General features: G+C 39.4%; 2 protein-coding genes across 5 annotated transcripts; one reads left to right on the top strand and one right to left on the bottom strand.

The window, feature by feature from the left end:
- Positions 1-38,375: 38,375 nt before the first annotated feature.
- On the top strand, positions 38,376-43,421 carry LOC127126157 (uncharacterized). 4 transcript variants are annotated; one of them, XM_051055034.1, is made up of 5 exons: positions 38,376-38,756; positions 41,875-42,480; positions 42,580-42,675; positions 42,795-42,866; positions 43,087-43,421. In XM_051055034.1, exons 2-5 carry the CDS (start codon positions 41,959-41,961, stop codon positions 43,258-43,260), a joined length of 864 nt encoding a protein of 287 aa, XP_050910991.1. In that variant the 5' UTR covers positions 38,376-38,756; positions 41,875-41,958; the 3' UTR covers positions 43,261-43,421. The 4 variants fall into 4 exon arrangements, with proteins under 4 accessions (XP_050910991.1, XP_050910990.1, XP_050910992.1 ...); XM_051055033.1 differs by lacking the exon at positions 38,376-38,756 and adding an exon at positions 38,765-38,967; XM_051055035.1 differs by lacking the exon at positions 38,376-38,756 and adding an exon at positions 38,976-40,073.
- Positions 43,422-45,238: 1,817 nt separating this feature from the next.
- LOC127126156 (uncharacterized) lies at positions 45,239-46,952 on the bottom strand. The gene is made up of 6 exons (XM_051055030.1): positions 46,784-46,952; positions 46,527-46,694; positions 46,321-46,431; positions 45,998-46,207; positions 45,735-45,899; positions 45,239-45,650 (listed from the first exon to the last, which is right to left on the bottom strand). Exons 1-6 carry the CDS (start codon positions 46,838-46,840, stop codon positions 45,411-45,413), a joined length of 951 nt encoding a protein of 316 aa, XP_050910987.1. The 5' UTR covers positions 46,841-46,952; the 3' UTR covers positions 45,239-45,410.
- Positions 46,953-72,089: the final 25,137 nt, after the last annotated feature.

The raw sequence follows: 72,089 nt of genomic DNA, 5'->3' as shown, positions 1-72,089 counted from the left end.
AGAAAGTGTATTTTTCTGTGATGTAGGCTGTAAAACTAGGGTTCATTTGGCAGAAGAATCCCTTTATATAACCTGTTTAACATTACTTAATCATGTGGTAAGCTAACTTAGTGTAAATGCACTCATTTGCATCTTTACTAATTATGTACAAATGAAATGGAGGTGTGAAAGTTTGTGGTCGAATTGGGCCTGAGCATGCTGCAAATGGCTTACACAATTGCTGTTTGTTGGTCTGCACAGAAAATGCTGGCTTGTGTTGTTCAAAATCAAGTAATTGCATTCTTGCTAAATTGGTACATAAGTGGAAAAGGAGGGTGCATGGCTGCATGAACTGGGCCCTAAACAGGCTGCACATGACCATGCCAATTGCTGCTTTTGGTCTGCTGCAGAATTGTTTGTACCTTGCTTTTACTTAATGACCAATTGTACAATTTGCCAACTTTGCCTTTTTGTCCAAAATTGTGGCATAATGATGATATGAACATGGTTTAAAGCTTGAGACAAGTCACAAATGATATATGAAGCATTTCCCAATTGGCCAAATCAAGAAAAAGTCAAAGAATCAAAAAGTCAAAGTTTGGTCAAACTTTGAATTTAAATGAAAAAGGTCCAAAAATGCCATTTTGATTGGCAAGGTTTTAGGTCATGAAATTTATATTTTTGGAAAGAGGGTGAAAAATGTGGTTTGTAGGAAAAAACCCCACCAAATTTGGCCTTATGGTTTGAGAGATATGCCCCTTTGAAGTTCAAGATTTTGTGAAAATGATTGGATCATATCTTGACAACCATGCATGGGATTTGAGAGTTCTTGGACTTTTTGGAAATGGGAGAACAAGATCTTCAACTTTCATGTTGGGCAAAAATTCATTTGAAGCTTGTATCATGATGCAAGTTGAGGATCAAGAAGTTTCTATTTTTGGCAGTTAAAATTACAGGTCCAGTTTCTATTTTGGGAAATCTTCTGATTTGCTTCAAATTCTTCCATGATGTTGATTGCCATGACACATGAGGCCTATTAGGACATGAATAAACTCCTTCAAACCATTTCTATCCATCAAATCCAAAGAATCAACCACAGTTGACCAACTTTGACTTTCTAGGGTTTTGGACTTGACTGTGCACTTCTGATGAATTCCAAACCCTAGTTCCTTGATATTTTGACTTCAAATGATGTCCCAAGACATATGAACTCTTGATGATTGATCATGGTGCCCAAATTCCACAAGAATGGCCACCATCCACTGCTTTGACTGACTGTCGACTGTTTAGGGTTTTCTGCCTGCCTGTGCATTGACTGTTGACCTCTGAGCCTTCAACCCTTGACTTGAACACTTCAAAAAGACCTCCAAGTCATGTGAACTTGTTGGACAAACCCTAGGGCTTTGATTCCTTGAGAAACACCTTTGCTTGATTGGTTGACTGATCTCCTGATCAGTTTGACCTAATTTCTTGCTTGCTTGCTCTTGAGGCAACTGGGGACAATGCAAATGCTATGCAATGGATCATGATATGCTATGACTTAAGATGAAAATGTATGTACAATGATAGGTGCAAATTTGAGGTGCTACAGCTGCCCCTATTCAATCAGCTGGGAACCCGAATGGATGATAGCAGTGGCTGTCAGACCTTCAGGGTAAACAGGGATTGAATACAAAAGAACCGTAGAATTTGCACAATACAAGGATCCAACAATGGAAACGTCCACTGGGGTTTATTACTGGGTATATATTTTTTGGGTTTTTGTTTTCAAAGAGTACGGCCGCATCCAGACATCGCAACGACGATGAATGGGAAAAGGAAAATCACAACTAGCTGCCGACGGACAACTAGGAAAAACTCAACGTTTATCGGAACCAACGGAGAGGTAACCAGACATTATGAATGACTGGGAGGAATACAACCATACGTCAATGGACGAAATGGGAAAAAACTCAACGTTTACCAAGACCAACGGAGAGGTAAACAACTGGGGACGACCAGGAAAAACTCGACGTTTATCGAAACCAACGGAGAGGTAACCAGACATTAATGAATGACTGGAAGGGATACAACCATACGTCAATGGACGAAATGGGAAAAACTCAACGTTTACCAAGACCAACGGAGAGGTAAACAACTGGGGACGACCAGGAAAAACTCGACGTTTACAGACATCGAAAGATGATGTTTACAGACACCAAAAGGATCAACCAGACATTTACAGATGAATGGGAAGGCTCGACCAGACATCAACGGATGAATGGGAGAAAACTCGACGTTTACAGACATCGAAAGATGATGTTTACAGACACCAAAAGGATCAACCAGACATTTACAGATGAATGGGAAGGCTCGACCAGACATCAACGGATGAATGGGAGAAAACTCGACGTTTACAGACATCGAAAGATGATGTTTACAGACACCAAAAGGATCAACCAGACATTTACAGATGAATGGGAATAAGAGAAAAACAACCAGACGTCAACGGACGACTGGGAAAAACTCAACGTTTATCGAAACCAACGGAGAGGTAAATCCACATGGGGAGGGTACAACTAGACGTCATAGGACGAATAGGAAAAACTCGACGTTTATCGACACCAACGGAGAGGAGAAATCTTCACTAGGGAAGGAATAACGATGTTACGAACATCGAAAGATGATGTTTACAGACATCAAAAGAAAACCAGACACTTACGCATGACTGGAAATCACCGAAAGATGGTGTTTACCGACACCAAAGAAGACCAGACACTTACGCATGACTGGAAATCACCAAAAAATGGTGTTTACCGACACCAAAGAAGACCAGACACTTACGCATGACTGGAAATCATCAAAAGATGGTGTTTACCGACACCAAAGAAGACCAGACACTTACGCATGACTGGAAATCACCGAAAGATGGTGTTTACCGACACCAAAGAAGACCAGACACTTACGCATGACTGGAAATCACCGAAAGATGGTGTTTACCGACACCCAAGAAGAAACAAATACACGCGGGTGCTAACAGGGTATTGATATTCTCAAGATGACAGGGCTAGGCTGAACACTTGCAGGGGGTCTCACTGGGGAGAAACAAACTTTCTGTCACCAACAGGTGAGGAAATAAACCTCTGTGGGGACACCAAATGCTGACTGGAGCAACTGTAGCAAATGCGTTGTACAGGTTGAACAAAAATCCGTCTCTGCAGGGGATACGGTCTGATGGGGTTTCGAACACATGAATGCATATGTTTGAATTTTTCTATAGCGTAATGCTCCATTTAGGAATGGAAATGCTACGCGATTTTTGAAGATGCAATGATCACTACATGCAAAATGCAAATGAACCCTGGCTAGGGAGCCAAAAAGATCAGACATTCCAACTCTGCGGGGAGACTCTGACTGAGGAAATGCTCTGCGGGGAACTCTGCTTGGGGAATAGCAAAGCGACCTCACTGGGAAGAAGACCCAACCAATCCTCGGATAGGATAAACTCTGCTTGGAGAATATCTGTTATTCCGCTGGGGGTGACCCATGCCGACTACAGGTAGAATCAACTCAGCCGGGGATGCAAATATCAGTCTGCTATAGGAACTCGTCCAATCCACTGGTAGGATGAACTCTGCTGGAGCGAATAATTCTACTCTACTAGGGACGACCCAACCAATCCATATGTAGGAGAATTACTGCTGGAGATGTATTTCACTGAAACCCGCTCCACTCGGGGATCTATCTGAGGGAATGCCGGATTACGGGGATGTCGATCCTCCAAATACTGAATCTTCCAAGAAAAGCACCCATGCTGGGGGGGAGGATGAAGACTGGCCTGCTGGAGAGGCGAAAGTTGAAGTCTTCAGTAAACACTCTGCTAGGGGAGCTGCCCCACAATAATGTCCGAAACAGCAAACTTGCTGGGGATGCCCCACGATAGGGCTCAAACAACACTCTACTGGGAATGCCCCACAATAGAGCTAACAGGGATTTGGAGGAAGAATCTGTACCGCCGGGAACATGAAGATGAACAACTTCAAACAACACTGCATCGGGCAACTTCACTGAGGAGAGACCATACGAGGTTCTGCAGGACAAAAGATACAGTCATGCTCGAGATACGAACAATTGTCTTACCTGTTGGTAATCATACCACCCTCGGGAGAGCACTGCGGATCTCCTAAGTATTCTTCCATCATTGTGAATGTTCACTTTGCTTAAGAACAGTTTTTTTGAAAAATTTGTTTATTTTGAAAACAATGATACTTTATCAATTAAAACATGCAAAACATTTGTTGAGTTGAAACAAACAAGAGTGCAAATAACTGGGTAAAAGCTCAAATAGATGTAATGGAATGGTAGTCTGCAAAGGGCGAGACTCCATAGATTTGTACAAGTTTGAAATCGGTGATATATATTGGAGAGGGCTACATTGAACATAATGACCTTTCCTCTACCATTCTGAGTTTTCGATGTATTCAAAGCTTCAGTCGACGATGGATCGAGAATCCCTGACGGATGACAGATGTACAGCACAGTCTTGTCAAGATGCAGTTACTTGCCAAATCCCTAATTTTTGCCTAGATTGCCCCAGTGTGAGGTGTTCAATCTAGCGGGATGCAAATTCTTTTTTTTTTCAATGTCTCTAACTTTTGCGTGGATCGCCCTTTCGGGTTTTCAATCCACCGAGACGCTCCTTTTTGCCTAAGTCGCCCTTTGGGGTGTTCGACTTAGCGAGCTGTTTTGCTTTTTCTTTCTTTAGGCGAAGTATTTCTTGACTGCATTGGAATTCACAGGACGAGTGAACTTCTTCATCCATTGCTGTAAGTGTCAAAGCACTGCCTGAAGAGGCTCTTTTGAAAACATATGGACTTTCATAGCTTGGAGTTCACTTGCCCCTGGAATCGGGCACGAAAGACAAGACTTTCTTGAGTACAAGGTCCCTCGGAACACACGAGGCTTGACCTTCTCGTTGAATGTTTTTTTTTTTACTCTCTGCTGATATAACTTGACCATAAAACATGGCAGTTGATCTTTTGTTTTTGCTTGAATTCAGCATCAGTCAACTTGGGACTTTGAGGGTGCTATCTTCTTTTGTTTTCTTTTGATTTTTCTTTCTTTTGATTTTGCTTTTGATTTCTTTTGATTTTTGCACCCTCCTCTTTCTTTGTTGTTTTTTTTTTTGATCGATTTTTTTCTTCTTTTTTTTGTTTTTGATGATGCCCCAGTTGGCTGTTCTGCTGATTCTCGAGATGCAGCTGAGTGTGATCTTCTTTTCTTGCTCAAGAAGTCGGGAAATCTCGTCAGGAATCCCTTCAACATCATCTTCGTCCGCTTCGAATACAGGGAATTCAAAATTGGGAGATGACGTCCGATCATTATGTTCAATGGGTTTGAGAAATAACCTGCATAATGATTTGGAGATGAAAAGCTTTTTGAAAAATCAAACAAGACAATCGTTATGCAGATGAAAAGATTGCTTTTATTCTTGTTTTTAAAGGTTTTTTGTGATCACCAATTTCATGCAAAAAGCGAAAAGGGAAAACAAATGGAAAACAAATGTTTAACATGAATTTATTTGAATGAAAATATCATTGCACCAAATGTTGCCAATAATGCCATCACTTCTCCTTTTGGCATGGGAGAAGGGTTTTTAAACAAAGTGATTATTACAAAGACTTATGAACAACTGTAGGAAAGCCCACAGTGACCCAATTGTGATAGATCCCATCGGGGACGACAACTGTCAGTATTTCTTGCATCAGCAGCTTCTGCTTTCTGAACAACTCTTCTGAAGAAAAAGTCGGCGCCAGCCTGGGACTTGTTATCTTCAAGCTCGATTAACACGGGGACCTAAGTCTTCCAAGATCAGAATACCTGACCTCACAAGGTCTTGAACCTTCACCTTCAGCTGAAAGCAGCTATCTACATCATGACCAGGAGCACCCGAGTGATACACACAATGCTGTTCAGGCCTATACCACCACCGAGGGTTGACGGGAATGGGCGGCGGGTCTCTGGGAGTAATCAAGTTCCGCTCTAACAGAGAGGGATACAGTTCGGCGTAGGACGTGGGGATTGGATCAAAAATGATCTTCTTCCTCTCATTACTTGTACCAGCTTGATTACCATCGTGAGGCTGGGAAGCCTGCTGCTGAGGACGATGTTGCTGACGCTGATGCTGCTGAGCTGGTCTTCTCTGTTGCTGTTGAGTTTGAGTTGCTGGGATAGTCACAGCAGTGGCCTGACGATACTGTCCTCCGTTTGCACTCCTCCGATGGTGCACAGCATTTGTTTCACTTTCTCCCCTTTTGGGTGCCCCAGAGGATGGCTTCTTAGAACCGGAAGAACTTGAAGAGCCAGGATGGCGAACCGGAGCGCGGGTTGCTCTGACATTAACAGTCTCTGCAGCAAGAGGCTGTTCACTGATTCTGATCCCCTTCAATTCATCACCCACGGCATAATCATCGACGAGAATAGCGACATCAGCATTCTCATGAACGGGTACATCCACTGGTGGAGTACGGCGGACTGGTGGAATCACGGCTTCCAGTCTCTGGGCTAAGGCACGCAGCTCCTCTTGCCCCTGAACGACCCCTTGCATCGTTGTTATGAACTGGGCCATGTTTGCCCTCATCTCGGCCAATTCTGCTTGAACCTGGTCCATAATCCTCTGATGATTGAGTCTGGTTGAGTACCGATGCGGTCGGCGGTCAGCAATCCTGTCTCAGTCAAGAACCGAAGTGAGAAGTCTTGTCCCCAAACATGTCTGTAATGCAAGAATGATATATGCATGATATGCATGATGCGAATGCTATTTTAATATGAATGATCCTGATAAAGGATATGCGTATGCGAGTTAACTTTTTTTTTTCTTTTTTCATGCATTATTATTTTTTTTGAAAATAAACATGCTATGATGCAAATGATGTGAACATGACTGGTCAAGCTGTGCGTCTCAAGGCACAGGGTCGAAGCTTCGGCTTGAACTCTGATCACAATCATCTGAAACCCAAAGTCAATCTGATCAACTGGCATCTGAACCCATGTCTGGAGAACCGAGTCACCATAAATCCGACTTGTGGAGTTCCGAAATAAACGGAACTGGAGATTGCATTACTATCATCACAGGATCATCCACTGAACGGATGACAGCCAGCTCCTCTGAACAGGTACTCTCAAATTCAACCCGGGGATCCGAAATAAACGGAACCCGCTGATAAACCACGGACAGAACTCCGGCGTCCCAGAAATAAATGTCCATAATTCACAGTCACTGTCAGTACCGAGAGTCACCAACTGTACCTGTTAAAATGATCAATCCCCCCCACTCACAGGTGTTATCTAGGCCAGGGTAAGGTCGAGAGAAACGCAGCATAAATAACCTTTCGCAGAATATCATCCTGTGCACACCCGATGTATGCACCAATGATATCCCACCAGGGTCTGAACTGCTCGTGATATCAATGTTCCGCTAAGTGGCGCCATACCACCCGCTTCCCATGAATCACTCTATTCCTAGGTATCCTAGATTTCACTCATGGTCTGGGTATTGGACCTTTTACCTCAACTGACTCCCCCCCCACACAGAGAAAACAGACAGCCAGCCAACAATGAATAATGAATATGAAATGCAAACATCAATGCACACAATCAATGCAAACAATAAATGTACATATATACAATGAATGCAATAAAATACAACAAGCAGAAAGCAACCAAAACCCTAATCCTAGAGAGCGCTAGGAGAGACTCGCTCAGGGAAGATGGACCAGCATAGGTCAACTTCTCTATTCCCCAGCAGAGTCGCCAGCTGTCGCATCGCGCGAAAAACCGGCGGGAGAAGAAAGAAACAACAGAGCCGCCACCGTGCGTTATTTATCCCAAAAAGAGGGAAAGGAAACGCTCGAAGTAAACCTAGGAAAGAACATGGTCTCGCGACCAAAGAGAATGGGTTCGGGAGTCGGTTATGCGAAGGGAAGGTGTTAGGCACCCTACGCATCCGTAGTACTCTACGGGATCCACGCACAAAAGGAAGGAAAATTGGTTGCTAAACACTGCTCAAACTCACACACACTGGCTGAAAGAAACGAAAGAGACTGACTGAAACTGACTCGGCAGGATGTCGCATCCTGGGCCTACTTAGTCTATCAGACATAGACATCAGAGTCGAAGTAGTTCGGACTGGGGAAACGACACATGCTCGCTAGGATATCGCATCCTATGCATACGTATCTCCTCGGACGAGAGAAGAATCAGAGCATTCGTAGCTCGGCTGACACGCACGCAAACAAAAGAAGACAAAGGCAAACGTGGAGCCCGACTGCCAATCGTTGGACTTATGTCAGCATCCGAACCTAAACACACACACTGGAACCCAAATGCCACTCGATGGACTTACATCGGCTTCCAAGCACACAACAACACAATAGGTTAATAGGGAGTCGGGGACTCAGCCTATAACTGTCAAACACACACGAACAGACAGACAGCAAATGCTAAGGAGTACGGGGACTCGAGCCTAGCAAAGGTCAAACGACACACACAAAAAGAAAAAAAGGGCGCCCGGAGAGATCAGCTCAATCTCCTGCCTACATACTTCATCTGGTATGAAGATCAGGGCAATGAAGTTCCCCTACGCAGGGACAAGGATCTAGCCTAACCAGATAACAGAGGGAGACACAACTCTAGGGAGACTACGACTCGAGCCTAGATGTTGTCATGCAAAGTCAACCCTAAGTTAAGGTTTCTAGCTAGATGGCACGCGGGCCAACCTATCCTAGACACGGCTTGCACAGGAAGCAAGGGTCTCGATTGCCACTAGGGCAAGAGAAAGGGAATATCTCGGTCACACAGGGGTGAGAGAAAAGAGTTAGCATTAGTGGTTAGTCAAAACTCGGCAAGACATCGCGTCTCGTGCCTACGTATCTCATCTGGACATGAGAATCAGAGTTGCCGTAGTTCGGCCGAACAGTTCTAAGCATGGCTCACACAAGGGTTAAGCCACACAGACTTGACTTGCACAGGAAGCAAGTCAAGCACAACCTACCTTGCACAAGGGCAAGTCTAAGCTAAACCTAAAGAGGCAAAGCAAACAGGCAATCACAAACACATACAGCATAAAATAAACACACCAACAAGGGGGCTCAAACATCAAAGGTTAGGCACTAGGGCCAACTGGAATGGGGTAAGTGTGCTCTTAACCTTGCCATTGAGAGGCTAAGGTGAAGCGGATGAAAGGAGATGAGGGGTGTGCCTCATTGCTTCTATCCCTGATCAGGGAGAGCATGTAAGAAAGTGTGGGAGTTCAGAAAGTAGGAACTCTCTCCACATTATTGACTCGATTAGATCTTGGGTTTTTATCTCAATGCTTCAACCATGTAATGGGAGCAAAGAGAGGACACGCTGAATAGTGGGGGATAGGCTACTTATCCCTACCTTCCACCAATTGCCTTACTTGAAGGACTTTTCCTGCTTGGGACAATTTTAAACAAACACAGGCATTGCCTCTTAAGGAGGACTTCAGACAGTTTGCCCGGTCAAATAACAGACCGGGTCTCCAGACTACATGAAGAAGAAATGTTTATACCTCAAAGCAATTGCTAAAAAGCAAAGCAAGCAACTAAAGCAACTAAAGTGTACCTGAAAAAGTCAAACTTATTAGTAAACAAGTCAACAGTTCAAAGCAAAAGGAAATGAATAAACAGTCAACCACAGAAGGTCAACTGTGCAAAGCAAGACTCAAACACATGAGTCAAACCTACAAAACAAAGGTTAGTACATGATATGTAATCAAAACCAATCACATTTGTACGATCTCAATGGCAATGGTGCTCAACCTGAAACAGGAACTCAATAGTAAGCACAGAAGACCACTAGGACTAGCCTAGGGTCAAGGATGGAAGAAAAAGTCAAAGCAGCAAGGAAAAGTCAACCAAAGTCAAAGTCAAACATTTGAGAAGCTATCACAATTGGGCCCACATTCAAATCATGTATTATAATCATTTCATGAACATTTGAAGTCAAAGTAAGGCAAAGGAAAGCATACAAAAGTCAACAGAATGACTTGCATCAAAAGTCAACTCAAACAATCTCAAAAATCATGAAATAAATCACACTCAATCCTAACATCTAACATGGCAAGCATGTAAAATTTCATAGCATTTGGATGAGAGGAAGGCAGTCAAGTAAAATCATGAAGTCAAATCAAATTTAAGTAAGCATGGTGAAAGTCAACAAGCATGGGTCAACTTCAAAAAATCATATCAATTTGAAAACAGAAGAGAAATGAATGAGATTAACACCAATGCAAAGCTTGAGATGTCTAGTTATCACATATGAAATTTCATGGTCATACAATAAGATTTGAGAATTTCACAAAAGATTTGGCAAGGTATAGCACAAAAAGTCAACAAATGACCAAGTATGGAAGAAAATTCACAATTAAATGGAAAACAGCATGATTAATTCCAAGAAAATTCATACACAAACTAGACATGTGATAGATGGTTCATGCAAAATTTGGGATCAATTGGATGTAGGGAAGCATGTGAACAAAAATTGGGAAGATACATGATCATGGTATAGCACCAAATGTAACACATAACTTCAGAAAATCATAACTCTCAATCCACAAATGATAAATGCACAAACTTTATACCAAAATGAAGGTCAATGTGTCTAGTTTCACCACAAAAAATTTCAGGCTCATTGGATACAACATGACAATTTCACAATTGAAATGGCAAAGGGTATCATTTATGCACACATGTTGGGAAAATAATTACCATTTAAAATCCAGCCGCTGAAAAATTAATTAAAATTCACAATAAAATAGAGGACACATTCATGAACATGAGGAAAAAATTTCATAATTTTTGGATGAAATTTGAATTAAAAATGAATTGTTTAAGTTGAGTGAATAATGGATGAAGTATGAACATGAAAGCATGGCAAATGGGGTCAACATGTGGTCAACCGATGGCATAGCTGTAATTTTGGACTCATTAATCAAAGCTGCGCGTTTTGGGTGGAGGAAAGGAAATGTTTTGATTGGCTCTCAGCCAATAAAACAGTAACACACCAATGAAACCTCATACTTTCTGTTTTAGAAACCCTAGGGTTTAAGCATGGCAAAGGCATTCATCATTCAAGCAATCGATCGAAACATCATCAAATAAGCAGCAGCATGCAAAACATTGATCATACAACAAACCAGCATCCATGACCGAACACAACAAACACCAACATGTGGATTTTATGAGCAATGTTCAGGAGGTTTCAAACAGCAGCATGCATATTCTTCATGTTCATTTAACAAATCAAAATCAAACATGGAGACCACATGGTAACATACTCATGATGCTCATACAACATATAACAAGCAGCAATCAAAACATACGAGCTGGATTTCTGGAAACAGTATAAGGGTTGTAACACAGCAGCAGGGCATTCATGTGTTCATCAATCATCATCAATTGAAATTCCAACAAACAAACAACCAATCAAACAGCATTCAAACATGATTCACATGGATTTTCTGGGCAATGTTCATGGTTTAATAGCAGGGCATGTTCATTGCGTAGTTACCAACATCAAAACAAACTTCTAACACCAACAGACAAACATCAGCCAACATACATGATCTAGTTTTCTGGAAAAATCACAGGGTTTATCATGGCAGGGTTTAGCAGCATGGTATAGCAGCATGGTATAGCAGCATGGTTTTGAAACTTGGTTCATCAACATCATGTCATCATCATTATAACACAAAATTTGAGCAAGCAATCACAACAGCAGGGTATATGAAATACTTCATGCAACATGAGTAACAACAATAGCCAATCCTCATAAGAACATGATTTCTGGAAAAAGCCAGGGTTTCAATAACAGCAGCATTCATCAATTCAACTCCATGGTTCAACAATCATCCAACAAGTTTCGAGCAAAAACACACAAGGGCATGGCATAATGACCATCAAGCAACATCAATCATCAACCAAACAAGCATTAACCATGAGAAAATCTGGACAGAATTAGGGTTTCAAGATAACAGCATGATCATCATCTTCATGTAAGCATGAAAATCAAAATGCTCAGAAATGCAAACTAAACACACTAACAGCTTCATCAAACACCAGGCAACAAGAAAATAGCAATGGTTTTCATTGACTCCACCACAAATGAGCGAATCGAAGGAACATAACTTCAAGCATGAAAAAAAAAGAAAACCATGTTTCTCTCAGCATAACCAAACATTTCAAGCAAATGAACATTCATTAGAATCAGCATCATGTAATCTATCTAAAGCATATCATGGCATAAAGAAAGAAGAGATTGAGATTTTTACTTGGTTATGAAGAAATGGATGAAGCAGTGGTGTTTTGAGGTTGCTATGCCCGAACAGATGGCCTTTGTGCTTTATGTTGATGGATGATGAATTTCTTTAAGCTCAAGAATGCTTGGAGTTGAGTGATTCACGATCTGCCATTGGAAGGGGTTGAAAAAACAGAGCTCGAGGGTGTAGTTCCAGCAGGGATTTAAGGGCTCAAAATGCTTTTCAATGTGATCCAAATGATGAAGGATGCAAGGATTCCTTGTGGTCTTTGAGGTTTTTTCGAATTGAGCAAGAATACCAAGTTGCAAGAGAGGAGAGAAAGTGTATTTTTCTGTGATGTAGGCTGTAAAACTAGGGTTCATTTGGCAGAAGAATCCCTTTATATAACCTGTTTAACATTACTTAATCATGTGGTAAGCTAACTTAGTGTAAATGCACTCATTTGCATCTTTACTAATTATGTACAAATGAAATGGAGGTGTGAAAGTTTGTGGTCGAATTGGGCCTGAGCATGCTGCAAATGGCTTACACAATTGCTGTTTGTTGGTCTGCACAGAAAATGCTGGCTTGTGTTGTTCAAAATCAAGTAATTGCATTCTTGCTAAATTGGTACATAAGTGGAAAAGGAGGGTGCATGGCTGCATGAACTGGGCCCTAAACAGGCTGCACATGACCATGCCAATTGCTGCTTTTGGTCTGCTGCAGAATTGTTTGTACCTTGCTTTTACTTAATGACCAATTGTACAATTTGCCAACTTTGCCTTTTTGTCCAAAATTGTGGCATAATGATGATATGAACATGGTTTAAAGCTTGAGACAAGTCACAAATGATATATGAAGCATTTCCCAATTGGCCAAATCAAGAAAAAGTCAAAGAATCAAAAAGTCAAAGTTTGGTCAAACTTTGAATTTAAATGAAAAAGGTCCAAAAATGCCATTTTGATTGGAAAGGTTTTAGGTCATGAAATTTATACTTTTGGAAAGAGGGTGAAAAATGTGGTTTGTAGGAAAAAACCCCACCAAATTTGGCCTTATGGTTTGAGAGATATGCCCCTTTGAAGTTCAAGATTTTGTGAAAATGATTGGATCATATCTTGACAACCATGCATGGGATTTGAGAGTTCTTGGACTTTTTGGAAATGGGAGAACAAGATCTTCAACTTTCATGTTGGGCAAAAATTCATTTGAAGCTTGTATCATGATGCAAGTTGAGGATCAAGAAGTTTCTATTTTTGGCAGTTAAAATTACAGGTCCAGTTTCTATTTTGGGAAATCTTCTGATTTGCTTCAAATTCTTCCATGATGTTGATTGCCATGACACATGAGGCCTATTAGGACATGAATAAACTCCTTCAAACCATTTCTATCCATCAAATCCAAAGAATCAACCACAGTTGACCAACTTTGACTTTCTAGGGTTTTGGACTTGACTGTGCACTTCTGATGAATTCCAAACCCTAGTTCCTTGATATTTTGACTTCAAATGATGTCCCAAGACATATGAACTCTTGATGATTGATCATGGTGCCCAAATTCCACAAGAATGGCCACCATCCACTGCTTTGACTGACTGTCGACTGTTTAGGGTTTTCTGCCTGCCTGTGCATTGACTGTTGACCTCTGAGCCTTCAACCCTTGACTTGAACACTTCAAAAAGACCTCCAAGTCATGTGAACTTGTTGGACAAACCCTAGGGCTTTGATTCCTTGAGAAACACCTTTGCTTGATTGGTTGACTGATCTCCTGATCAGTTTGACCTAATTTCTTGCTTGCTTGCTCTTGAGGCAACTGGGGACAATGCAAATGCTATGCAATGGATCATGATATGCTATGACTTAAGATGAAAATGTATGTACAATGATAGGTGCAAATTTGAGGTGCTACACCCTGTCAGCACCCGGGTGTGTTGTTTCTTTGGTGTCGGTAAACACCATCTTTCGGTGATTTCCAGTCATGCGTAAGTGTCTGGTCTTCTTTGGTGTCGGTAAACACCATCTTTCGGTGATTTCCAGTCATGCGTAAGTGTCTGGTCTTCTTTGGCGTCGGTAAACACCATCTTTCGGTGATTCCCAGTCATGCGTAAGTGTCTGGTCTTCTTTGATGTCTGTAAACATCATCTTTCGATGTTCGTAACGTCGTCCCTCCCCTAGTGAAGATTCCTCCTCTCCGTTGGTGTCGATAAACGTCGAGTTTTTCCCGATCATCCGTTGATGATTTGGTTGTGTTCACTCTCCCCAGTAGAGTTTCCTCCTCTCCGTTGGTGTCGATAAACGTCGAGTTTTTCCTAGTCATCCAATGATGTCTAGTTGTACCCCTCTCCATGCAGAGTTACCTCTCCGTTGGTTTCGATAAACGTCGAGTTTTTCCCGATCATCCGTTGATGATTTGGTTGTGTCCTCCTTCCCAAGTGAAGTTTCCTCCTCTCCGTTGGTGTCGATAAACGTCGAGTTTTTCCCGATCATCCGTTGATGATTTGGTTGTGTTCACTCTCCCCAGTAGAGTTTCCTCCTCTCCGTTGGTGTCGATAAACGTCGAGTTTTTCCTAGTCATCCAATGATGTCTAGTTGTACCCCTCTCCATGCAGAGTTACCTCTCCGTTGGTTTCGATAAACGTCGAGTTTTTCCCGATCATCCGTTGATGATTTGGTTGTGTCCTCCTTCCCAAGTGAAGTTTCCTCCTCTCCGTTGGTGTCGATAAACGTCGAGTTTTTCCCGATCATCCGTTGATGATTTGGTTGTGTTCACTCTCCCCAGTAGAGTTTCCTCCTCTCCGTTGGTGTCGATAAACGTCGAGTTTTTCCTAGTCATCCAATGATGTCTAGTTGTACCCCTCTCCATGCAGAGTTACCTCTCCGTTGGTTTCGATAAACGTCGAGTTTTTCCCGATCATCCGTTGATGATTTGGTTGTGTCCTTCTTCCCTAGTGAAGTATTCTCCTTCTCCGTTGGTGTCGATAAACGTTGAGTCTCCCTTTCGTCCTATGACGTCTGGTTGAGTTTTCTCCTTCTTCGTTGGTGTCGATAAACGTTGAGTCTCCCTTTCGTCCTATGACGTCTGGTTGAGTTTTCTCCTTCTCCGTTGGTGTCGATAAACGTCGAGTTTTTCCTATTCGTCCTATGATGTCTAGTTGTACCTGTCCCCACGTGGATTTACCTCTCCGTTGGTCTTGGTAAACGTCGAGTTTTTCCTATTCGTCCTATGACGTCTAGTTGTACCTGTCCCCACGTGGATTTACCTCTCCGTTGGTCTTGGTAAACGTCGAGTTTTTCCTATTCGTCCTATGACGCCTAGTTGTACCTGTCCCCACGTGGATTTACCTCTCCGTTGGTCTTGGTAAACGTTGAGTTTTTCCCATTTCGTCCGTTGGCGTATGGTTGTATCCCTTCCAGTCATTCATTAATGTCTGGTTACCTCTCCGTTGGTCTTGGTAAACGTTGAGTTTTTCCTAGTTGTCCGTTGGCATCTAGTTGTGACTTCTTTTCCCATTCATCATCGTTGTGATGTCTGGATGTGGCTGTACCCTTTGAAAACAAAAACCAAAAAAAAAAACAAAAAAAAATACCCAGTAATAAATATCAAACCCCAGTGGACGTTTCCATTGGTGGATCTCAGTTGGTGCAAAATTCTACGGTTCTTTGGTATTCAATCCCTGTTTACCCTGAAAGTCTGACAGCCGTTGCTCTCATCCATTCGGGTTCCCAACTGATTGAATAGGGGCAGCTGTAGCACCTCAAATTTGCACCCATCATTGTACATACATTTTCATATTAGGTCATAGCATATCATGGTCCATTGCATAGCATTGCATTGCCTCTTTTGCCTCAAGTGCAAGCCAATCAAGGAATTAGGTCAAACTGATCAGGAGATCAGTCAACCAAGCAAGCAGGTGCATTTCTCATTGAGCCAAGGCCCTAGGGTTTGTCCAACAAGTTCACAAGACTTGGAGGTCCATTTGAAGTGTTCAAGTCAAGGGTTGAAGGCTTGGAGATCATCAGTTCATACACAGACAGTCAGAAACCCTAAAGGTCAACTGTTGGTCAACTGTCCATTTAATCAGTGGTTTTGATGGTTGGATTTGGTTTAAGAGGTCTCATTCATGTCCAAATAGTCATCATATATCATGCCAAACACCATCATGGAAGAATTTGAAGCCAGATCAGAAATTTCCAAAAATGGAAACTGGACCTGTAACTGAAACTTACCAAAAATGGAAAGTCTTGATCCTCAAACTTACATCATGATACAAGCTTCAAATGAATTTTTGCCCAACATGAAAGTTGAAGATCTTGTTCTCCCATTTCCAAAAAGTCCAAGAACACTCAATTCCCATGTGTGGTTGGCAAGTTATGATCAATTCATTTTCAAAAATTCTTGAACTTCAAAAGGCCATATCTCTCAAACCATTTGGCCAATTTTGGTGGGGGTTTTTTCCTACAAGTCACATTTGATCCCCTCTTTCCAAAAATATAAATTTCATGAGCCAAAACTTCACCAATCAAAATGGCATTTTTTGACTTATCTCATTTAAATGCAAGTTTGACCAAGAGTTGACTTTTTGATCTAATCATCTTTAAACCATTTGGCCAATGGAATATGTTCAGAAATGTCATTTAAAATGTGTTTGCAAGCTCAATTGTGCAGTACATGTAAGCCATGCTTAACTTGCTTGGAATTTGACCAAAAGTACAAATTCACCATATCCATCCATACTTGCATTTGAACCATGCTTTGTACTTCTCTAAAACAGAAATTTAAACCTCATTTTCTGTCAATTAGAACCTCAGTAGCAGCCTAAAACCAACAGGAAAAGGCCATGCTTGCTTACTTGAAATTGGGAAGAAAAGGACAAATGCAACAAACACATCCCACAACCACGCCTTGTACTGTCCAAGAGCAGACTTAAGCACCATTTTTTCTGTCATATTGCAAACACTAGAAGCAATCATAAAACACATTGCAACAGAAAAAAAATCACTCATTCTAAAAAAACTGCACTTTTCACACTTTTGCAAAACCTGTCCAAAACTCCAAAAGGCACTGAGCCTGGCCATTGCTATTTCACTACACATTTTCATCACCTTGAAAGTAGCAGCAGCAGCCCACATTTTGCAGACAGAACACTCTATCAAATTTTCACCTTGCTTTTGCATTTCAAGAATCTGTCCAAGAACTCAAAGAGAACTGAGCCTGGCCATGGTTATGTTCACTATCCATTCATCATCTTGCAACCATTCCAAGCCATCAAACACATGACAACAGAACTCATTTTCTCACTTTTGCTCAAAAAACACATTTTATGCATTTTCCATTTTTCTGTCAAAAGCTTCCAAAAGACAAAAACCTGGTCTGGCTGGAGACAATAATCAAACATCCTTTTCATCATAGGAAACCACTAGAGCAGCCATCACAAACCAAGAACTTCACATCCTAAAAACTGCATTGACCTTGCTTTGCATTTCTATTTTTCTGTCCAAAACACCCTAAGAGCCAAACCCTGCAGGACCAAAAGCAACACAAGACAGCAGAGGATATGATTATTTCCTGTCATTGTGAACCTTACTAGCTGCAAGAAAACCAACCAAATTCACTCATTCTCCAAAAAACTCACTCATTAGCATTTGCTCCAAAACCAGTCAAAAACTTCCAAGGGAACAAAACCTGGCCATTGCTTTTCACCATCTTTACATCATGTTGAACCACTAGTTGCAGCCTACAAAACACATAACAAAAAAACACTTGTGCTCTCATTCATAAAACACTTCATTCTTTGCATTTCCCAATTTTCTGTCAAAACTCCAAAGTCACCAAGCCTTGCTTTGCCCTGAACACAATCCAAGCACCCTTTTGAAACTGCTAGCAGCCATTTTGGAAAAGAAAAAGCAGCAATAAACTCATATTATCAAAAAGCCATTTTCTGCATTTTTGCATTTTTCTTGAAGAAACATCAAAGAACCCTAGCCATACATATTTGTGCCATCATTCATAACCATAATGGAGGCTATTGCAAGCAAGAAGAGGCAGCTGTAGAGCCATGTTCATGGACTGTTGTGGACAAGCCTCATCAATGACAGAAATTGTTTGAGCTCACTCCAAGCCATTGCAAGCCAAAACAACCTTCATCATTCATCATTTGGGACCCTAAGGTGCAACTGTTCCACTTCAAAACAACCAAACAACATCAAGAACACAACTGTCCTTCAATTTTTGGTATGGATTCGACCCCCCCCCCCCTTTTGTTTAATCAATACATGCTTAGTGTAGGTCTTTTGATGCTGGTTTCATGGATGATCTTAGTTTTAAAAATGGTCAAGTAATGGTTGAGTTATGTTGAAATGAACATTGATGATCCAAACTTACTTTGCATATTACTTGATGGATAGCTCGATTTCATGGTTTTTGATGTTAGGATGTTGATGTGTGTTGTTTGATGATCACCATAATGCCTTTGATTTGTATTTCTGGGAATTTTGATTTTTGAACTTGATTAAAGAGGGATGAATGAACACTGCATGTGAAACCCTAGTTCCCAATTACCTTGCCCAGATTTTCTTCACTTTTCTCACGTGCATGGCCTAGTTCAGCAACAACCAATCAAATTATTCCAATTTTATGCCCAAAACGACTGTGCTTCATTAAGTGGATTCAAATATTACAACTTTGCCATGCTTGCTTCATTAATCCAAATTAATTTCAATAATTATTTCATTTTTGATACCAATCTTGCAAAAATCATAACTTGTCCAATTTTAATCCAAAAATCATGGGGTTTTTTGCATTGTCTTCATCATGACCTCTAGTATTTTATTATTATTTTTCCAGAATTTTTGGATGGTTGGTTTTTTAAATGGCCTTAGGGTTTGTTCATGTATCCAAATATTGTACACTTTGCCAATTCATTTGTGAAATGATGAGAATGTATCCAATGGCTCCCAAATATTTTGTGCTTAAACTAGACACATTCATGGTGATTTTGGTGTAGAGTTTGTGAATTTATCATTTGTGGTTTGTGAGTTATGATTTTTTGAATTAAGGTGTGACAATTTGTGTCACACCATTGATGTCCAACTTCATGATTTTCATAGCCATGCTTCTTGACCTCAAATTGATCTGATTTTTTGCATGAACCAACTCTTGTATGTCTAGTTTACATGTGAATTTTCTTGGAATTATTTGTGGCATTTCCTAATTGTTTGAGATTTTCTCCCCTGCCTAGTCAAATGTTGACTTTCTGTGACACTTGTTCCCATTTCATTTGTGAAATTCTCATACTTTATTAGATGGACATGAAATTTTACATGAGATAACTAGACATCCTCATCTTTGCAATGGTTTTAGTCCCATTCATTTATCACACACCATCTCTGACTTATGATTTTTCTAAGTTGATGCATGTTTGGTTGACTTCTTTGAGCATGTTCAAATGTGCTTTGACTTTCTGATTTTCATTGACTGCCTTCCACTTGTCCAAATGAGATGAAATTTGACATGCTTACTATGCTATGGGTTGTGATTGATCATGATTTATTTGGTGATTTTTGGAAATGTTTAAGATTGGTTTTGATGCAAGTCTTGCTGTTGGCTTCTATGAGCTTCTAAATGCCATGTTTTGACCTAATTTGTTCATGAAATGATGATGATGATTGATATGAACATGAACCCAATTGGTTTTGCTTCTTGAATGTTTGAACATGATTTTGGATACTCATCCTTTGCTGTTTTGACTTTTTCATTCATTTTTGACCCTAGGCTTGCCCTAGTGGTCCTGTTACTCACCTTTGAGCTCATGTTTTCAGGTTGACCAACAAGTGACCAATGAGACCAACTCTTTTTGATTGAGCTTGCCTGAATATCATTGTATAACTTGTTTGTTTTGTAGGTGGCTTGGCTCACATGCCTTAAGCCTTGTGCCTTGCACATTCACTTGCTTGTGTTGACTGGTTGACATCTGTTTCATTTTGATTTAACTTTGACTTGTATACTAACTGTGCTTGACTGATTTCAGGTACTTTAGTTGCTTTTAGTTCCTTGTGAACTTTGCTTTGCTTTGCTTAAGAGCAATTTGCTTGAGGTATAATTTCTCATCTCCATGTAGTCTGGAAGACCTGGTCTGTTACTTGGCCAGGCAACTGTCTGAAGTCCTCCTTAAGAGGCAATGCTTGTGTATGTTTAATTTTGTCCTTGCATAGAGTCAAAGTCCTCCTAAGTGAAGAGGCAATTGGCAGAATCCAAGGGATATGCAATCTATCCCCTGCTATTCAGTGTGTCTTCTGTTTTGCTCACACCACTGTGTTGATGCATTACAGATAAAAACCCAAGATCTTGTGCAATTGTACAGTTGAGTCAGTATCAAATGTGTAGAAGGGTTCCCACTTTCTGAACCCACACATTCTTGTCAAATGCTCTCCCAGACCAGGGATAAGAGCTGTGAAGTCTTATCTTCACTCACCTTTCATCTGCTTCACCTTAGTCTCTCAATGGCAAGGTTAAGAGCAACATTTACCCAGTTCCAGAGGTTTGTTTGTTGAGGTTGATATGACCCCTCGACTAAAACCTAGCCTTGTTTGAGCCCCTTGCTTGTGTATAGTGCGTGCTATCTGTGCTTGTAGGATTTGTTTGACTTGCTTCCTGTGCAAGTTAGGTTTGTTTGACTTGCTTCCTGTGCAAGTTAGGATTGTTTGACTTGCTTCCTGTGCAAGTTAGGTTTAGTTTAGGCTTGCTTCCGGTGCAAGTAGGTTTTGCTTGGCTTGCTTCCTGTGCAAGTTAAGTGTGTGTGGGGCTTGCTTCCTGTGCAAGTCATGACTAGGATAGGCTGGCTCCCTGTGCCAGTTAGCTAGAAACCTTAACTTAGGGATGATTTGCATGATAACATCTAGGCTCGAGTCGTAGTCTCCCTAGTTGTGTCTCCCTTTGTTATCTGGTTAGGCTAGTCCTGTATCCCTCCGTAGGGGAACTACATCGCCCTGATCTTCATACCAGATGAAGTATGTAGGCAGGAGATTGAGCTGATCTCTCTGGGCGCCCTTTTTCTTTTTTGTGTATGTTTGACAGTTATAGGCTGAGTCCCCGACTCCCTATTAACTTGTTGTCTTGTTGTGTGCTTGGAAGCTGATGTAAGTCCATCGAGTGGCATTTGGGTTCCAGTGTGCGTGTGTTTTGGTTCGGATGCTGATGTAAGCCCAGCTATTGGCATTCAGGCTCCACGTTTGCCTCTTTGTGTGTGTTTTGGTTCGGATGCTGACATAAGTCCAGTGACTGGCGTTCAGGCTCCACGTTTGCCTTTGCCTGTGTTTTGTTTGTGTGCGTGTCAGCCGAGCTACGAATGCTCTGATTCTTCTCTCGTCCGAGGAGATACGTATGCATAGGATGCGATATCCTAGCGAGCATGTGTCGTTTCCCCAGTCCGAACTACTTCGACTCTGATGTCTATACCTGATAGACTAAGTAGGCCCAGGATACGATATCCTGCCGAGTCAGTTTCAGTCAGTTTCTTTTGTCTCTTTCAGCCAGTGTGTGTGAGTTTGAGCAGTGTTTAGCAACCAATATTCCTTCCTTTTGTGCGTGGATCCCGTAGAGTACTACGGATGCGCAGGGGTGCTAATACCTTCCCTTCGCATAACCGACTCCCGAACCCATTCTCTTTGGTCGCGAGACCATGTCTTTTCCCAGGTTTACTCTGAGCGTTTCCTTTCCCTCTTTTGGAATAAATAACGCACGGTGGCGGCTCTGTTGTTCTTTCTTTTCCCGCCGGTTTTTCGCGCGATGCGACACCTTGCTCAAGCCCATAAGCTCAAGACTTTCTTTCTAAAACACACAAGTCTGATACTTTCTTGCTCTAGCACACAAGCTAAAGATTTTAAATCCTCAAGCACTAAAGCAAAAGATTTTTGAATCTATAGCAAATTGTTAAGATATTTGGGTAACAACTACACTTGCTATACAATCAAAGGTATAAACAGAATACAACTTAGAAATACTCTAAGACTTAAGAACTTTTAAAATATACACAAATTTAATATGCTTTAAGTCTTATAAATTTGATAGAGTAACTTCTCTTTGAATTTCAATTAGTAAAGTCTTGAGGTGTATTATAGTATGGTAGTCTTTTTTCTTAGGTCTGCAATTCCTTATATAGAGAAGAAAGGAAAGAGACGTTGAAGACTTTATCCAAAAGGTTGGTGAACCTTTGTACTTGATTAGACATATCAAGCAAACACATTTATGCAAGAGGAATGATTTGTTGAGGCTCAGGCATCAAGGGAGAGATTTTTCCTTAAGTCTTCACATGATAAAAAAGGTTTTGAATATGTCAGAGTTGTCTTGGTAGAAGAGTTTTTGCTTTAAAGACTAACTTTCCTTCAGACTTCACTCTTTAGAGGCTGATCACATTTGAGTCCTCTTCTTGACTTCTGAAGCTTCAGAGTCTGGGTGACCAGAGGCTAACTTTCTTCAAAGTTGACTTCTTCGAAGTCTGGATCTTCATCAGAAGCGGAGTCTTCAGAAGTAATCTTCAGAGTCTGGGTGTGATCTTCAGATTCAGATTCAGATTCCTCAAGCATTTATTCACCTGTTCTTAATGATATAATCTTGCATATTTGAACAAATGTTAGAATACCTAATTATTTTTTAAATATTTTGTTATCATCAAAACCCAAAGGATATGGTATTAACCAATTTTGTTCCAATATTTCATTGTAGAATTGGATCCTTACCTTTCAAATACTTGGGATTGCCGATTGGTGGAGACCCGCGTAGGGAAGGTTTCTGAAAACTGGTTTTGGGCATTGTCAAAAGTAGGTTATTTGGGTGGAACCACAAGCATATATCTATGGGAGGAAGAATTGTCCTATTAAAATATGTCATGTTCGCTCTGCCAGTCTAATATCTTTCTTTTTCAAAGCTTCGTTAGGTACAGTTTCTAAAATTGAATCTTTATTTAAAAATTTCTTATGGGGTGGTGCTCGGAGGTTAGGAAAATCAACTAGGTTCAATGGAATAAAAACTATCATAAAAAGGAAGATGAGGGTCTTGGGATTAAAAATCTAAAGACTTTCAATTTAGCCCCGTTAAGGAAATGAAAATGGAGGTTGCATACATAAAAAAATAGCCTCAAGTGCATTGTGTTAGAGAGTAAATATGGAGTTTGTAATGGTGAAATCATCAGGGAGGATAGGTCTTCTTCAATATGGTGGAAAGATCTTCAAAAAATTGAAAAATTATTATGTGACTTTAGTGCTAATTGGTTTTCTAGGAATCTTAATTCACAAATTAAGAATGGCGAAGTTGTTTGACTTTGGTGTAGAAATAAATATTCAATTAAGGAGGCTTACGATACCATTCTAGAAAGAGTAAACTCTGAATCTAATAATCCTATTGTTGTTGTTTGGAATAATCGTGTCTTATCTAAAGTGTTGGTCTTGGAATATTTTACCCAAATACCCCTAATTTTCAAAAAAAATCCCAAAATAATCCTGATTTCAAAAAAGTTCTCAAACTACCCCACTTTTAAGAGGAGCCACCAGACCAATTGGCGTCAGCTCCTAAAGTTAGAGAGGAGCCGTCAATTGGATTGGTTAGGGCACATGGTGCTTCCAATCCAATTGGCGCCCATGTGTTACTTTTGAGAGGAGGTGCCAATTGGTTTAGCGCCTCAGTGTAAAGTGATTTTTTTTGGTTATAAATAGAGGTGTTGTGTGAATCATTTTTTCACATCTCATTTCATCATTTTGCAAACATGTTTGGTGTTCGTCGCTGTTATGGAAAGGTGATTTATTCGAGAGACAAACCTCAGATGTTGATGCTCTTCTGGAACATCACTAGTTTTGATCAACTGAAGAGGGAGCTAGTTCGTTGATTAGATGGAAAAATACCAGAAGGGGAAAAAATTAGAAGTATTGAGAGACTCGACAATAGATTTGGTTGGGTGCGAATCAAAACTGATAAGGATGCTAGGGAAATGATGTTTGGACGAGATGACATCAGTTAGATTGTTCTAATCAGTTAGAAATATTATGTTTTAAGTTTTCTTATGTTGTAGTGATGTTTGTTGTTAACCTTGTTGTAACAAAAAGTTAATGATATATAAAAATCGAAGGTTACAAAAATCCAAGGTTACAAAAAGATTATGATGCAGATGTTGCTCCTCGATTGGGACAGTTGTTCTTATTGTGTCCTGGTTGACGACATATACTACATAGTCTTATCATTTTATCAGTCGTATCCATTTCTGTTATAATACGAGTGTTGTTTGGCCGTCCTTTTTTCTTTCTTCACATCTCGTCATTGTGCCAAACTATGTCACCTTCATATGGAGGCCAGTATTCCTTCATTGGTAGTGTAACACCCAGAATATTGTTAGATTAATTTAAATATTATTTTAATATGATTATTTGAAGGTAAAATGAATTATTAAATAATATTGGGAATTATTATTATTATTATAGATGTTATTTATTTTAATAATAATTAAATAAATAAAATAAATGGAATATGAAGAGTGGAAGGGTAAAAGTGGAAGTGGATAAAAGAGGCCAAGGTGAGAACTCAGAGTGTTTTCACGTATTTTTGCCTCAGAGTCAGAGAAAGGGAGAAACGCTGAAGAGAAAGAGAAGGAAGAGGAAAAGGCCAAAGATTGCTCAGAACTTCCTTCAATCCAAAGAGGTAAGGGGTCTGAACCTTATTAAACGATAATATGCGAGCAAATTCATGATATATGTTGGATTGTTGATGGATTTTGGGGATTTTAGGGAGATTGGGAAAGTTTGGGGTTTTGATGGAAATTCTCCGATCTGTGAGTTTTGTTGAGTTATATGCTTAGAAGCCCGCGCGTCCACTGTTTCCGCACTTAAAATCTTATTTATGCACATAACAGCCAAATGACGTTCGCCATTATGCCTTTGGCGTTCGCCATTTGGGCTTTTTTCCAGAATAAGAGCGTTTAACGCTAATGGCGTTCGCCATTAGCCTAATGGCGTTCGCCATATCAGTTTGACGGACAGTTTTTCCAGAATAAGAGCGTTTAACGCTAATGGCGTTCGCCATTAGCCTAATGGCGTTCGCCATTAGCCTAATGGCGTTCGCCATATCAGTTTGACGGACAGTTTTTCCAGAATAAGAGCGTTTAACGCTAATGGCGTTCGCCATTAGCCTAATGGCGTTCGCCATATCAGTTTGACGGACAGCTTTCGCGTTTTAAACTCCCAGATGTGATATCGTTGTAATATTGTTGTTGTTTTGTTGAGTTGTATGTCATGCTATTAATGATGATGATAACATGACTATATGATGCTGTTGTTGCTATGTTGATTATGATGCATGTTTGGTGTGCATGCATTCATGAAAGGCCGATGCCTAGTGATGAACGGACTGAGTTCCAATGATGTTGTTGACTCCGGGCTTGTGGAGAGGCTTGGTTCCTTGCGGGGAACTCGGATTCTATGGTGATGAATCTGGGAGTGGTGATCCTGTAGTTGGTCACAAAATGGGTATACCGAGTCGTGTTGAGTCATGCATGGGTGTGTGCATTGCATTTGATATGTTGTTTTGTTGATGTTCATGAGTATGTTGATTATGATGATTATGATGAGCTGTGTTGGCATATGTGAAATATATTTATGTTTATATTTCTGTCGTTATATTATTATTTAATAATGTAATTCTCACCCCTTCTGCATGTGTTTATGTTCATCTATGATGAGCAATGTGCAGATAAAGAGGAGTAGCTATTGTTGAGGTTTGAAGAATAAGTGTAGAGTTATTCTACGGAGTCGAGTCAAATGCTCTGGTCATGTGACACCGGGGTTATGGGATTCGATAGATAATTGGTTATTATTTACGTTGTTTATGATGACTAATATGTTGAGATGCTTTGTTGAGATAATGTTGAAACATTATTATGAAGTGTTATATGATGAATGATAATATTTGTGTTGTTGTCCGCTGCGAAGTTTTAATAAAATAAATAATATGTTATATGTTGTGATGCGATGAAGTGTTATGTTGTAGGAAATGTAAACTCTTCTACATGTTGTACTCTGATAATTTATTTAAATATGTCGTTGGGTAGAAGGGTGTTACATTAGTGGTATCAGAGCATAGTCAGTCCAGTCGAGTCATAATGTGATGTTTTCCCTGTTGGTCGATTAGTGTAAATGACACTGTCGATATTTAACGGTGGTGGTTGTGTTGGGCAGAGTATGGCTGGAGAAAATGACCGTGCGATTGCTGAGGCTTTGGCTGCTATGGCGCAGGCTATGCAGGCGCAGCAGAATCCGCCGGTCGACGAGTTTAAGAATTTGGGAAGGTTTCTGAAGAATAACCCTCCTACATTCAAAGGGCGCTATGATCCAGATGGTGCTCAGATTTGGCTGAGGGAAATTGAGAAGATTTTCCGGGTGATGACGTGTACTGAAGCACAGAAGGTGCAGTTTGGTACGCATATGTTATCTGAAGAGGCTGAAAACTGGTGGGATAACACTCGCCAGAGAATTGAAGTACCAGGTGCTGAGATGACTTGGGAAAGGTTCAAGACGGTCTTTCTGGAGAAATATTTTCCTGCTGATGTGCGATGTAAGAAGGAGATGGAATTTCTAGAACTGAAGCAGGGTAACATGTCTGTTGCTGATTACGCTTCGAAGTTTGAGGAGCTGGTGCAGTATTGTCCTCATTATAATGATGCTGATGCTGAGGAATCCAAGTGTGTCAAGTTTGATAACGGGTTGCGTCCCGAGATCAAACAAGGCATTGGTTACCAGGAGATTCGTAGGTTTCCTACACTGGTTAATAAGTGCAGGATATTTGATGAAGATAGCAAGGCTAGGACTGCTCATTACAAGAGTCTTAGTGAGAAGAAGAATAAGGATCGTGGTAGTCCTTATGCATCTCCGAATGGTAAAGGTAAGCAGAAAGTAGTAGATGAGAAGAAGCCAAGTGGGGGAGGATCTCCCATAGCTGGTAAATGTTTCAAGTGTGGCGAGCCAGGCCACCGTGCTGATAGCTGTACCAAGAAAGTGCTGAGATGTTTCCGATGCGGTCAGGCTGGTCATAGAGTTACTGAATGTAAGGATGCTGGTCCGACATGTTTTAATTGTGGCGAGAAAGGCCATATCAGTTCGCAGTGCTCGAAACCGAAGAAGGCGGCTACTGCAGCTCATACTACTGGTAGGGTGTTTGCCCTGAGTGGGGCTGAAGCTCCTAAAGAAGATAATCTGATTAAAGGTACTTGCTTGATTAATAATGTTGAGTTGCTTGCTATTGTTGACACTGGTGCTACTCATTCGTTTATTTCGTATGAGTGTGCGACCAGGATTGGTGTGATTATGTCGTCCCTAGGCGGAAGTATGGTGATAGATACTCCTGCTAATGGTTCTGTGAAGACTTCTGTTGTCTGTCGAGGTTGTCATTTGACGATCTTTGAGAGAGAGTTCGTGATTGATTTGGTGTGCTTACCCTTGCACCAAATTGATATTATTCTGGGAATGAATTGGCTAGAATTCTATGGCGTGTTTATCAACTGCTATAGGAAGACGGTGCGGTTTTCTGAAGTTGGTGAGAATGATGAGGCAAGATTTCTATCTGCTAGGCAGGTGGGGGATTTTGTGAAAGATGAAGCTCAGATATTCGCTTTATTTGCGTCTCTGCAAGCGGATAAGAAAGTGGTGAGTGTAGATTTGCCTGTTGTCTGTGAATTTCAGGATGTGTTTCCGGAGGATGTAAGTGATTTACCTCCAGAACGTGAAGTCGAATTTGCCATTGACTTAGTACCAGGTACGAGTCCAGTGTCGATGTCTCCTTATAGAATGTCGGCAACTGAATTAGTTGAATTGAAGAAGCAACTTGAAGAATTGCTTGAGAAGAAGTTTGTGCGTCCAAGTGTTTCTCCTTGGGGTGCACCAGTATTGTTAGTGAAGAAGAAAGAAGGTACGATGAGGTTGTGTGTCGATTATCGGCAGTTGAATAAGGTGACTATCAAGAATCGGTATCCATTGCCGAGGATTGATGATTTGATGGACCAGTTGGTTGGAGCTCATGTTTTCAGTAAGATTGATTTGCGGTCGGGTTATCATCAGATCCGAGTGAAGTCAGATGATATTGCGAAGACTGCTTTCCGTACGAGGTATGGTCATTATGAATACACTGTGATGCCGTTCGGTGTGTCTAATGCTCCAGGTGTGTTTACGGAATATATGAATCGTATATTTCATCCGTACCTTGATAATTTTGTTGTGGTGTTCATAGATGATATATTGATATATTCTAAGACGGAAGAAGAGCATGCAGGACATCTGAGAATTGTTTTGCAGGTGTTAAGAGAAAAGAAATTATATGTAAAGTCATCTAAATGTGAGTTCTGGTTGAAGGAAGTGAGTTTCCTTGGCCATGTGATTTCGAGTGGTGGGATTTCTGTTGATCCTGCTAAAGTTGATGCTGTATTACAGTGGGAGACTCCGAAGTCTGCTACTGAGATACGCAGTTTTCTGGGGTTAGCTGGTTATTATCGCAGATTTATTGAGGGCTTCTCTAAGTTGGCATTGCCGTTGACGCAGTTGACTAAGAAGGGTCAAGTGTATGTGTGGGATGCAGCTTGTGAAGCGAGTTTTGTTGAGTTGAAGAGGCGGTTGACCAGTGCTCCAGTGTTGATCTTGCCTAATCCTGGTGAGTCCTTCGTTGTTTATTGTGATGCTTCTTTGATGGGTCTTGGTGGTGTTTTGATGCAGAATGGTAAAGTTGTAGCTTATGCTTCTAGACAGTTGAAAGTTCATGAGAGGAATTATCCTACGCATGATCTAGAACTTGCAGCTGTTGTATTTGTGTTGAAAATGTGGAGGCATTATCTGTATGGTTCCAGATTCGAAGTGTTCAGTGATCACAAGAGTCTGAAGTATCTGTTTGATCAGAAAGAGTTAAATATGAGGCAGAGAAGGTGGTTAGAATTACTGAAGGATTTTGACTTTGAATTGAGTTATCATCCCGGTAAGGCTAATGTAGTTGCAGATGCGCTGAGTAGAAAGTCTCTACATATGTCTATGATGATGGTTCGGGAGCTTGAGTTAATTGAACAGTTCCGTGATATGAGTTTGGGTTGTGAAGTTTCCGCTGATAGTGTAAAGTTGGGTATGCTGAAGTTGACTAGTGAAATTCTGGAAGATATTCGGAATGGTCAGCAAGTTGATGTCGCTCTAGTTGATCATATTACTATGGTTAACCAGGGTAATGGTGGTAATTTTGAGATTGATGAGAATGGCATCCTGCGATTTAAAGGTAGAGTTTGTGTTCCTGAGGTGTCTGAATTGAAAAAGAGTATTCTTGAAGAGGGCCATAGGAGCGGATTGAGTATCCATCCAGGTGCAACTAAAATGTATCAAGATTTGAAGAAGTTGTTTTTGTGGGCTGGTATGAAAAGAGATGTTGCTAAGTTTGTGTATGCCTGTTTGACTTGTCAGAAGTCAAAGATTGAACATCAGAAACTGGCAGGTATGATGCAACCTTTGAAGATTCCTGAATGGAAGTGGGATAGCATTTCCATGGATTTTGTGACGGGATTGCCGAGGACGGTGAAAGGTAATGATTCTATTTGGGTGATTGTGGATCGATTGACTAAGTCGGCGCATTTCTTGCCGATGAAGATTAATCACTCTTTAGAGAAGTTGGCAGAGTTGTATATTGAGGAGATAGTGAGGCTGCATGGTATTCCATCCAGTATTGTGTCTGATAGAGATCCCAGATTTACTTCTAGATTTTGGGAAAGTTTGCAGAAAGCGGTGGGGACTAAGTTGAGGTTGAGTTCAGCTTATCATCCTCAGACTGATGGTCAGACTGAAAGAACTATCCAATCCTTGGAGGATTTGTTGAGAGCTTGTGTGTTGGAGCAAAGTGGTTCTTGGGATAGTTATTTGTCGTTGGTGGAGTTTACTTATAATAATAGTTTTCATGCTAGTATCGGTATGGCTCCATATGAAGCATTGTATGGTAGGAGGTGTAGAACTCCATTGTGTTGGTATGAACCAGGTGAGAGTGTTGTACTCGGACCTGAGATTGTGCAGCAGACGACTGAAAGGGTTAAGATGATTCAGGAGAAAATGAAGATTTCTCAGAGTCGTCAGAAGAGTTATCATGATAAGAGGAGGAAGGCACTTGAGTTCCAAGAGGGAGATCATGTGTTCTTGAGAGTTACTCCGACGACAGGTGTGGGTAGAGCTTTAAAGTCTAAAAAGCTTACTCCGAGGTTTGTGGGTCCGTATCAGGTTTTGAAGAGGGTTGGGGAAGTGGCGTATCGGATAGCTTTACCGCCATCGCTTTCTAATCTGCATGATGTGTTTCATGTATCTCAGTTGAGAAAATATATTGCGGATCCTTCGCATGTTGTTCAGTTGGATGATATCCAGGTGAGGGATAATTTGACCGTTGAGGTGTTGCCAATTCGGATAGATGACCGAGAAGAGAAGACCCTGAGAGGTAAGAAGATTGCTCTAGTGAAAGTTGTTTGGGGAGGTCCAGCTGGTGAGAGCTTGACTTGGGAGCGTGAAGATCAGATGAAGGAGTCGTATCCGGCTCTATTTGCTTGAGGTATGTTTTCGAGGACGAAAACTTCTAAAGTGGGGGAGAGTTGTAACACCCAGAATATTGTTAGATTAATTTAAATATTATTTTAATATGATTATTTGAAGGTAAAATGAATTATTAAATAATATTGGGAATTATTATTATTATTATAGATGTTATTTATTTTAATAATAATTAAATAAATAAAATAAATGGAATATGAAGAGTGGAAGGGTAAAAGTGGAAGTGGATAAAAGAGGCCAAGGTGAGAACTCAGAGTGTTTTCACGTATTTTTGCCTCAGAGTCAGAGAAAGGGAGAAACGCTGAAGAGAAAGAGAAGGAAGAGGAAAAGGCCAAAGATTGCTCAGAACTTCCTTCAATCCAAAGAGGTAAGGGGTCTGAACCTTATTAAACGATAATATGCGAGCAAATTCATGATATATGTTGGATTGTTGATGGATTTTGGGGATTTTAGGGAGATTGGGAAAGTTTGGGGTTTTGATGGAAATTCTCCGATCTGTGAGTTTTGTTGAGTTATATGCTTAGAAGCCCGCGCGTCCACTGTTTCCGCACTTAAAATCTTATTTATGCACATAACAGCCAAATGACGTTCGCCATTATGCCTTTGGCGTTCGCCATTTGGGCTTTTTTCCAGAATAAGAGCGTTTAACGCTAATGGCGTTCGCCATTAGCCTAATGGCGTTCGCCATATCAGTTTGACGGACAGTTTTTCCAGAATAAGGGCGTTTAACGCTAATGGCGTTCGCCATTAGCCTAATGGCGTTCGCCATATCAGTTTGACGGACAGCTTTCGCGTTTTAAACTCCCAGATGTGATATCGTTGTAATATTGTTGTTGTTTTGTTGAGTTGTATGTCATGCTATTAATGATGATGATAACATGACTATATGATGCTGTTGTTGCTATGTTGATTATGATGCATGTTTGGTGTGCATGCATTCATGAAAGGCCGATGCCTAGTGATGAACGGACTGAGTTCCAATGATGTTGTTGACTCCGGGCTTGTGGAGAGGCTTGGTTCCTTGCGGGGAACTCGGATTCTATGGTGATGAATCTGGGAGTGGTGATCCTGTAGTTGGTCACAAAATGGGTATACCGAGTCGTGTTGAGTCATGCATGGGTGTGTGCATTGCATTTGATATGTTGTTTTGTTGATGTTCATGAGTATGTTGATTATGATGATTATGATGAGCTGTGTTGGCATATGTGAAATATATTTATGTTTATATTTCTGTCGTTATATTATTATTTAATAATGTAATTCTCACCCCTTCTGCATGTGTTTATGTTCATCTATGATGAGCAATGTGCAGATAAAGAGGAGTAGCTATTGTTGAGGTTTGAAGAATAAGTGTAGAGTTATTCTACGGAGTCGAGTCAAATGCTCTGGTCATGTGACACCGGGGTTATGGGATTCGATAGATAATTGGTTATTATTTACGTTGTTTATGATGACTAATATGTTGAGATGCTTTGTTGAGATAATGTTGAAACATTATTATGAAGTGTTATATGATGAATGATAATATTTGTGTTGTTGTCCGCTGCGAAGTTTTAATAAAATAAATAATATGTTATATGTTGTGATGCGATGAAGTGTTATGTTGTAGGAAATGTAAACTCTTCTACATGTTGTACTCTGATAATTTATTTAAATATGTCGTTGGGTAGAAGGGTGTTACAGGTAGCACTGAGAAGCTTTTGTTATACACATTCATAACGGTAATGGCCTTGTAAACATCAGATAGATGGTTGTAAGCGTCCTGGCGAATATGTATGTATGCTGCAATGACATGAGAGCAAGGAATGCGGAAGGCCTGGAACTTTCCACAGTCGCACCAACTTCTGTTTAGTTTGATAGCATAAAATAAATTTGGTATCCCCTCATTGTGGTCCATTGCTTCCTGTACGCTGAAATTTTGCCTATGATGGTCAAAGACTGTTATCGCGTGTGTGCTAGCTTTGATGCTCTCCTCTTTCATCACTTTCATACAACACTCACTGAATATTTTCCCAGACATTAACATTTCACTCCATCTTTCACCTCTGGTTGCGAAGGTAGAAGCCAACCTATAATAGGTTGCTCTGAGTATTGTGAATCAAATTCATCAGATTCATCCTGATTAATGATTTGAGATTGCTGAGATGGTATACTTGGTTGAAGAGTAATATACAACTCAATACAATTGCAACCGGAATGTTCGTGACTAACAAACATATATTCAACATCTTCATCATCCCGTCCCTTTAGCAGGAAAAACTTGCATGGACTGTTCTAAAAAAATGGATTTTGATACGTGATCTTTGACACAATACCAGATCCTAAGAAGGATTCAATTTGTTTTTTCAAATTCAAGAAATTTGAATTTCTCTTGATTGTAAGTCAGATGGTATCGTTGTTTCGAAAATAAAACTTGTATAATTCAGACTCATATGTCTCACCATTGCAGTGAATATTGATACTATATTTAGGTGAAGGTGACATTGTAATATTTCTTGTGCAGATGAAAATTAATTTCCTGTTGCAGATGAATGTGTGTTGATTGTTGGATGTAGATAGTAAGACACTTAAATAGGTAAGTGATGTGTCTAACATGCAAGCAAGTCCGAAGTGATGTGTCAAACATGCAAGCAAGATGGAAGTGATGTGTCCAGTATGCAAGCCAGGGGGAATCCACATGTCACGCATGCAAGCCCTAGCTCCAATTCAATTAGCGCTTGCTTGCAATGCTTGCACATGGGCGTCAGTCCAATTGGCGACACCATGTCTTGCATGCAGACCTCGTAACCAAGCATGCAGAGCCATGCATGCATCAGGCTAGGTCTAGATGTGTCATGCATGAGCCTAGGGAGGCGCCAATTTGATTGGCGCTAGCATGTAGCAAATGCACATGGGCGCCAATTCATTTGGCTAGCACATGCAATCACAATTTTCCAAGCTTCCACACTTTTGCATGTCACACCTTATAAATAGGCAATAGACTCTCACATTTCTCCCACACCAACATTCACTACTTCCTCAACAACAACAAATCTTCCATCTACAACAACCTCTTTCATCTGCACATACCTCTTTCATCTCTGACAAGATATCTATCCTCACAATTGGCGAATCGCACAGAGGAACAGTTGCAAACATAACAACTTATGTAAGCGTTTAATTCTTTTGTTATTTGTCTAGAACACCTTTTAATAACATATCAACTTAGTAACATGTTTAGTTGTTTCTTTTATAGGATGTTTCAAGGTTCCGTACTCGGGTCCACGAATACGTACACATGGACCCGATGATTCAACCGTATGTCAAACTCATCGGTTTTGAACATATAAGCAAAATAATGTCTTGGTCGGTGGATAATAAATTCATTCTTGCGTTATGTGAAAGATGGCGTCCCGAGACACACATTCTGGTTTCCAACCGGTCAGTGTACCGTGACGTTAGAATACGTCTACATGCTATTGGGATTGCCTATCGAAGGTAAAACTGTAAACGATAAAACCAATTATGCGAATTCAATTTGCATGAACCTCTTGGATGCTGATTTGTTAGATGATAACTCAAGAGGTCAAGGTATACTCCTTTCACGCCTTAAGGCATACTATAACAGCTTACATTTAGATGAGCATTATACTGAAGAGGCTCGAATAATAAAAACTAGGTGTTACATTATGCTTTTAATTGGTTCTTTTTTATTTTCCGAAGGTAGTGGTTCTAGTATGCATATTATGTATTTACCTTTACTAAGATATATAGATAGAATAGGAAGTTACAGTTGGGGATCCGCTTGTCTGGCCTATCTTTATAGCTCTTTGTGTAAAAATTCACACAAAGACACATCTACCTTTTCTGGATGTGCTATTTTGCTCCAAGCATGGGGTTGGTCAAGACTACCGTCCCTAGCGCCCGTCAACAACAACCCTTTCACATTCCTGTATGCACAAAAGTAAGTTGTTTAAAATGGTATATATTTACTTAATTTACCGACTATCATCTCTAACTAATAATTTTACCTTTATGGTGCAGATGGTCGACACGTGGTATGAGTTATAACAGATGTCTTAAACACTGTATTACCCCGTATCACAGTCTCTTAGATCACCTTCGATAGACATATGTATGGATAATAACCTAATTATTTCATAATAATTTGTTAATTTCTTCTAACAATTTATAATCTAACATGCGTTCACATTTCAGTTCATTTAGCGCCCATGCCTAAATTTGGATCATGACCATGAAATCAACGAAGAAGACGCAACCGTATGGATTGAATGCACACCGATCATAAGATTCACCACTGTGGACATGCACAACAGTGATCATGTGAAATTACAGTTCGGTATGCTTCAACACATCACAGATCCCCCAACAAACCTAGGATAATGACATCTACATAAAGTTAACGATCAATGGAACTTTAACCCATGGCAAAGCTTCGCTAGATCTGAGTGTCGCAAATGGAAGCACTGCCATAATCATGTCTTAACTGACGTTGTGATGTCAACTGAAGAAAAATCAAGTCGTACTTATATGGCTTGGTACATATCGATTGGTTTTGAGTTCATCGTCGAGGATATGTACCTATACGGTCCACGCCAGACAACTTACACACAAGATGCCTCAAAATCTAACCCCTAACAACATTGCCAGACCGACTACAGACAACCCCCTATCCGTCAAACTTTCCGTTCCACAAACACACAAACATACAACCCTAACATGCCATACACCAACCACAATACCAAAAGCATACCACGTACCACCACTAACAACTGGATCATCAATCAGAGACCCAACATCGCTTTGCGCCCAACACATCACTCTACTAAAGTTGTCTTAGCCAAAACACTCAACGATCATTTAACACCAACTGTCTCTCCTCCTACCATAGCCAAGAAGCCCAAACATCTCAAAACCGAAACCTTCAACAACTCTATCTCTACCAAACACCACAACAATCTTTTCAACCTTTCCTCGACGCATCGTTCACACCAATGTCTCCCTTCAATCGTCCCGGTCGCCCACCAACAAGTCAAACACAACCCAACTATTCTTGCATGGGTCATGAACTCAGCTATGGCGGTACACCTTCGATGCATACACAAGACTACGCTGATTTGTCTGACTATCTCAACAGGCAATCTCCTGCAGTTGGTAGTAATGTTCCTGGGTCCTCAGATGCTCAAACACATGGGGTGAATCATCAACGTGGGTTAGGATCACGGGTTCGGGTAGCTATGGGATGTGGGACCGGAGGTCAATTAGGTGATCCCGTTCATCAACATTAGTCTTCTTTGTGTAAACGAAAATTAATATTAACATGAATTAGTTTGATTTCGACTTTATGTATCATGTAGACTATTTTTGAGAAAAAAAATTATAAAACACAGAGAGGTGTCAATCCAATTGGCGTCTCCCTTTAACCTTTACACATGGGCGCCAATTGGATTGCCAACACCATGTGCCCTAGCCAATCCGATTGGCGCCTCCTCTCTAAGCTTAAGAGGAGGCGCCAATCAGATTGACGCCTCCTCTTAAAAGTGGGGTAGATTGAGAACTTTTTTAAAATCATTATTATTTTGGGATTTTTTTTCAAAATCCAGGGTATTTTAATAAAAAATTCTCAGTCTTGATCCTTAGACTTTTTTAGAATAGAATCCCTTCGAAGGATAATTTATTTAAGAGAGACATTCTGATCGAGTCTCACCTTGGATGTTCTGCAGATTGTGGTTCAATTGAAAGTGGATCGCACATATTTTTTGATTGCCCACTATATTCCACTCTGTGGCAGAAAATCCTTTTGTGGCTGAACATATCCGTTGCTATGCATAACTCTGCCATAACTCACTTAACGCAATTTACCGACCTGTTAGGTAGAGGCAGAGCGAGGGAGAATAGATTTTCCGCTATTGGGTTTGCATGCATTTGGGTGATCTGAAAGTGGCGTAACAAAAATGTTTTCAGAAACTCTATTTCTTTAATGAAATCCAAATGTTAGCTTGGAAGTGGATTAATTCTAAGTTCAAAGGCTTTAACTATTTCTTGAGTCAATGGATTATAAATCCTTTGGAGTGCCTTTAAAAGCAATTGTGTTTGCATCTGGTTAGCCTCTAACATTTCTTGCAGTCTCATATTTCATGGTCTGCATTGATCATTTGTTTATTGCAACCATGGTTTTTATGATTAGATCAGTGTGATTCCTTGTGGTGTTTTTGGATGCTTTAGGTGTGCTGGTTATCGTTACCGTCTGACTTTTGCTCGGTTCGCTTAGGGAGGCGGTTCATTGTTTCCAGCAGCAGCTCTACTTGGTGTAACATCTGCAAAAGTTTTATAATTTATCTGTCTTGGATTTCTCTTGATGCAGTCTAGGATTCTGTTTTGAGCTTTCAGTTTCAGCTTGCAGCTGGTTTGGAATTTCCTAACGTGGTGTTTGGTCTGTTGGAATTTTTTTTTCTTGTCCTAGGTTGGTTGTCATCAATATTTTGGTGTAGTGTATGTTTTGAAGCTTTGAAAATTTATACATTTTAAATTCACCACAAAAGAGAACATTTAATTTGTTTATATGAGATAAAATCCAACCACTGTTTGATATTTAAATCGGGTGAGACTTATGGTCTCAAAGATGAAAATTGGTTTGATGAAATATCTTTTAATAGAGAATATTGTTTTCAAAATGGTTTCAAAGAATAGAACATAGAGAACCCCAGTTTCAAAAAATGACTTTCCAAGAAAAACTAGATCTTGATGTCAACTTTAAAGTTGTTTGTAATGTCACAAGGAGTAACTTTTCTCTTGGAATCATTTTCATATGACAAAAAGTATAGAAGATAGGGTCTAGAGAACCCCAGTTTTTGACCAGAGAAATATGACAAAAAGTATAGAAGATAGGGTCTAGAGAACCCCAGTTTTTGACCAGAGAAATATGACAAAAAGTATAGAAGATAGGGTCTAGAGAACCCCAGTTTTTGACCAGAGAAATATGACAAAAAGTATAGAAGATAGGGTCTAGAGAACCCCAGTTTTTGATCAGTTGAATTTCTCTGGTCAACCTCTTTGAACAAACTTGCAAACTTGAAGTCTCCTGATCTTTGAGACTCATGGAGGATCATATATGTATAAGATGATGTATGATGAAGTATCTCTTGATATATTAGACCATTTGTTGAAGAAACTTGTTGAGGAAGTCACACAAGATACCCAGATGAATTAGGTTTTCAAGGCAAACAAGTTTCAAACTCTTGATGATTTCTTAATTCAAATGATAAATGAAAAACATGGGGATCCATATATGATGTCTAGAATCATTGTGAACCATCTCTTGATTGATCTCCTTGCATTGAGGGTCTCAAACCCTAACTGTGAGCTTGATAGGGTATCGGTGGATGCATACATTATCTACAAAAGAAACAAAGCTATACATAGACATATTTAGACATATCTTTGGTTAGTAAACGAAAGAAAAATAAAGTATGATACAATCAAATGTGTTCGGTGATCTTTCCAAATGCAAACCCAATAAATGAGGGGTAAGGAAGATGCCAAGGTGTGATCACAAAGCCAATGCAAATGACGAGATAGTATGAGGGATCTTAGAGTCAAAATCGGGATCTTAAATTATAATACCCGATTGTTCTTTAAATATTTTGTTATGGTATTAACGAATTGTATTCCAACATTGCATTGTAGAATTGGATCCTTGCCTTTCAAATACATGGGATTGCCGATTTTTGGAGATCCGCATAGGGATGGTTTCTGAAAATAGGATTTTGGGCATTGTCAGAAGCAGGTTATTTGACTGGAACCACAAACATATATCTATGGAAGGAAGAATTTTCCTATTAAAATCTATCATGTTCGCTCTGCCAGTCTAATTTCTTTCTTTTTCAAAGCTTCATCAGGTACAATTTCTAAAATTGAATCTTTATTTAAAAATTTCTTATGGGGTGGTGGCTCGGAGGTTAGGAAAATCAACTGGGTTCAATGGAAGAAAGTCTATCGTAAAAAGGAAGATGAGGGTCTTGGGGTTAAAAATCTAAAGACTTTCAATTTAGCCCGGCTAAGGAAATGGGAATGGAGGTTGCACACAGAAAAAATAGTCTCATCAGGAAGGTTGGTCTTCTTCAATATGGTGGAAAGATCTTAAAAAAAATTTAAAAATGATTATGTGGCTTTAGTGCTAATTGGTTTTCTAGGAATCTTAATTCACAAATTAAGAATGGCAAAGTTGTTTGACTTTGGTGTAGAAATAAATGTTCGGTTAAAGAGGCTTACAATTTCATTCTAGAAAGAGTAAACTCCGAATCCAATAAGTCTATTGTTGTTGCTTGGAATAATCTTGTCCCATCTAAAGGGTCAGTATTGGCCTGAAGACTTTTTCAAAATAGGATCCCCTCAAAGGATAATTTATTTAAAAGAGACATTCTAATCGAGTCTCACCTTAGATGTTCTGATGATGATTGTGGTTCGGTTGAAAGTGCATATTCTTTTATTGCCCACTATATTCCACTCTGTGGCAGAAAATCCTTTTGTGGTTGAACATATCAGTTTCTATGCATAACTCTGCCATTACATTGCTATGCATTACTCTGCCATAACTCACTTAGCACAATTTGCCGGCCTGTTAGGTAGAGGTAGAGCGAAGGAGAATAGAGTTTTTGTTATCTGGTTTGCGTGCATTTGGGTGATCTGGAAGTGATGTAATAAAAAGATTTTCAGAAACTCTAGACAGTTATTAAACACTTTCTTTGATGAAATCCAAGTGTTAGCTTGGAAGTGGATTAAGTCTCAGTTCAAAGGCTTCAACTATTTCTTGAGTCAATGGATTATACCTTTAAAAGCAATTGTGTTTGTATCTGGTTAGCCTCTAACATTTCTTACAGCCTCATGTTTCATGGTCTGCATTGGTCATTTGTTTGTTGCAACCAGGATTTTTATGATTAGATCAGTGTGATTCCTTGTGGTGTTTTCGGATGCTTTAGGTGTGCTGGTTATCGGTACCGGCTGACTTTTGCTCGGTTCGCTTAGGGAGGCGGTTCATTGTTACCAGCAGTAGCTCTACTTGGTGTAACATCTGCAAAAGTTTTCTAATTTATCTGTCTTGGATTTCTCCTGATGCAGTCTAGGATTCTGTTTTGAGCTTTCAGTTTCAGCTTGCAGCTGGTTTGGAATTTCCTGACGTGGTGTTTGGTCTGTTGGAACTTTTTTTATTGTCCTAGGTTGGTTGTCATCAATATTTTGGTGTAGTGTATGTTTTGAAGCTTTGTAAATTTATACTACATTTTAAATTCACCACAAAAGAGAACATTTAATTAGTTTATATGAGATAAAATCCAACCATTGTTTGATATTTAAATCGGTGAGACTTATGGTCTCAAAGATGAAAATTGATTTGATGAAATATCTTTTAATAGAGAATGTTGTTTTCAAAATGGTTTCAAAGAATATAACATAGAGAGAAAGAGAGGGGAGAAAAAAAAGAAAAAAGAGACATAAAAAAAACATAAAAGATAAAGAAGAAGGAAAGAGAGAGAAAGAAAAGAAGAACAAAAAAACGAAAAGAAATAATATATTGTTTCGTGAGATTCACAATTAATTTTTAAATAAAAATTCAATCAATCCTAATTGATTTGGATCATTTAAATTTAATAATAATAAATTTGTGGTTAAAAGTTACCTGGAAAAATCATTTATTGTCTTACCTTAAACACACCACCTATGAATCAAATGTCCTCGTATTAAGTTTGTTTTAGACATTACCAAACGCCAAAACCGCACGTGTCTCATAAATTTGCTTCTGTTTCTTTCTTTGCACTGTGTCACTTTCCACATTGTCTCTTCACTTCACCTTCCTCTCCTCAATGGGCCGAAAACCCAAATCTTCCAACATCAATCACACGTTTCACTCTCTCTCGGTACAGAAATTCCACTGTTATCTCTTTCTCTCTTCCTATATTCATTCTCATTTTCAACTCTCTTTCTTGTTCTTGAATAAATATATAACTCTCCAACCTTTATAACGGTTTTCCTATTATTATTATTATTATTATTATTATTATTATTATTATTATTATTATTATTACGTTTTCGTTACCATGTTCCTCTTTTGCGTTTCTATCATTGATCATGTTTAGGGCTATGATCTGGGTAGGGTTTTTCTGGTTTTTGAAATGCATGGATGAATGTTAGAGGAAATATGAAAGCTTTCATTCTGTGGTTACATTACATGCATGGATCAATGTGTTGAAACTTTTTATTATCTTGCATTGCATTTTCTCTGTGGAAAGATTGCCTTTTTTTAATCTACTTTTTGGAAGCTATTTAAAAAAAATTGTAACAATCTTTTTCACATTTCAAGGTAGTGAGTGTTTACTTCATGGTGCATGTTGAAAGTCTCATTCTCTATTGAAATATGGCTTGAAAGTCGGTTTATAGTTGGATGCGATGAATTGCACTTTACGAGTTTGTTATATAACTATAACTATGAGTTGTGCTTGTGCCTAATATAAAAGATCAGCATGACACTCATATCAGACATCCTATATCTAGAGTTTGTCTAAAGTTTTTGGAGGCCCGGTGTAATTTAACCATAATTCAACTGTGATAAAACAACTAGAGGTACTATTTAGTTCACAGTTTAACCCTTACAAATTTGAGGCCCTCTGATGTAACTCATCTTGCACGACCTCAAAGTTGGTCTTGCCTATATCAGGTCATGGCGTGAGGGGGTGTATTAGGGTCACATTTCTTATCTTAATCCAATATAAAAACTAATAGTGCTCAATTAACTTGTAATGTAGTTGTGCTTATACACCATTTTTGAATTAGTGTCAAATGAATTTTGGATTTGACTCCTTGGAAGTGGATTCTCACTCTAGAGGGTATAATAATGTGTTTCCGCGGATGATAACAAAAAACATTTGGTGTCAAACTAAATTCTTGGATTATAAAATGATGGAATAAACTCAACATATAGAATCATATTTGTTTCCTTACTATTGCCTTTTTCTCTTCCCACAGTCTGAAAACGCACTTCCGCCTAGGAGATATGCGCAAGGTTCTAGTGAAAACATAAATCAAACAAAGGAATTAGGTTCTCAATCTATGAGTTCCCCACCAAAGCGTCTGAGTCAATCAGTGACTGATGTGGAGACAAATCTTGTAAGAAAAGCACCACATGGACAAATCAACTTGGTAGGTAAACATCAAAAGAAGTATGCTACACTCTCAAGAAAAAAGTTCAAATACCATCATGGTGCTTCTGTGAGACGGTCAGAACGCATTAAAAGCGGAGTTGCTAAGTCTCCCAACCCAAAGCAAGGTGCTGAATGCATTGTAGACGTAACTGTTAGCGACAGTGAGGTAGATGAACCAGAAACTCAAGCTGAGCAAGTGTTACGACAGACAAAGTCGACGGTTACTCAAATTGAGCTAGTGCAAGTATTGCCACAGGAAAATACTCAAATTGAGCATGTATTACCGCAGCCAAATGCTCGAACTGAACAAGCATTGCCAGAGTCTCAGCCTGCTGAAAATTTAAGTAAAAAAGGCTTGGATGAAAAAGTTGAATATGCCTTACAGGAAATAGACGCGTTGTATAAGATCATAGAGGTGTTGAAATCCAAGGTATATAATTCCCAAACTCAAGACAACATGCTATTGTTATTTTTTTGTTATATTCGGGATGCCTCGTTGGTGTATATGTATGTTCTAAACACATAACAGGTCGATGGAAATGATGGAAATGCGAACTCATGTGAAGCCCCGTCAACAGCGGCACCTATCAGTTACCGGACCATGTACATTGATTCACAGAAGAAGGTTTTATTTTTTAAATTTTATTTAAGAAAAAGTCCTAATGCCATTTTTAAGCTTACTGTGTTTGGTCTAATTGTCCCATATTTCATATACGTTGTGTACTGATTCACAAAGATATGCAGATTGAAGCTTTATCAAATGAAAATCAACAACTAAAAGAACAATTGGAAAATGCTCTAGGAAAAGTTGAAATGGTATGGTGCGTTGTTATTGTGAAATTCCTTTTACTTGCAATCTCTTGGCCACAGAAGCATTTGAAAAACTATCTTTATTTCTTTAAAGAGTCATCGTTTCGTGCTTCTTTCATTGATCTTGTGGTTGCTTCATGCATTGGTCAAAAAAATTGTTTTTGGTCTTATTTTGTTAATGGTGTGGCATTTGATATATCTGACTGTATCCCCTTTGATGTTGTAGTATGAAAAAGAGAATGGTGTTTTAAGTGAGCTATTGGACAAAATGAAGGATACTGTTAATCAACAGCTTTCAAATGTGGCAAAAACCACTGAAGCTGCAGTTTTTGCGTCGACTCAAGAAATCGACAATGCATATTCAGCTTCTGCGGCTAAAAGAAAGAGAACTGAAGGCTGATGAGGGAAAGAGCTAATGCTGCATAACTTTTTTGTATCATATCACAAACTTGATACCTAAATGTGCTTGCTTGATCTTAGAATTTGTGCCTAACTTTTTAGACTTGTTTTTTGTATGGATTTTTCTCTTGTTTTAACTAGATGTTTTGAAATTTTGTGTGGTTCTAATGTTCCTCTCATTTTTTCTACCGCGTGCTCTTAATTCTAGAATACGATCTAGCTATGATGTTCTGACCTATAGCATTAGATGTTGCTGACATGGCTCTTTTGCAACCTCCTTTTAGCTTGTTTGGATCTTTGGTACATATTGAAGTTCTCATGTGCCTTGGTGAAGCAAATTGCTGTGCTTTCTATCTTTGAAATCTCATGCAACCACTGCCTTGTCACAGTTGATCTTGTGCTTATTTTGTTGCCTTATTGTGTTTCTTGATGGTAACAAATTTATTGAAATCATGTTTTTCCTCTTCAACTCTCACCATCCAAACAAAGTGGGGTCTATTGTTTAAATTTTAATCTATCTTTAATTTGTTTGGGTTTAAACCTAATCCAATGATAGTGGTGCTAGTGAAATCTTGTTTGGACTTAGCTTAATGATTGAGAAATACCCAAATCTTATTGTGCGGAACCTTTTCGAATGTTAACTTGCTGGAATGACATAATTGGTTACCATAATTTTGTTGGTGTATGGCAGCCTCACCAATGAGGTCAAAATGGAAAGAGGTCTTAGACAATGGGATCCGTTATCCATGCTCATCTTTCTGATTGTTGTCAAAGGGTTCAACATTCTCACAATGGGATCGTTATCCATGCTCATCTTTCTGATTGTTGTCAAAAGGTTCGAGAAAGGAGAAGAAAGTTTCTCGCACTTCCAATACGCAAAAGATATGCTAATAATACCTGGAAAAAGTGGGGAAACATCATGATTATAAAAACAAATTTGTTGTTATTTCAGATGATGTCATGTCTAAAAGTTAATTTCCAGAAGAACTATTATTGGTATAAATATCTGTCACCGGTGGATCCAAGACGCAACCAATACTCTAAATTGTAAGGTGGGTACAACTCCATTCATTTATCTTAGAATTTTGATAGGAGCAAACTCGAGATGAAAGAAGATTTGGCAATACATAGTAAGATTAAGACTTTCTAACTGAAAGCATAAATATCTCTCCATTGGTGGTCACGTAGTAACGTTGAAATCATTCATATAAGCTATTCCAGTTTATTTCCTCTCTATTTTCAAAGCTCTATCAAGTATAATCTCTAAACTTGAATTAAGTTCAAACAATGTTTTTGGGTGGTCGAGAGGATGAGAGAAAAATGCATTGGGTATAGAGCGCTGTCATGTAATGTAGACTTATCAAGGAGGGAAGTTTAGGAATAAAAACTTGAAGGTTTTTAATGAATCTCTACTAGGTAAATGGGTGTGCAAAATTAGAAATGAGAGATCGAGCCTTCGGTATAGAGCAATGTGGTGAGAGCAATTTGTAACTTGGATTTAGGAGGTCAAGAAAATAGGACAAGAGTTTAATGGATTTTGGTCAAAAGCTTGGCAAAAATAGATACCTTCAAAAGTATCATGTTTAGTATGGAGAATTTTTCACAATAGAGTGCCAACTAAAGACAATTTAGTTAGGAGAGGTGTTATAGATCATGATTCAGTTTAATGGATTGGAGGGCGTGACACAGCTGAAACAGCATCCCATCTTTTTTTTAGCAGGTATATGGTATTTAGTAAGTAACTGGCTTGGTGTAATGTGTAGCGCATTTTAAAGCCCTTCTTGATGCAGAAGAGATTATTGTAACAAATTAAGTCTGTTGTGGTTTGCTTGCATCTAGAACATATGGAAAGTAAGAAATGATAAATTGTTCAACAATAAGGAAGTTTCAGTGGAGCAAGTTTTTGAATCAATATAGAGGAATTCGTGGAATTGGTGACCAACAATACCTGAGAGATTTCTTTAGCAAAAGAACAAAGATTATGTTAACAAAGATTAGTCCATATTAGGAAGATTACATAGATCATTATTTTCTGCTGTAATACAAAGAATATTTGCAGCAGCATCATTTCAGTGGAAATCACGATGATGCTTACAATTCTGGTTTAAAGGTTCATCAAGTTAAGCAGAGAGAACTTGCAGAGATGGTTTACTACACACTGTCTTCATCATCACCATCATCATCTTCTTCTTCAGCAATTGTCCGTGGAGGAGACGAGAAGTCCAAGCACATTCCTTGAATGACTTGCTCATAGGACTCAGAGAGATCTTCTGATGTATGCTGATGATACTCCACCAGCTGGTGAAGGCATTGGTTTTCTCTCATCAGATTTGCATTCTCATTTGCAAGTCTTGCCTTCTCACCAAGAAGTGCTTCCAGCTGAAGCCTCACCTATACACACACAATATTACATTCATAACTCAACCACATACATAACCACCTCACAACAATTTCACCACTAAATTGATTCCTTACCAGATCATCTTCCTCAGGCCTAACTCCTTTCGCAAATCCATCACGCAGCCTTCGGTTCTCTTCTTCAAGCAAACCACATCTCTCTTGCATAAAACATAAATCTGACTTAAGACCCTTCAACTCCCTTGCAAGTGAGCTTGCTTTGCTAGCCATTGAAACTGCAAGCTATAATATTCAACAACTAGATACAGTAAGTAACAAAATTTTCAGAAACTTTGGTTAACCACACAAACTAGTACTAATTGATAAAAAAAAGAACCAACATTTTTTGCTTTCTTGATATGCTTATCATGCAATTTCTGTCCATTTTCTGTTTGTGTCTCTGCAACATTTTCTTCATAGAATTCATCAATTTTCCTTTTCACTCCTTTCTTCGACTCCTCTTTCTCTTTCTCTTCATTCTTTTCAGACTCAACAATTTTGCTTTGGAACATATCAGTTAACGTGGGTGGTTTTCCCAATTCTCTGGTACTCTGGTATGAAACAAATAAAAATTAATTAATAATAGCAGAAAACATAAATTAATTAACTGGATCATTTATCATATAATATAACATTAATTAATAGTTAAAGTTATTAACTATACCTGTAATGCATTATCCAAATTACTAGACAAAAGAGATAGTGTATGAGAAACCGAATCAAACCCTCGTATCAGTAACAAAGAATCTTCCCTCAATCTGTTCCCTCTTTCATTCTGCAACAGAATAAAAAATCAAATTCTAATGGCTAATAATTTGACCCTAGGCTTATGTTATCGAAATTGTGTATGGAAAGTAACAAGTTAATTACCAAATGGATGTGATGTGTAGAGGTAGATGCATGATGTGAATCTGAAAATTTGGGTTGAGGATTATCGAGAAGTGAATCCATTCTACTACGAAGAGTGCTCCAGAATCGTTTATCAGAAGAAGGACTGAATTGCGGGGAAGAAGAATTAACAACGTTTGTATCATCATCCTGTTGTTAAAACACGAAAACAAGGTTAATTAGTTAACAACAACAATTGAGAAACAAGACATAACAAATAGCGAAGTTTGAGTTCAAACCTGTTTCATACGAGGAAGAGAAAGAGGAGGAGAAGGTGTGTCGATTGAGGTAGCCATAGACAGTGTTTGAGAGTGGAAGATGATGTTGAATAACGGCTAGTTTTGAAAAGTGAGTTTGCATTGAAGTGAAGCGTGGAGATTTATTTAAATAGATTAAATGTAATGTAACGTTCGGATATTAAATAGTCAAAGGCTAACATCTTTCAATGCGAGGAGCCTAATTATATTATCAGGTGTCTAAATTTCTTTTTTCAAAAAAAAAATTATTTATTTATAATAATAAAAATTAATTTATATGTACAGTAAAATTGTTAGAATTTTAAAAAAATTGTGATTCGGTAACACTTTATTAGTTGATTTAGTATTTGTAAAATGTTAAATAAGACATGTAAAAAAGATTATATAATATTTATGATCATATCTAAAAAAACTCTTCAATTCCAACACAAACAATTCATTCAGCAGCAATATCACATAGAGAATTATTATACAACATCAAACACGAATTTCATATTAATTTATGGATAAAAACATAATCATATTCATGTACTTCATCTAATAAATAATCAAAAGAAAAGGGAGAAAATCCTATTAGAGATTTAGACACATTTATATAAATAATCCCTCCCCCGAATTAAGCAAAAGCACAAAAATCAATATCTAAGGTCTTCTCTTCTTTGCACTAACTCTCCAAAACTCTTTCTCCAATTTTCTTCTCTTTTTCAAGTTCACTAACAAACTCCCAAATAACCCTTATCTTTTCTAATTATATAATATTTCACTTATCTTTTTATAATTATAATTTTTGCCTAACTAAAACTCAGTTTCTTTCCCCTCATCACATAATTCTTTTAATTCACAAAATAACTCAACTCCTCATATTCTACTAATTTATATTAATTGAATTAATTAAATTTCACTAACATCAACTAATTAAGCACAATTCCCCGCAATTGCTACCCACCGGCCAAACGATCCAAAATCACACAAAGTAATATTCAAATAATGTAATTAAATAATTGATGAATAAAAATCGGGGTTACAGTCCCAACATCGTTCTTCACTTACTTCTTAGGGTGGCCCTCTTATATAAGTCTTTCTATCTCCTTCTTTAATTGGAAGTAGTCGTTTATATGATGTCCTTTTATCCCATGGAGCTTATACCACCTTTATGTGAGTACATTTTTCTTTTAAAAATGTTTTGAATGATGTCAAAACTATTATACTTATTATTTGTGTATATTGGACATTATCCTCCATGTCTATATGTGTATTTTTACCTTATGATACTTAAAATTTGTTTAAAAATATTTTTACAAGTTAAAATTAAGATTTTGTGTGAAAAACTAATCTATAGGTCGACACATACTAGCTAGAGGTCGACACATACTAATGTTGATGGATGTGGACGCATGAACTTTTTATTTTTATGCAAAAATGCAATGACATGCTTATATATATATATATATATATATATATATATATATATATATATATATATATATATATATATATATATATATATATATATTAATTTTATATGCAAAAAAAATGCAATGCCATGTGTTTTTTTACATGGGTTTAAAGGTCTGGGTATGCATGACGGACAATTCTGATTGCTTTTTAACAGAGGGCTCTCACCAGGCATGATCTAGGGTTTGCAAAGGTACCTAGAGCCATGGATTCGCAAAGAATGATTGTCGCTTACGACAACTTACTTGTCGGACGTCAATTCCTTCAAGGGAATCTCTTCTGAGTGAGGTTCTCGAATCGATCCAACGGGAAATTCTTCTTGCAGATCCATACTACGCAACCATCATTCCTAGAAGGCCGAAGGGTTTAAGGAATCACCAAAAGGTCCTTAGAGTCACAAACCCTAATAAAAAAAATTGAAGCTTGCCGTAACTTACTTGTCGGGCGACAACACTCTCAAAAGGATCTACTCTAAGTGAGATTTTCGTATCTACCGAACTAAAAAATTCATCCTGCTAACCCATACTACTCAACCATCGTTATATCTTATATTTGTACTCTAGACTCGGGTATAGAGTCTTTCCCATAATGTGTTTGTAATCAAAGTATCCAATCCAATACCACAACACAATGAATCCATATAACAGGTTATTGGATATATAACACAATATAAATAATAAAAGCATAAGATAAAGAAAAATCGAACAAGTAGATCAAACATAAGCACATGATAAACTAAAATTAGACTTCACTCTCTTGAAGAAACTAGTATATCCCCAACAGAATCGCCATCTATCGTACCTCGAAAAAAGGATATGACATTTGTGAAGCGCGTCACACGATCGCAGAATGGGCTAACAGAGTCTTATCATACTTTATTTATTCCCAAAGAGGGAAAAGAAAAAAATGAATAAAACCCCTAAAAGAACGACAATGATTATGATTGTCGCAACAAAATCGGGTTCGGGAGTCAATTACTCAAGGAGAATGTATTATCACCCCTCACGTACGTTGTACTCAATGGGAACCATTTAGTTAGTTATGCGTGTTAGTGTTTGATTGAAAATGTTTGGCTTCCCGAGTTATTAAAAGGTTTAACAAGACAAAGAAAGGGGTCGTAAAAAATCTTTTTTATTAATGTGTGTGACAAGATTATGGGTCTTGCTTCTACGTATCTCCAGGAGCGATGGAGAACTCAAGGCTACGGAGTTCTGGGTAGAAAATGTTTGTTTGTTGATCAATTTTAGCAAAAACTATTTTGTCACAATTGACGGAAAAATATTGCTTGCTACCCAAAATAGTGGAGAAGGGAACATTTGCATCACGGTCGATTGGATAGACATATCAACATTCGTAGGAAAACGTCGCTAGTTTACTCACACATATAAATGGACGAAGCGTTGTCTTGCATCGTCTCGAGACAAAATACCTTTCGTTTGTGAAAAGGGTTTTTGATGAGCGCACAACGACGAGGAAAGAGTTTGATGTGTTAGATTGTTTTTGGGTGATGACAAGAGTTCGGATGGGCGAAATATACATCTCGTATCCTAGCCTCTAGAGCTTGTGATATACACCACATTCCTTTGTTCATCTTATTTACAAAAGGGTTTGAAATTTTTAGGTATTTTTTTTAGGTTTTTCATTCGAAAAATATTTGCATCTATCGCGTTGATTTTTTTTATGGGATGACGAGAGCTCGGATGGGCGAGATATCCATCTCGTATCCTATCCTCTAGAGCTCGTGATATCCACTATGTTCTTTTTTCATCCTTATTTGCAAAAAGGTGTTTGGTAATGATTAAGTGTCTTTTTTCATTGGAAAAATGATTTGACGTTGGATCAAGCATTTGATTAGAGTTTGCAAAATAGTTTGGAAAGTGGTTTGAAATGGGTTGAAAATAGCTTGACGTTAGATAAAGTGGTTGACTTGCGTTGCAAAAATAGTTTGGAAAGTGATTTGAAATGGTTGGAATTGATGGTTAAAAACGATTTTAAATTAATAGGAAATGAGAATCGTAACGCAAATGGGACGAATTGGATTGCAAGGGGTGCGAGTTTAAACATAGTGACGTGAACTCAAGCACAAGGCGTAATCAAACTCCACAAGCATTGAATCAAATACATACAAACATTCAACACGATAAGAGGATACAAAAGCATACACAATATATACATCACACATCCATCATAAATGAATCGAGAAACTAAAGTGAAATGAAACATGCACAAATTAAAATCATGACGCAAAGACACAAATCAAAGTCGCGTACGTGACGACATGTAAAGCTACCACAAGAAATTAAATTTGACTTAAATGTAACGAGTTGGATCGTTGAATCTAAACACAAATCGAACGACAAATTGTTAACACGTAAGCAGTCATCTCAAATGAAATCGAGAAGCAACAAGATAATAAAAATCAATGAAAACACAAGTTGCAAATCAAAATGCAAAGTGGAAAGGAGCACAAATGTAGATTATCGCTATGCTAACCATCGTACGCGTGTAAAAAATCGAAACGCAACGATAACTATCTAAAATGTCGCACATAAATCAATAAAATCATCCCCTTAACTTGTTATGCTCAACTCAATCGTTACAATATGGATCGAAACCATGAGAATTCAAACTCAACGAAATGAAACGCTAAACCAAATGGAAGGTTGAGGAACAAGGTGGCCATAGCTAATTTCACGGTGGAACCAAACGGAAAATGGAAGGAGTTGTTTGGTTTAAGACGGAGGGAGTAGTTCGGTTCAGAGGTCTTTAATGGTTATGTGTTGTTGTTGGGTGTTTAGGATGAAGGTTGGAGTTTGCAAGGTTGGGTGGTGGATGAAAGTTATGAAGGGGGAGGTTTTATGGTGAGTTTGGATGCAAGGTGGGGTTTGTAGCAGTGAGGGGGTTCGTCGACAAACAAAGGGTGGCCAGAAAAGCAAAATGAGGGTGGAGCTTAGTGGTTCTGTTGGAGGTGGTTCCAACGAATGAGTTATCGTTTAGAGTGGATGTGAGTTTGCAGATGGATTTAGTGGTGCATCGTGGTATTAGTGAGGTGGAGATGGTGGAGTCATAGTGGGGAAGGAAATTGCAACGACGAAGATGGGAAGAAGGAAACAAAAACACAGTTAAGAAAAGGAGATTAGCAAATCGAACAATCAATCAAAAAATGGTTTCTCACTCTTTCCTTTTGTCTAAATGAGAGAGACAATTTTGTTTTTGTTTTTTTAAGTGTCCCTTTTTTGAAAATCAGAAAAGTATCCTCCCTCAAGGTCGCGTGTGTGATTTCTATATGAGTGTTAACTAGGGTTTCCTATTCTTAAAAGGACAAAAAGACCCTCCTTTATAATTATAGTATCAAATAAAGTAAAAACTAATTAAAGTAAAAAAATCAAACATCTTAAAATAATCATAATAAAATTGAAATGAAATTACAACCAATCATATTTAAATATTTCGAACATTTTGACCCAAAAAAATAAATAACAGGACTCAAAATGAATAAAAAACCGGTGCAAAATGCTCGAAAAATTAAAATTAATGCACTAAAATGGTCAAATTTAGAAGTAAAGAATTCCATGTTTTGAAAATGCTCATGCTGATCAAAATGCGACCGTAAAAGGAGTCGAAAAATAAAACGAGCATGCCAGGTTAAACTACGCGAATCCTAGATTAATAAAACTGGCATCTACAAACCCAGTCTTGAAATTTTTCACCCGCTAATTTTACGTACATTTGAGAATCGATTCAACCGGTTTGTTTGTAGAATCGGAAATCTATTTTGGTCGATATTTTAACCATTATGCGTGATAAAATGCATGTTATGTCATGCAGATGATGCAAATGTCATGATAAATATATCAATTTATTGAATGAGGGGTAAAATTAGGGTGTGACACACCCTACAAGGTATCTTACGTTCTTCGAGATATTATTGCTCTGTATTGAGTATATATATACGCCCTACGGGGTATGATTGCTCCCTATTGGATATTGTTACGTACTACGGAGTATCGTTGCTCCCTACTGGGTGTTATACCACAAAATTCACCCTACTCCGATACAACTTTCATCTGATCCATGGCCCTACTGCACATGCATGCTTTCATTATTTCATCATCATAATTTCATTGAACTTTCATAACCAAATACATATTACACGGACTCAAGGCATGGTGTTTACACCCGGGAAAAACTGGGGTTATCCGGTTGAAGTTCTAAAAAAAAAAATTGACTGGGTAATCGATTACCCTAATCATGGTAATCGGTTACCCAGACCAAAAATTGATTTTTTGGCCATTTTGGACTGTGTAATCTATTACCCTAATCATGGTAATCGATTACCCAGACCAAAAATTGATTTTTTGGCCATTTTGGATTGTGTAATCGATTACCCTAATCAGGGTAACCGATTACACCTGCGTAGGCAGCAGCAGTAGCTCTGGTTTTTACACGGAGTGCATTTTGGGTCACCCCCTTTTCCACCTACTTTCCCTATAAATAGAGGTACTATTTCCCCTTATTTTTCATGCTTCCTAGCCCCCAAAAGTTCTGTCCAAGTACCATTTACTCTCCTCTCCAAACCTAAGTCAAAACAAAAAAATCGTTCTCACTTAGAAAAGTCACCCCACTAACTTTTCTTTGTCCTCTTTCATATTTTTTTCAAAGCTTCTCACTCTCTAACACTCATAACTCAGCTCCTTCACTAAACTTCCACCATAAACACTTTCATCCCAAACCCCTTGCTTTATATCCAAGCTCAACACCATTTCAACCTATCCCTTTTCAACATTTTTTGGATAATGATTTTAGCTTAAACTTTGTTAATTTTTGGTTCTGTTTTTTTGTGTTAAAAATGGTTGTTTACTACCTTTAATCAAACTTTTTATTTTGTTTCATTTGCTATTTATTGTTGACTTGTTTTCATATTTATTTGGTTGATGAGATCTATTAGATCATGGTCATGGTTGTTTAGAGTTGATAAAACCTTCAATGTTTCAAACCTATTAATGATTGATCAATAAATCCTTCATGATACTTTGAGGCATTAATAGGTTGTCTCTATTTCAACCATATTTGGGTCATTTGATACATAGATGAAACCATTTTCTTTACATTAACTTGTTATTATATTTGCTTATTGTTATTCTACTAACCACTAACTACTAACTCCTAACATTTACATTATTGCACTTTACTTCCTTGCAATTTATTTTATTGTTCACTTTATTTCAAGTACTTTATGTTTATGTTTATATTTATGTTCATTGTTATTTAACCATATCATTTACATTATACTAATTTATTTACTCTCTTACTATCTTGCTAAATAAAAAAGGAGTAAAAAATAAAAATAAAGAGAACAAATCATAATATTGATAGATGAATTTAGGGTTGCATAACTTTCTTTGTTACAAATCTATTGTTAGTTGATTTTTCAATCATCTTCAATACTTTGCATCAATGATAAGCTATCCCTTAATGTGTCATATTTTTAGTCTTTTTGACCTATGAAAAATAGTCCTCAAGATGTTCATTTTATACATATTACTAACCACTAATTATACTTCACTAACTTTTTTTTATCATTAACCTTTGTTACTGTGATTTTGTTACCGTTAACTTGTGGTTTATTTTGTGTCATTTACATTCACTAACCATTATTATTATGATATTGTCATTCTTTATCTTGTGATTTACTTTTATGTTATTACCTTGTAATTTACATTCAAGTACTCATTATCATCATCATTGTACAAACTCATCATGCATGTTTATTTACTTGTTATTTACTTTATTGTCATCATACATTAAAAACAACAAAAACATGATAAAATGGTGAGACCAAAAATATTCACTCCACTCCTAATCAACTTGGAATTAGAGGATTTCATCTTAGGACCTTTGCTTGGAAGTCTTCCTTTACTCTTTGTGATACTTTATAAACGCTTGGATTTTCATCCGTAACTTACATACATGTTGTAAGAATGACATCATGGCACCACCTTAGGGGGACATGTTTGTAAGACCATTATCCTTTGTTTAGCTTAGGTCACTTTTGCACACAAAAGGCTTTCTCTTGGGCTGCCTTACAGTGAGACTCTTTAATTTCTTGTTGGTTACTTTGCATTCATGTTGCATAAGCCAAATTTCATAATTAAATAAAACAAACCCTTGATTCAACGTCAAGTGGCATTTTTATAATCAAATTCAAAACACTTAATAATTACGATTATTATTGTGCGCCTGTTAGAACAGGGATAGAGTATCGGGATTTGTTATCGTCACCACAGGGATTATGTGATATTGCCGTCGTTCGACAGTTTTTAAGTTCTTAACTTATAGTAACAAGGGGGTTTTAGTTTTCGATTACGGTAGCTTGCATAAAAAGTAAGAAATTACGGTAAAAGTTTTTGGTTTTACAATTTGAGAAAGATTGTCAAAGTTAGGGTTAGACGATCACTTTGCATGCATATGTTCGATCAAACAAAACTCATAAACTCCATTAGATGATAAACACATTCACAAAATCCTCCCAATGTGTTTATTTCTAACACACATTGTGGGTTTTTCCCATTTTGATCCATTGTTGATTTCTCACACAATCTATCAAAATGACAACTTTTAGGTTTAACTTTTTAGTGAACAAACTCATTCAAAACTATCTCTAGCTAAAGAACAAGGTTGGATGAAAACCTAGGTCAAGAGTTGGAAAACACCTTTCAATAATAAACCAACACAAAGAGTTATCAATAAAACAAGGTTTTCACCATACATTCATCATCAAAGAGTTTACAAATAAAGATCAACCCATATACATACAAAGCTTATGATCATCTACATCTATCCTTGACAAAATGAAAGACTTAGCTACTCATTTTCATGGTAGCTTGAACAACAAGTTTCGGAAGAAGGTTGATCAACATCCGAGTCGAAGAATCGAGATTGGATGGGAATCCACCTTCTTTTTGTAAAATATTGTCAAGAGAAGAAGAAGAATGAGAAATGGGGTTTTTAGGGCACAAAAATCACCTCTAAGCAAAAAACAAGTAAAAAGATGATAAAAGAGATCTGTTCCAAAAAGTAGCCCATACTACTTATAGAAATGGTTGCTGATCTGTCATGCTCGCTAGGCGAGCAGAATGGTTCGCCTAGTGAGCCCCAAAATAAGTCACCAGAAGAGCCTGCGTCCAGAGGAATCATCCCAGACAAGTTTGCATCTATTCGCTAGGCGAAACCCTCGCTTCTCTCATTCGCTCCAGCGAGTCTTGATGTTTTTTCTACTGGAAGTGTTCGCTACTTGCTCGTTGGATGCTCGCCTAGCGAATACTTCGCTACTTCCCTCGCCACAGCGAGTTTTGATCTTTTTGCTACTGGAAGTGTTCGCTACTTGCTCGCTGGATGCTCGCCTAGCGAATACTTCGTTACTTCCCTCGCCACAGCGAGTTTTGATCTTTTTGGTTCTGTCCAAGTCTGGGAGTGTTCGCTGGCATCTCGCTGCGTGCTCGCCTAGCGAATACTTCGCTACCTCACTCGCCTAGCGAGCTTGCTAATGTTTGCTTTCTTTCTTGGTTCCTTTGCCATCTTTCTCGTGCCTTAGTTTTCTACTCTTTCATGCCTAATTCCTGCACAATAACACACAAATTAAAGGTACCAAGATCATTTCACATAGTATTGCAAATCAACAAAAGCAAGGGCAGTTTCGATCACTTTTTCAACAAAAAGGAGTGAAAGATGCCCATATTTGATAGTTCAAATAATCAAACTTGGGCATCTAACAACTCTCCCCAACTAGATTCTTGCTTGCCCTCAAGCAAAGTATGCCTCTTGAAGGACAAGAGGATTTGCTTAAAGAAAAAGATTTCTCCAAAATCGGATAAAATGGCTCACACACAAGAGAATCAACCAGACACAAGTTCCCAATGGTTAGAATAACATAATACACAAGAACTAAAGCCTTATAGCAATGCAAAACATGTATCAATCCACAACAATGTTATCCTGAATGAATCACCCTATCTCTCCTCTTCGAATAAGGATTGAAGAAATTACGCGTTTGCAACCGCGGGGACAATTTCACTCTCCAACAAACAATGCAAAAGTCAATTCAATTCATACAATGTCTAACAATTATAAATGAAAATGCGGAAGCACGAAGATCACTAAGGTCTTTTTCGGTTATAGCTTGGTCAGGTTTACAAACAAGGGTCATATCTAAGGCCATTGAAAACGAACTTGCCGACGCAAAAGAGACATTCACTGTACAAGCTATTAACACATCTCAACTTCGTTCCACTTGTTTCTCATTTGAAACCTTCTCAACTCTTATTTCACAACTCAATTTTGTTTTTCACTATTTTTCTTCCAAGCAAGCATTCATTTTCATTTTTTTTTCACATCGTATTCACAAAACAGATGTTTCTCTTTTCTAATTTTTTTTTCAATGCTTGCTCGGTTATTCAAGAGTTATGGCACCTACTGATTCTCATTTTCGTTCTCCCCAACTTATCTTTTACTCATCCCAAGTGAATGCTCTTGACTTTTTACGACAAAAGAACAATTATCAAAAATTTCAGGGTTTCAAGAAAAAAGATTTTGACGTCTCGCCTTATTTCAAGCTGAGATTCAACTGTTTAAGCTCAAAGGGGTTCACGAATACTCTCTGCTCACGGGTAAGTTGTATTTGAAACTGGTTGTGCTCGAAAGAAAACAAGCGCCTTGATCATTTCTAATTGCTTCCACAAATTCACAATAATAAAAGACAAAGCATCAAATGAATCAACACAGTTTATTAGAGTCCAGCATTTTAGTGTACAATGGAGGTTTCCTCACAATTTGTGGTTCTAAGCCCTAGGTGAATCATTCATTCAATTATGTTGCAAAAAGAACAATATTCAATTACGAAAAGAGTAAAGTTCTTAATGCATTCTAAAATTCTAACCGGAGGTAACCATGTACCTTAGCATTATTCGCTTGTTTATTTTTATCATCGCCATCCAAGCTCGGATGCACCTTCATTGGATACTTCTTTGAGGAGCAACCAATCTAGAAGGTTTGACCCTCAACAACCAAAAATTTATTAAACAAAAGAAATTCAAACCAAACACAATAATTTAAAACATAAACAACAACCATCACTTCGAAATGTTAAAATGTGGTGGGGGACAAAACACCCCAAAAAGTACATAAGCAAAATACCAAATATCTGAAAATACAAGAAAATAAAACATAACATAAAAAAAAACTTAGTCCTCATAGGACTCAGAACCCTCTTCACTACCGGCCTCAGAACCGGAACCATCATCAGCAGCATCATCATCATCAGCATCATCAGCGTCACCAGAACCATCAGCACCAGAAGCACCAGCACCCGCCCCCTCTCTGAAAACAGGCATGTCCTCAGGCCAGCTAGCATGTTGCAGGAACTGCTCACGCGCCATCATAGGATGCTCTCCAGAAGGGTCACGTACCTGCAACTGTAATACGTGCATAGAGTCATGTATATCAATCATGGCGCGTTGAGTCGCCGCCATCCAATCCCAATTGTAATTGCAAACAGCCTGCTGGAAAGGATCAAACCCCTGAGAAAAAGCACCAGGACCATCAGCAGCCCCGGTATCATCAGCAGCTGTACTACCTCGGAAGTTCTTTGGCTTACAGTACTTGTCCACATATCGATCGTCGATTGCAGACGAAATCCTTACCTGACTGCGGGAGGGTAGCTTCACCCTCGACTGTAGGCACAAAGCCATGATGAGACAAGGAAAAGCAAGGGGGCAGTTAAATCGCGCCCCCGACTTCAGCCCGCTCTCAACCACGGACTTCATCTCAATCGCAATGATTCGCGCCACATCGATCTATACATTAGTTAGAATACAGTGGACCAAGTGTGCCACTGGGATCGGCACGGTCAACGTGTGTGACTTGGGCTTAATGTTAGTCAGAACCAGCATCAAGATCAGCTGAGCCAAGGGAATCATATCCTCCCGATGGTACCTCACAGGAACCCCAGATGGGTTCACCTCAACCGACTTTCCCTCAAACAACAGGGCCGCAGAAATAGTATCAGTGTTCCTGTGGAGCCTCAGATCTCTGTGGTATGCATCCTTCTCATTAACTCCCAGATGGAGCGGTTCACCAAGCACTCGGTTAATAGCATCCCTATCAAAAGCGGCCTGACGTCCTAACACTCTTGTAGTCCAAGTGAAAGGCTCGTCGTCGTTTGGCAGCGCGTTCGCATAGAACTCGTGCACTATATCAATATCATAGCTTTCGGGTGGAGAGATCAACTTGTCCCATTTCTTGCTATTTATCAACCCTGCAAATGTCCGATAATCTCCTTGTACGTTGATCAAAAACCTCTTCTCAGGTAAGATTTTCCTTTTCTCCAACGCTACATAACGTGCGGCTTGCTTCGCCCCAACGAATTTATCATTGTCAAATTGAATTGGCACAGTGCGGGAAGTGCTCCCGACCTTTCTCTTTTTTGCAGCACTTGACCTGGATGCCATCTGTAAAATCATAGAAAAGAAACAACACACAAAACAGATTAGAGATCAAAACAGAAAAACCAGATACTGTCATGGTCGCTACAGCTTCGCTTAGCGAGGACCCAACGAAGATTCGCTACGGGTTCGCTTAGCGAAGTGACAGCGAATGCTCGCCACAGATTCGCCTAGCGAAGATGCTAGCGAATGTTACGGGATTCTGAGTTCTCCACTGTTAACAATCCAATTTCAGAAAACCCAAAGTCTAATGATACCCATTCTAGAAACAAAGTAATTTAACATGCTAGGAATCGTTCTAAACATAAATGCAAACCTAAAATTCAACCCAATCTCCTAAATTCGACCCTAATGACTCATTATTCAGAATTTACAACATTGAAAGCACAAAGGAATGGAGACAGAACAAACCTGATTGAAGAGGTTGATTGATTCTGAAATGCAACAGTTAGGGTTTGCACAAGGATGATTCTCAAAGTTTTTGTGTGAGATGGAAGTGAAAAGTGTGAAAGTGAGAGTGAGTTCGTGACCCTATGTTCAGACTAAAACAAAATAAATGGGTTTTGGGCCCAAATGATTGGCCCTCTGAAAAATAAAATAAAGTTCTGTCACGCAACATTCTCCTAGCGAAGAGCTAGCGAACGACTCGCTACTGTCTTCGCCTAGCGAAGAGCTAGCGAACGGCTCGCTACTGTCTTCGCCTAGCGAGCAGCTAGCGAACATGACAGGATCTTATTTTTTTCAAAACAGCACTGCACAGCACAATTCAGCAAGGTTCCACCAATTTGAAAACCAATACCATACAACACAAAGATGTAAATACTTACAATGTTGGGGTGCCTCCCAACAAGCGCTTGTTTAACGTCAGATAAGCTCGACAATTCAAGATGCTCACGGAGGAGCATCCAAGCAGATTGCACAGCTCTCGCGATCCAAAAGACCGCCAAGATAAATCTTCAAACGTTGGCCGTTAACCGTCCAACTATCTTTCTTCTCCAAGTCCTCAATGGCAATAACATCATACTCTTTGACTTCTTTGACACGAAATGGCCCGGACCATTTAGATTTCAATTTTCCGGGGAATAGCCTCAACCTAGAATTGAACAAAAGGACCAACTGTCCGGGCACAAATTCCTTCTTCTTAAGCTTTTTGTCATGATACTCTTTCACCTTTTCTTTGTACAACCAGCTCGAATGTTTAGAAACTTCAAAAGTTTCCTCTTCGATCACATCAATGCGAAAGCTATCACGACTATCCTTTGAATGCTTCATGGCTTCGAATAGATCAAAAGTCGCTTCTTCATTTCGGACCCTTACTTTCATCAAACCGTCGTCAACGTCAATCATCATGCGTGCGGTTTTCATGAACGGTCGGCCAAGAATAAGCGGAGCATCGTCATCCTCTTCCATATCAATCACAATGAAATCAACCGGGAAGAAGAATTTGTCAACTTTGACCAATACATCTTGGGCTAACCCATGAGGATGGGCAGTCGACTTATCGGCCAATTGTAAAGTCATCCGGATGGCCTTCATTTCAATGTTGCCAAGCCTCTTCACAATAGACAATGGTATTAGATTAATGCTTGACCCCAAATCAATTAGCCCTTTTCCGACATAGACATCACTAATTGTAACCGGCAAAGTAACTCGTCCCGGGTCAACCTCTTTTCTCGGAAGTGTCCGTTGAATGATTGCACTACAACTAGCATCTAGGACAATTGTCTCCGGTTCCGTGTACCTCCGTTTTTTAGTAAGTATGTCTTTCATGAATTTCGCATACTTAGGCATTTGCTCCAATGCTTCGGCAAACGGAATGTTCACTTGAAGTTGTTTGAATATATCCATGAACCGGGCGTAATGCCGTTCATTCTCCCTCTTAGATGGAGCATGTGGATACGAAAGGTTTTGGATTGGAGTAGCGCCCACTACCTCCTTTCCTTTAGAAACTCTAGAATTCCTCTCTCTTTTCTTTTTTACTCCCTCCACCTTCACTTCATCACTCTTACAACTTCCACACTTTCTTTATTTTCTACTTCACCATTTTTTTCATTCTTTTCAACTTCTTCCTCACTCCACTCCCCTACTTCAACATCAATGTTATCCTCTATTTTTTTCTCCTCATCTTTTTTCTCATCCTCTCTTTTTTCACTCTCACTAATCAACTCCCTTCCACTTCTCGTCGTTATCGCTTTACAATGCTCTTTTGGATTCGTTTGCGTGTTCGCCGAAAAAGATGGTCCGGGTTGTTGTTCCGCTAGTTGTTTAGCAAGTTGACCGACTTGAGTTTCGAGATTTCTGATTGTCGCATCGTTGCTCTTTTGATTAGCCATCAACAATTGCATAAATTGTGTCAATGTCTCTTCTAACTTTGAAGTCACGACCGACGGTTGTTGAGGTTGGTAAGGATTTTGACGGCTAGAAGTACCACCCCCATAACCTTGGTTATGATGATAGTTAGCCCTTGGTTGGAACCCTTGATTCCCTTGAAAGTGTTGTTGATTTTGAGGATGTTGTTGATACGGTTGTTGTTGTTGTTGCCTCTATTGGTAGTCTCGTTGGTTCACCGTGTAATTCACCTCTTCGAACCCGGGAGGTGGACAAAACCTGGTGTCATGATCACCCTTGCAAAGCTCACAACAAGCTATTTGTTTAGCTTTTGAAGGCTCTTTCAACTATTTTATTTGTTGAGTTAAGAGTTCAACTTGTTGTGAAATGAGTTTATTTTGGGCAAGAATAGCATCGTTTGTCCCAAGTTCAAGCATTCCCCGTTTCTTCAAAGTGTTGCCTCTACTTTGACTGTGGATGTCATTTAGAGCCATACGGTTAATGATATCAGTAGCTTCGACGACGCTTTTAGACAACAAAGAACCACCCGAGGTAGCATCCAATAAAGTCTTGCAATTAGGTTGAAGGCCATTCTTGAAAAAGTGGATTTGCATCAATTCGTCAAAATCGTGCCCTTTGCACTTTCGAAGCATGGATTTAAATCTTTCCCATGCCTCATTCAATGATTCGTTGGCTCCTTGCGAAAACACGGAGATATCCGTTTTGGATTCCATGAACCGGTTGTGGGAGAAAAATCTTTCAATGAACTTCTCTTCCAACACGTTCCAATCCGTCATGACTGCAGGTGTTTGATCCAAGTACCAATCTTTGGCTTTGCCGAGCAAAGCATGAGGAAATAGTCTTTTGAACAACGGTAGCTCTTGAGCTTGATCAACTCTGGCTGCCAATGCTATCTCGTAAAATTTGGTGAGAAAAGCAAAGGGGTCTTCATGGTCCATTCTAGTGAATGGACTTCCGTATAGCAAGTTAAGAGTTCCCGTCTTCATCTCGACTTGCCTTCCCGTGTAGTTGGCAAACTGAGCTGTATTCCTCGGACTGTTGACACATGGTGTGGAAACGGGCGGTGGTGGTGGTGGATCCATGATAGGTGTGAAAGGTGGTGGGTGTGTTGTAGAAGAACCTTCTCCTTGTTCTTGTCGTTGTCTAGCTTGTTGCCTCATTCGTCTCGTTCTTCTATTCAGTCTCCTTGCGGTTCTTTCGATCTCGGGATCAAAAATAAGTTGGTCCTCAGGAACCTGCCCTCGCATAAAATGAAAGTTGCACACTAAACCAAACAAATTAACAAGCACAAGTCAAAAATTCAGAAGTTAAAAATTCAGCAACTATTGCGATGCTCACAATATCAATTCACAATCCCCGGCAACGGCGCCATTTTGTTAGAACAGGGATAGAGTATCGGGATTTGTTATCGTCTCCACAGGGATTATGTGATATTGTCGCCGTTCGACAGTTGTTAAGTTCTTAACTTATAGTAATAAGGGGGTTTTAGTTTTCGGTTACGGTAGCTTGCATAAAAAGTAAGAAATTGCGGTAAAAGTTTTGGTTTTACGATTTGAGAAAGATTGTCAAAGTTAGGGTTAGACGATCACTTTGCATGCATATGTTCGATCAAACAAAACTCATAAACTCCATTAGATGATAAACACATTCACAAAATCCTCCCAATGTGTTTATTTCTAACACGCATTGTGGGTTTTTCCCATTTTGATCCATTGTTGATTTCTCACACAATCTATCAAAATGACAACTTTTAGGTTTAACTTTTTAGTGAACAAACTCATTCAAAACTATCTCTAGCTGAAGAACAAGGTTGGATGAAAACCTAGGTCAAGAGTTGGAAAACACCTTTCAATAATAAACCAACACTAAGAGTTATCAATAAAACAAGGTTTTCACCATACATTCATCATCAAAGAGTTTACAAATGAAGATCAACCCATATACATGCAAAGCTTATGACCATCTACATCTAACCTTGACAAAATGAAAGACTTAGCTACTCATTTTCATGGTAGCTTGAACAACAAGTTTCGGAAGAAGGTTGATCAACATCTGAGTCGAAGAATCGAGATTGGATGGGAATCCACCTTCTTTTTGTAAAATATTGTCAAGAGAAGAAGAAGAATGAGAAATGGGTTTTTAGGGCACAAAAATCACCTCTAAGCAAAAAACAAGTAAAAAGATGATAAAAGAGATCTGTTCCAAAAAGTAGCCCATACTACTTATAGAAATGGTTGCTGAGCTGTCATGCTCGCTAGGCGAGCAGAATGGTTCGCCTAGCGAGCCCCAAAATAAGTCACCAGAAGAGCCTGCGTTTAGAGGAATCATCCCAAACAAGTTTGCATATGTTCGCTAGGCGAACAATCCTTCGCTAGGCGAAGCCCTCGCTTCTCTCATTCGCTCCAGCGAGTCTTGATGTTTTTGCTACTGGAAGTGTTCGCTACTTGCTCGTTGGATGCTCGCCTAGCGAATACTTCGTTACTTCCCTCGCCATAACGAGTTTTGATCTTTTTGCTACTGGAAGTGTTCGCTACTTGCTCGCTGGATGCTCGCCTAGCGAATACTTCGCTACTTCCCTCGCCACAGCGAGTTTTAATCTTTTTGGTTCTGTCCAAGTCTGGGAGTGTTCGTTGGCATCTCGCTGCGTGCTCGCCTAGCGAATACTTCGCTACCTCACTCGCCTAGCGAGCTTGCTTATGTTTGCTTTCTTTCTTGGTTCCTTTGCCATCTTTTTTGTGCCTTAGTTTTCTACTCTTTCATGCCTAATTCCTGCACAATAACACACAAATTAAAGGTACCAAGATCATTTCACATAGTATTGCAAATCAACAAAAGCAAGGGCGGTTTCGAACACTTTTTCGACAAAAAGGAGTGAAAGATGCCCACATTTGATAGCTCAAATAAGCAAACTTGGGCATCTAACAGCGCCACGAGCCTTAAGTGGTGGAGAATGAGTGAGAATGGAGCATTCCTACCCTTACTCTGATTATTTTGGACGCAAGACGCTTGACTTGTTGTCTAGAATAATCACCTCCGCCCATAGACTTTAGTACAATATAATCACAAACATTCTTTCATAAAACCCTTATTCAAGGTAAAAACAATACAACCCATCAAACTCTTTTTTGTGCCTTAGGGCATCATCCCGAAAACCTTTTTTCAAAGGTAAAATCAACCAACACACAAATATTTTCTACTCCGAACTACGGAGCTCTGATTCCTCATCCCCGAATGAGTGATACGTTGGCACAAGGACCCCAATCCTTGGCGAGCACTATAATAACAAAAACACCCCCTTCTTTTCACACATTCTTTTGAAAATAAAACGATAATAGATAAATCCCATGTATGTGAAACAACCCAAATGGTTCCCATGGAGTACCATGAACGTAAGGGGTGTTAATACCTTCCCCTTACGTAACCGGCTTCCGAACCCAAATCTCGGTTGCAAGGCCGATTCCTTATTCTCTTTTAGCGCTTCCCGTGCGCGTCTCTTTTACGAGGGTTTTATCGACTATTTCCCCTCTCCTCTATGATAGAGGTAAACTAAATAAAATTCGGTGGAGACTCTTCTGACTTTGCCTCTCTTTGGAATTCTCTTTAGTTCCGGTTTCGTTATCGTGAAATCCCGATAGTGACAGCTAGCGACTCTGCTGGGGAATACCAAAAATCCCTAAGCAAGTCTAGCTTAGTTTGGGTTGTTCCTCTTTTACGTACGTGGAGATTTATCTGTTATCTATTTTTTCTGTATATATTGCTTTCTTTGCTAACCTGTGCATATTTTCTTTGTTTACCTGTTGGTCCGAAACTTTGGTTCTGTGACGAAGAATTTTTGGAAGCAATAATGATTGCAAAGGAAAAAACCTTGTATGAAGGACTCCCTACCCGAGTCTGAGAGTTTGCTTGAGATAGGAGAGGTTGAGTAGTATTGATCCGCGAGGTGCCTTCCTTGTTAGGGTCGTACGAGAACCTCACTTAGTGGTAGATTCTCTTAAGGGGATTGATGACCGTCGTGCTTTCGGTGTAAGCATCTTTTCTTTTACTAGAGTCAATGACCCTAAGACCCCTTTTAGAACCTTTAAAACTATGGCTAGCCTAGACCGATGGTCGCGTAGTATAGGCCACCGAGGTGCCTTCCTCGTAAGGTCGATACGAAGATCTCACTTAGAGTAGATGACTTTGATGGAGCAGTCGCCTGGCAAGTAAATTGATATAAGCGGCTGACAGTCAAGGAAGTCCATGACTCTAGGGGCAGTGTCTTACACCCAATTTTCCAAAAGCCTTAGATCACACAAAGCGAGAACCTTGGTTTACTAAGCAGTCATTATTAACTCCATGCTTCGTCACGATGGTCCAAAACCATGAACCAATTCCTAAAATCCTGTGGAAATAATAAACCAATCATTCATTCATACATTAATTCATCATCAAAATAATAAGCAAAGCTCTTAAAATTTTCGTTTGTCCGGACGCAGAATTACAAGACTATTTTCCGACGCAATCATGGATACTTCAACAAGGAAAAGCACTTCTTCTTTCCGCTTCAAGAGTCCCGACATCAATTCATTAAAGGTCCTATGTTCAAAGGTCGTAGCCCTCAAAGACAACAAGTTTAGAGCCAATTTTGGGAACATCGTAGATCTTCTAACTGAGAAGGTTGACTATTATGCTATCACTACAATGTCCCAATACTATGACGTCCCTTTGAGATGCTTCACTTTCCCCGACTTCCAAATCTCTCCAACCTTGGAAGACCTCGAGAGACTCCTCAATCGACCAATCAAGGAATACAACCCTTTCCCGAAATTGGAAGAAGGATTCTGTTTGACCGAGATCTCACTCACCTTGGGTATCAACACCAACAAGCTAGTGGACAATTAGGGCGTTAAAGGATCCCTCAAAGGTTTAACTCAAAAGTTCCTAGAAGCCCATGCTTGGGAAATGATTAAAGAAGGAAGACCCGACTTTTGTAGTGCAACCTTGGCACTTTTGATTCATGGAATTGTCCTCTTCCCAAATCTGGACAAGTTCATGGATCAATTAGCAGTTGAAGTCTTTTTAACGAAGAATTTGGTGCCTTTTTTACTTGTCGATTTCTACCATACCTTCCATACAAGGCATGAGAAGAAGGGAGGTACTTTCCTTTGTTGCGCTCCTATGCTACATCTTTGGATGAGGGCCCGCATGCCTCAAAGTGGACCTTTCGCCGAAAACAAACTGACATGGCCGCAAAGGTTCGCATCTCTCTCTGCCAACTCAATTCTATGGTACAAGAGGGAATGGGATATAAAGGATGTCATCGCAAGATGTGGAGATTTCTCTAACCTATCCTTGATAGGAACACAAGGTTGCATCAACTACAACTCTTCTATACTCAAGAGACAACTAGGGTACACCATGACAAGTCCCCTCGAGGAAAGAGATTTCATTCCATTTGTCATCAATACCGTGGATCCACTTGATTCAAACGTGAAAATAGTGAGAAAAGCTTGGACAAGCATAGTCCGTATTGACCATGAATGGGGAAAGAAAAATATCCTAGCCAAGGAACCCTACTATGTGTGGGTAAAAGAGAGGGCTAGGGTGGTTAAGATGCCATTTATGTTTGATCCTTCTTCATTCCCGTTGATGCTCGAGCCCGAGCCTATCCTACCAGAGGACATGGACAAACTTACCAGCCAAATCAAAGAGCTCGAGTTGGAAAACACTCAACTACGAGTCCAACTCAATCGTGCCAAGGAACGTAACCACGTCTTAGAGGATAAGGGTAAGCAAGTCTGGGAAAAATTTGAAGATAGCAAGAAAAGGCTCCGATTCGCCGAGGGACAAAGAGTTTGGGTTGGTGGAGCTTTACAAGGAGCTAATTCTGAGCTAGACTTCCGCAACGAGGAGTTGGATCGAGCATCCTGAATCATCAAGGACCTTGAAAATACTGTCGAGAGATCTAATGCCATGAAGAAAGAAGCGAGGGAAGATTATGAGGCCCAGATTCTTGAACTAAGGACCACTCTAAAAGAGTATAAGGATTTTCTAGCCAAGGAGCAACTAGAGAAAGAAAAGATTCACCGAAGCTTCATGCGTGAGCAGTTCAACCTTGGACGAGCTTCTGAAAAAATCAAGAACTTGAAGAGGGGAATCTATGACCAAGCCTATGTAGAATTGCAAAATAATTTTAGACATTGGGAGGAGCGTTGCCATGGATTCGAAGCTGCCATTATTCAAAGGGACGAAATCATCCATAATCTCCAAGCCCTTTACGAAGAATGGAGGGACAAGTACACCAACATGACGGTATTAACCAACTATGCCCTTCAAGACTTTCCCGACAAGTTGAAGGAGGCAGATCTGATCATGTGCCCAGATAATACCCCAAGGAGGTCTACCACTTCGTCAAGTTCTGCAAAAGAACAATGGCCGAACTCATCACCGACATTGAGGCTCTCCGCAAGTCTCAAGGGGTCACTTTTAGGGTGGATATCTAGTTGGTTTATTTGCTTCCATTACTTGTATTTTGCAACTTCTATCTATTGCTGTCTATTTTCCCTTCAAAGGATGAATGAAAGTTGTGATTTTTCTCTATTGTGTTTTCCTTTATTCATGATTGTGAACGTGAATCGTCAAGTAGTTTTTGCAATGAATAAACATGAATAACTAAAAAGAGCTTTGCTTTAACACACAAAAAATCATGCATCTTTCGAAACACAAAAACATAAAAAACTCATCCATCCACCCCTTTTTCCTTCCAGAACCACTCTCCGAAGCTGACTTTTCGGTACGATACACGAGGACGTCGACAAGCTGTCATGGAGCAACTTCAAGAGAATCAGGTTGTCCTTCAGGAAGAAGTATCCCAAATACGGTCCCAAATGCGGCAGTTGATGGAGACTATTAAAGCAGTCGCAAGAGGCCAAGAGGTTATGGCAAAAATGCAAGAAGAAATGAACCAACGTGCCAGTACTACCAATCCTCCTACCCCTCCAGCGGTCGAGATTCCGACTCTAGTTCCTCAAGTTGATCCTCCAATTAACATTAGTGCACCCGGCGGTGTTCCAAACGACAATCCTCATCCTCATATTTTTGAGACAGATGACCAACTTGATGCATTCTTCAACCCAAGGGACGCTTCTCAGGATGACGCCTTCGGTTCGGTAACCAACAAGGTCGAGAGGAAGGTAAAGGCTATTGAGGAAAAGCTCAAAGCAATGGGGAGCACTGATATTTTGGGCCTTGATGCGACAGAAATGTGCTTAGTACCTTGGTCATCATTCCGGCCAAGTTCAAAGTTCCGGACTTTGAAAAATATAAGGGAAATAGCGATCCTAGAACGCACATTAGGGCATACTGCCGAAAGATGGCTGCCTATTCCAACGATGATCAACTTTTAATGCATTTTTTCCAGGATTCCCTCAGTGGGGCATCTTTGGATTGGTACATGCAACTTGAGGGCAACCATATTCACACCTGGAGGGAAATGGCCGAGGCATTCCTCAAGCACTATCAGTACAACACTGATATGACACCTAATCACACGCAGTTGCAAAATCTGACTCAGAGGTCTGAGGAGTCCTTCAAAGAGTATGCCCAGCGGTGGAGGGAATTAGCTGCCAGGGTACAATCCCCATTGCTAGAAAGAGAACTGGTAGACATGTTTATGGGAAACCTGCAAGGTCCATACCTTGATAGAATGGTAGGGAGCACCTCTTCGGGCTTTTCTGACCTGGTCTTAGCCGGTGAAAGGATAGAAAATATGATTAAGATGGGAAAGATCCAGAATTCTGCCAGTGCTTCTAGTGCATCGAAGAAACCTTTTGTTCCCTACGGTAAAAAATGAGAAGGAGAGACCAATGATGCCTCCATCATTCGAACAAGAAATCTCACTTATCCACAAGTAGCTGTCATAGCTCCCGTCCAACCAAGTCAACAACAACCATTTGCAATTCCTGTTCAAACTCAACAACAACAACGGTATCAACAACAACCGCAACGTCAACAACCACAATATCAACAACAACAAAGGATGTGAAGGCCCGAGAGAAGATTTGACCCAGCTCCCATGCCTTATAGCCACATTCTACCATATTTATTAAGGGGATCACTTGTACAACTAAGGGAGTTAGGACCCCCACCAGCGGTTCTTCCTCCCGGTTATGATGCAAATGCCCGCTATAAATTTCATTCTGGCGCTCCTAGGCATTCGATCAAGAATTGTAAAGCATTAAAGTACAAGGTTCAAGATCTTATTGACTCTAAGGCAATCACGTTCGCCCCCAAGGGGCCGAATGTAAATAATAACCCGATGCCCCCTCACAACAATGCATCAGTGAATATGATGGAAGCTGACAATGGAAGGAGATTGATGTCCTGTGTGGATGAGTTAAAAACACCACCCATCGAGATCCAGAATGCTTTAATGAAGAATAATACCTTTCCCATCTGTGGTAATGACTGTGAACACTGTCTGATTAACCCGCAACAATGTAGAACATTGAAGTCTGTCATACAACAATTAATGAACCAAGGGATCTTGGTGGTAGATTGCCCGTCCACGAAGGAAGATGTGTCTACCCTCGAGATACCATACGACGAAGTCCCTCCTCTGCAAATTCCATATGACTTCTCTCAGTTAACTCTGTCGAAAAATCCTGTTACTCCAATCGTAATAACAGTTCCCACACCATTCCCATATGTTGACACCAAGGCAGTCCCATGGATGTATGACACCTCAGTCTACATTCATGGTCAGAAGATTCAAGAAGAACCGTTAAAGTCTAGTGATCCAATGATCAATATCACCGGCACTAGCGGAATCACGAGAAGTGGAAGGATATTTGCGCCGACACCCACTCCAATTGGAACTATCAATCCTTCAACTTCAGACAAAGGCAAACAAATTGATGGCGCTCAACAAAGATAAGACCCCGCACCTTCCAATGAAGTAGATGAGTTCTTACGCACTATCAAGAAGAGTGATTATCGAGTAGTTGATCAGCTTAACCAGACACCCTCGAAAATCTCAATGTTGTCTTTATTAATGTGCTCGGAGGCCCATAGGGATGCTTTGGTAAAATTTCTGAGGATAACTCACGTACCACAAGAGATATCTGTTTGTCAGTTTGAAGGAGTAGTTAACAATATCGCTACTAGCTTAAGCTTGGGTTTCAGTGATGAAGAGCTTCCCGCCGAGGGGAGGAATCATAACAAGGCTCTCCATATTTCTATTGAGTGCGTGGACACAGTCCTATCAAGAGTTTTGGTAGACACTGGTTCTTCCCTCAATGTGATGCCTAAGAGCTCCTTTGCTAAACTAACTATTGAAAGACTGGTAATGAAGCCGAGTGAGCTTATAGTAAGAGCATTTGATGGGACTAGAAGGACTCTAATCGGTGAGGTGAATTTGCCTATGAAGATTGGTCCCCATATTTTCCTCATCACTTTCTTCGTAATGGATATCTATCCAGCCTACAGTTGTCTGCTTGGGAGGCCTTGGATCCATTCAGCTGGTGCAGTCACTTCAACACTCCACCAAAAATTGAAATTCTTAGCTGATGATAAGCTAGTTGTTGTCGAGGGTGAGGAGGACATTGTGGTAAGTCAGCTCGCATCTTTCCGATACGTTGAAGGAGAAAGGGAGATAAGGGAAGTCTCATTCCAATCATTTGAAGTTATCAATGTTGAAATGGTGTGCCCAACAAGGGATGAATCGAAAGATGCTGAATCTCCCATGGCATCTCTTAAAGACGCCCTGACAATCATAAAGGATGGACACCCCCAAGGATGGGGAAGATTGCTTGAACTTCCTGCCAACAAGGACCGCACCGGTTTGGGATACAACTCCCAGAATTTGAAGAAGCCCGCGCCGATAGCTACAAGGGGATTAGTGCTCCCGCTATCCGAAAACTTCTCAAGTGCTAGTTACCTGGATGACAACCGTATTTGTGCCGTGGAAGAAGAAGAAGAAGAAGAAGAAGAAGAAGAAGATGATGACAGGTTGATCTTCACAAAGACTGATGGAAATGGTGCCACCAAATGGACCGAGATTGAAATACCTAAAGTGATCTTGATTGAAATGTAATTCCCAATGTTGTTTTTCTTCCTTTTTATCAAAAGAACCCATGTCAAGCCCAAGGCAAGGGGGAATCATTTGTAGGGCCTCATAAAATTTCCTTATTAATCATTAATGAAAAAGGGTTCATGTTCGCAATCAATTTTGAGATCCTTGCCTTTCATTTATTTATTTCACCTTTTTTATAAAAATGGCATTTTTCTTTTTAAAAAAAAAATATTTTCAAATCATCCTTTATTTCATACCAATAAAAGCGTGGACCTTAAATCATGCAGATCATCCTCGACAACCACCAATGACAATTCTGCTACAGTCTCATACGACTTTGACAACCCGATTAATCAAGTTGATGAAGAGTGTGAGGAAGAGGCCAAACTCCCAGAAGAATTGGCAAGGCTGCTCAAGCAAGAGGAAAAAGTCATCCAGCCGTACGAAGAAATAGTGGAAGTGATTAACCTTGGGACAGATGAGGAAGCGAAAGAAGTTCGAGTCGGCTCCGCTCTACAAGACGAGGTGAAGACAAAATTGATTGAGATCTTGAAGGAATACGAAGATGTGTTTGCATGGTCATACCAAGATATGCCCGGCCTCGATACTGACATTGTGGTCCATCATCTACCCCTTAAAGAAGAATGCCCTCCAATAAAGCAAAAACTACGAAGGACCCGTTCCGACATGGCTATGAAAATCAAGGAGGAGGTACAAAAGCAGCTCAACGCCGGCTTCCTAGCGGTCTCCAATTATCCTCAATGGATAGCTAACATTGTGCCTGTACCTAAGAAGGATGGCAAAGTAAGAATGTGCATAGATTATAGAAATCTAAATAGAGCAAGTCCCAAAGATGACTTTCCACTGCCACACATTGACGTGCTAGTAGATAATACCGCTCAGTTCTCTGTTTTCTCTTTTATGGATGGTTTCT

Source organism: Lathyrus oleraceus, chromosome 3 (assembly GCF_024323335.1).
Source record: "Lathyrus oleraceus cultivar Zhongwan6 chromosome 3, CAAS_Psat_ZW6_1.0, whole genome shotgun sequence".
In the NCBI taxonomy this organism is placed as follows: Eukaryota; Viridiplantae; Streptophyta; class Magnoliopsida; order Fabales; family Fabaceae; genus Lathyrus; species Lathyrus oleraceus.
Note: the sequence above shows the minus strand (reverse complement) of the source record. Positions and strands in the feature narration are given on the sequence as shown.

Excerpts from the sequence above, each read along its gene's own strand:
- LOC127126156 (XM_051055030.1), bottom strand. The coding sequence starts at position 46,840 with ATGGCTACCTCAATCGACACACCTTCTCCTCCTCTTTCTCTTCCTCGT. Across the intron at positions 46,432-46,526 it reads CTACACATCACATCCATTTG|AATGAAAGAGGGAACAGATT; the intron begins GTAATTAACTTG and ends ATTCTGTTGCAG. Across the intron at positions 45,651-45,734 it reads GGCCTGAGGAAGATGATCTG|GTGAGGCTTCAGCTGGAAGC; the intron begins GTAAGGAATCAA and ends GTGTGTGTATAG.
- LOC127126157 (XM_051055032.1), top strand. The coding sequence starts at position 40,716 with ATGGGCCGAAAACCCAAATCTTCCAACATCAATCACACGTTTCACTCT. Across the intron at positions 40,770-41,874 it reads ACACGTTTCACTCTCTCTCG|TCTGAAAACGCACTTCCGCC; the intron begins GTACAGAAATTC and ends CTCTTCCCACAG. Across the intron at positions 42,676-42,794 it reads ACATTGATTCACAGAAGAAG|ATTGAAGCTTTATCAAATGA; the intron begins GTTTTATTTTTT and ends AAAGATATGCAG.